This window comes from Pan troglodytes, chromosome 9 (assembly GCF_028858775.2).
Source record: "Pan troglodytes isolate AG18354 chromosome 9, NHGRI_mPanTro3-v2.0_pri, whole genome shotgun sequence".
NCBI classification, from domain to species: Eukaryota; Metazoa; Chordata; class Mammalia; order Primates; family Hominidae; genus Pan; species Pan troglodytes.
In genome coordinates this window covers 128,034,707-128,105,656 of record NC_072407.2, presented here as the reverse complement: position 1 = coordinate 128,105,656, position 70,950 = coordinate 128,034,707, and the positions used below count along the sequence as shown (strand labels likewise).

The window sequence follows — 70,950 nt, the reverse complement described above, 5'->3', positions numbered from 1 at the left end:
CACATAGTGACATCGCAGCCACCATAATGTTGTATGACAACACATTGCTCACGTGTTTGTGGTGATGCTGGTGTACACAAACCTGCTGTGCTGCCGGTCCTGTGGAAGTTCAGAACATACAACTATGCACAGTACACAATATTGATCACGATGATAAATGACTATTACTGGTGTATGTATTTACCATACTATACTTTTTTACCATTTTAGAATGCTCTTCTACTTATTTTTTAAAAAGTCAACTGTGAAACAGCCTCAGGCAGGGCCTTCAGGAGGTCCCCAGAAGCAGCCATTGTTATCACGGGAGACGACAGCTCCGTGGTCATTATTGCCCCTGAAGAGCTTCCAGTGGGACAAGATGTGAGGGTGGAAGACGGTGATACTGATGGTTCTCACCCTGTGTAGGCCGAGGTCTTAGCTTTTAACAAAAATATTTAAAAAGTAAAAAGCAAGTAACAATGCTTTAAAAATAGAGAAAACATCCTGCTACTCGTTGTCTTCTTATTTATTTATTTTTTTTGAGACAGAATTTTGCTCTTGTCGCTTAGGCTGGAGTGTTGTGGCATGATCTCGGCTTACTGCAACCTCTGCCTTTCAGGTTCAAGCAATTCTCCAGCCTCAGCCTCCCAAGGAGCTGGGATTTACAGGCATGTACCACCACTCCCAGATTTTTTTTTTTTTTTTTTGTATTTTTAGTAGACACGGGGTTTCGCCATGTTGACGGGGCTGGTCTCGAACTCCTGACCTCAGGTAATCCACCCACCTTGGCCTCTCAAAGTGCTGGGATTATAGGTGTGTACCACCACGCCTGGCCCTACTCATCTTCTTATGTCATCTCTCCCCACCCCTCACCTCACCTTACCTCCACACCCTGGCTTGGGCTTTGCTTGATGTTCACATGAACTAGTTTTCACCATAAACAAATGTTAATGGACAGGGAGGACCTGCAGTGTTGAGATTGGCACCCCCTCGGCACCGCCTGCCCGTGGCAATGCCCCGTGCCTTCCTGTTGCTTTGGGATAACAGGTGCTTTGTTTCGTGCCTCAGGCCAGCCTGCGTGGTCTGGCTGTGACTCTGAGGTATTTTCTGTCTGTCACCGCAAGTCAGTGTTTGAAAGGTTTTAAAAATGACACTGAAACCACAGCCATTCACCAATGACTTTGAAGGTGAGAATGGATCTTGGGGACACGAGGCCTGTCACTGCGTTGGGAATGAGGGTGTCCTGGGAGTGATCACCTAAACTCTGCTTCTCCACGTGGGTTGATCCCTCCCTTTCCCCTCAAGCCACACAGTCTGAATTCTCCCAACTAGAAGGGAGTAAAAGGAGCCAGCTGCTGACTGACATGCTCAGAACGTTAAGACCCCTAGCAGGGACCTTACATGTGTGTTGCGTTCAGAGTCAACTGATGTTGACCTGTTGCCGTGTGCTGGTCGTGGGATTGAATGTTGTCTCATTTGTGGTTACAACTCTCTGAGATAGAGCAAGGGTCATTTTCCCATCTCGCCAATGAGAAAACTGAAGTCCAGCCAGGAAGGTTGTGTGGCTTTGCCAGTGGCAAATCCTGGACCAGCCTCTTGGCCTGCGGATCTTTGCTCAGTCCTGTGCTCTGTCTGCTACGTGGCTCCTGGCCCCAGGAAGGCAATCCCGACTGCCCACAACTCCGGGGCCACTGGGAGTAGAATGTCCTGCATAACCCGGATGAGATATGGAAGGGGGCAGGAGAGCCATGGGCACATGACAGATCTGAGGAGCTGGTGGTTTCCTTCCTCTGCCACGTGAAAATTTTCCAAATATGGAGAGCCATCTGTTGATGATGTGAGAATTGAGCAACTTCCACTCTCATCATTAGCCTGGCAGCTTTGGAAAGTGAGTCCAGAAAGAGCCCCTGTGGATCATAAAGAAAATTTAAGCCGTATGTTTCTCATTCATTTACTCTTAAGTCATCAAAATGTTGGTTTTAAAGAGGCTTTTGATGTCCCACTCACTTTCTGCTTTTTTATGGGGGGAGAGAGGAAGTCACAATTCTCTAGCTGTAAATTGCCCATTTTGGGGAAAGCTGGAGATGGATCCAGGACCCCAAGTACTGGAAGACTGGAGGGACCTCCAGGCAGGGGTCTGCTTTAGGAACACAGACAAGGGTACTTGTTGTCATTGCACAAAATGTACATCAAGCACGTAGCACGTGTTGGGCACGTTAACAAGCACCAGGTAAGGAACTCACGATCCTCTGCTGTGAGTAGTAGCAGAAAGTAGGGGAGCCACCCATCTGAATATGTTCTCGTGCCGTTCCCCTGGAGGAGACTCTGCGGACCACAGTGGTCTCTGAAGCAGCAACACCAGGAAGAAGAGACTGGCTTAGAGAGGTCCAAATGCTCGGGATCCCTCTACAGCAGGTGTTGTCCTGCAGCTGGGGTTTGAATCTAGGCTGTCTTGCTCTGGAGCTTGCGTTCTTAACCTCTACTGCCTCCAGGAGGAGGTGGAGGTGTTCCCTAGGCAGGGAAAAGGAGGAAGAACCCTCAGGCGGAGGAAGGGACACCTGAAAAGGCCCCAAGAAGGAAAGGGCATGACCCATGTAAGGAACAGAAAAGTCAGTGTGGTGGAGGACAGGAGACAGGCCACAGGGGAGGCTGGAGAGGGCCCAAGCCTGAGGGCCTTGGCGCCCAGTCAGGATGTGGTCTCTAACAAGAGCAGAGGGAGGGGCCGGGTGCGGTGGCTCATGCCTGTAATCCCAGCACTTTGGGAGGCCGAGGCGGGCGGATCACGAGGTCAGGAGATGGAGACCATCCTGGCTAACCCAGTGAAACCCCGTCTCTACTAAAAATACAAAAAATTAGCCAGGCATGGTGGTGGGTGCCTGTAGTCCCAGTTACTTGGGAGGCTGAGGCAGGAGAATGGTGTGAACCCAGGAGGCAGAGCTTGCAGTGAGCAGAGATCGCACCACTGCACTCCAGCCGGGGTGACAGAACGAGACTCCATCTCAAAAGGAGCAGAGGGAAACTGCTGGACAGTTTTCAGAGCTCTCTAGGGGATTCGGATATGGATTCAGGGTTGAGAACATCTGGGACTAAGGTGGCGGCAGTTGAAGCAGGAACAAGTGGACAGAGTTGAGTTGAGGAGTACCTTAGACTTCAATTTATAGGATGTGGTACAATTGATTGCATGATGGAAAGGGAAAGGGGAGGTATTGAGAGAGGAAAGGGGGAATAGTGAGTGAGTGAGGGACATTCGTGGAGAACCCCAGAGATGGGCTCCAGGGGCCTCTGGCTTTTAGGAAACTGCTATGCTAACGCTCCCATTAAACGCCCCAGTTTCTATCTGAATATGTGAGCTCAAGTGTGCCCTGAAGATTTTCCAGGCTTTGAAGTCCAGATCACTTTTGTCGTAAGTAGTATGTTTACAACAAAACATTGGAAGTGTCACAATCCAGATATAAAGAAAATGCTGGAGTTTCTGAATATCTAATTCTGCTGGAGAATGTCAGGGCATGCACTACAGAGGAAAGGGCATTTGAGTAGGTTATTTTTTCTTTTATGTATTTTTTTTCTTGAGACAGGGTCTTTACTCTGTCTCCTAGGCTGGAGTACAGTAATGTAATCTCGGCTCACTGCAGCCTCAAACTCCCTGGGCTCAGGTGATCCTCCCACCTCAACCTCTTGAGTAGCTGGGACTAGGTGCATGCCATCACATCTGACATATATATATATATATATATATATATATATATATATATATATATATATATTTTTTTTTTAAATAGAGACAGGCTTTTGTCATATTGCCCAGGCTGATCTCAAACTCCTGGGCTCAAATGATCCGCCTGCCTCGGCCTTCCAGAGTGCTGGGATTACAGGCGTCAGCCACCGCGCCCGGCCTGAGTGGGTTCTTTTTTTTTTTTTTTTTTTTGAGACAGAGTCTCGCTCTGTCACCCAGGCTGGAGTGCAGTGGCACAATCTCCGCTCACTGCAAGCTCCACCTCCCAGGTTCAAGCGATTCTCCTGCCTCAGCCTCCCAAGTAGCTGGGATTATAGGCACCTGCCACCACACCCGGCTAATTTTTGTATTTTTAGGTAGAGATGGAGTTTCACCATGTTGGCCAAGCTGGTCTTGAACTCCTGACCTTGTGATCTACCCGCCTTGGCCTCCCGAAGTGCTGGGATTACAGGCTTGAGCCACCGCGCCCAGCCCTGAGCAGGTTCTTAAACGACATGCAGAAGTTCTCACCTGAAGACAGAAGGGTGGCCAGGCTGGGTGGCTCACATCTGTAATCCCAACAGTTTGGGAGGCTGAGGCAGAAGGACTGCTAGAGGCCAGGAGTTTGAGACCAGCCTGGGCAACATAGCAAGAACTGGTCTCTCCAAAAAATTTTAAAAATTGCCAGGTATGGTGGCATGTGCTTGTAGTCCTAGCTATTTAATACTTAAGGAGTTTTGTTTGAGCCCAGGAGCTTGAGGTTGCAGTGAGCCATGATCATGCCACAGCACTCCAGCACGGCCAACAGAGCAAGACCCCATCTCTTTAAAAACAAAAGAAGAAAAAAAATTGTCCTGAGCATGTGCGGGTGCCAGGTGGGAAGTTCAAAGTGGCAGTGATAGGCGTGCAGGGAGAATGATGGGAATGAGCCTGGCCAGAGGGCTGGGACCAGCCGAGAAGAGCTGTGGAAGCCAAGTACAGGATTCCATCCTTTCCCTGGCACCACCCTTTAACTTGTAAATTTCCCTCCCCCAAAGACCTGGTCTTTTGTCTTTTGTTGGGGGCCTCTGAACATAAGAGAATCCTTAGAGCCAACAGGCCTTTGGAAGTGAGTGTAATCCATCCTCTTGTCCTTAGGGAGTACTAGGCCTAAGTTGTCCTGGACATGTAGGAAACTTTCCTGTGTTTGAAGCATTTTAAAGAAGGAGATCGTGCGGGCTCACTGGGTAACCCTTGGTTGATCCAGGAGCCCTCACCCTAATTCTTTTCTTCTGTAGTTCTGACTCATTTTTGTAGATGCTCAGAGGAATGGAGACAGTCATGATTTGCTGTAATGAGAGATCCCCAAATTCTTACAAAACTGCGAATGAAAAACATTATTGGACTCCTGCTATGTGAAAGGGTCTCTGCAGGTTGGGATATAAGAAATTGGAAGACACATTCTTTGACTGCATATATAGACATAAGGAAATAAGGAAGAAAGCCAGTAACACAAGGCAATATATACTAAGTGTCAAATAAAGTCTTCCTTGATTTTTCTCTGCCTGTTCCCATTGTTCCTGGGCCATACCTCACCTCCCAGAGAGCAATTATCATATGACATTGCAATTATTTGTTTTCATGTTTGTCTCCTCAGAAGACTGAGCTCCTTAAAGTAGCACTGTGTCCTTTTCCTCTTTGCATGAATCCCTGAGCCCTACCTCAGTATCTAGCTTATAATATGATACGGTTTGGCTGTGTCCCCACCCAAATCTCATCTTGAATTCCCACATGTTGTGGGAGGGACCCAGTGGGAGGTAATTGAATCATGGGGGCAGGTCTTTCCCATGCTGTTCTCATGATAGTGAATGAGTCTCACGAGATCTGATGGTTTTGTAAGGGGGATTTTCCCTGTACAACCTTGCCCTCTCTTTACCTGCCGCCATCCACATAAGATGTGACTTGCTCCCCCTCACCTTCTGCTATGATTGTGAGGCCTCCCCAGTCATGTGGAACTGTAAGTTCATTAAACCTCTTTCTTGGGCCAGGTGCAGTGGCTCACACCTGTAGTCTCAGCACTATGGGAGACTGAGTTGGGTGGATCACCTGAGGTCAGGAGTTTGAGACCAGCCTGGCCAACATGGTGAAACCCCGTCTCTACTAAAATTACAAAAAAATTATCTGGGCTTGGTAGCACGTGCCTGCAGTCCTAGCTGCTTGGGAGGCTAAGGCAGGAGAATTGCTTGAACTGGGGAGGTGGAGGTTAGAGTGAGCTGAGATCGTACCACTGCACTTCAGCCTGGGCGACAGAGCGAGACCCCTTCTCAAAACCAAACAAATAAACAAAAAACTTCTTTCTTTTGTAAATTGTCCAGTCTTGGGTATGTCTTTATTAGCAGCATGAAAACAGACTAATACATAATAGATGCTCAATAAATGTTTGATGGATTAATAAATGAATGGTAAAGACAGTTTTCTCATAGAAATTTGAGACTATAGGGAACACTGTGAGCCAGAATGCTCAGAAAATGTTTGACAAAAGCAGTGAAGCATCTACTGTATGCCCAACTTTTAGTGGTGGGAAATGAGAGCCAAAATAATGTAGTTAGAAAGTGGTAAGTTGGGCAGGAGAAAGGCCTCTCACAACCAAACTGTAGCTAATGTTTTCCAGGTGGCAGCTCATGGCCTCTGTTCTCTAGCTTGACACGCAATGGATTCTGGGACAAGTGGCCAATGCATTGTTCTAATTTGTGACCAGGTGTGGAGCCACAGGGACCTGGGGTCCATCCTGGGCATTCCCTTGGGTGTGGGAGCACCAGATGTTGCTCTGGTTTTTCTGGAGGCTCCCAGAATCCCACTCTCTCCACTAGAGACTGTGCCCCCTTCTGAGTTGGTCCCTTTCCCTCTTGCTCAAATTAAAACAGCTAATTTTAGACACTTCCTGATTACTCCTAGCTGGGTCTCATTAGCAGATTTAAAACGTTTGGAACCTCAGATGGAGAAGGAACAACGTTCATTGGTTCTGGTCTGTTTTCCATCTCTACATTGCTGTTGATGTTGGCTGCCTTGGAGAAAAGCAAAATGAACTCCCTCCTAAGAGTGTGGACCACAGGCTATTGGCTGAGTGCCTGAACCAGTGGGTGAGGGGTGAGGGAACACATGTCCAAAGGAATATGACCACCTCTGGTGGCAGGCACATGTTTTGCTCATAACACATCTCAGAAGTGCATAAACAGTCATTTTTCATTTGTACATTTATTCAACATTTAAGGATCACTTAGCATATTCCAGGTTCTGAACTGTCCCAAATCCCACTTACCATACCCAGGTTATAAGAATACAAAAACATTTAATGAATGGTTCCTGCTGGCCAAGAACTCACAGACGGGGTGCAATAGACAAGCATATATGATTGCCAACCCACGGGATTCATGTGGAGGTGTGCAAAGGGCACTGTGGTAGAACAACACTGACAACAGAAAATCTTTATTGAATATTTATGTCCCAGGTCTGAGGATTTTACATGTGTTAATTCTCACAATAACCCTATGAGCATAGAGAAGGACCACCTAATTTAGTAGGGAAGTGGGAAGCAAAAAACAGGTACATCTGGGACGGCAGGGCATTTAGGCAGATGGAATGGTGTGTAAAAGGTGTGGAGGCATCTCGTACAAACGGAATTTGGGGATCTACCTGCCTCTTCCTGCAAGTATTTTTCTCTGTCATGGAGGAAAAGCTTCCTGTAAATATCTTGCAGTTGCTAATGCCTGTTGACTGTGAGATGGATTTCAAACGCCTCCAGGGCATTCTTATTCCTTTGAAGACAGTCTCCAGCAAGAGCGCTGCTTTCCCTGATAGGACTGGGGTCATATGAATCCCCCACCCTCACTTTCACCATTTCCCTCTTTCTCGCTCTTTCTTTGCTCCTGTAAATGATCTCAGTAGTGTTTTTACTTTTAGTCCAAGCCTCCTAGGATTTTTCTTTTCTACACTAACAAGCTCATTTCCCAGGGGAATGGATCATTAGAGTCTCTCTCATCTCATCTCTTTGATCCCAGTCATCCTGGGACTGTCCCTAAGCAGGATCCATAACCAAAAGTCTTCTCCAGCAAATTCAAGAGAAATTATTATCATCATCACCACCATTATCATCATTATCAGCAGCAGCAGCAGCAGTGTCTGCACACGGCCTGTGCTGGACACCACACAGAGTTCAGTGTTCCCTTCTGTCTGACAATCTGATGCCAACCTCAGGATTTACACGGGGTCTAAACCAAAGACTTACATGGTACCCAAATTCTAGCATGGGACTTGCAGGAGGAGGGGAATTGCCAGCGCGATTTGGGTCACAGTGGAGATTTCTGGACAACTGAGAAAAGTGATCCTGGAAAGATATTAAGGTTACGCATAGTGACTTCCAATCTGAAGTCAGACGGCATGAGAATCATGGCACTTCCTGCCTTCACTGATACTTTTCAAGGACTTGACGCTCCTCCTTGAGTTCAAGACCAAGGAAACATGGCCTTCCCCTCTCCTGCACATCCTTTGCCCTAAATCATAGGGAAGTTCTAAGCCCTGGCCTGCAACAAAGGAGTTAGTGAGCCCCGAATCTGGCCTCAGAGAGCACAGGACGGTGCCTGGTGAGGAAGCAGCTTCCCTTCCCCCTGGTGTCTTGGCTCCATGGAACGATCCTCTCCAGAGCACTTGAGGCCTAGAGTCCTTCTGAATGGAAACAAGAAACTCGTAAATCCCAAAGCCAGACTCCCTTGGAAGCTCCTGGCTCGGCTCTTGCCTCCCGGGCTCCCGGCCATGAGGAGCATCTCCCAGACTGCTCTCCCTCTCCCCCAGCCGACTGCACACACTGACTTTTGGCTCTGGTCGGGGGCAGCCTGTGCCCCGCCTGCCCGGAGGCCTCCAGCTTGCTTGGGTTACCATGAATGAGCATGTTTGGGCTGAACGGTAACCCTCAAGTTTTTGTGAAATTTGAGGTCACTGGGTCCTGAGATGCTGACCTAACATTTTGGGGAAGGCTTGATAAACTGGGTTTTGAAGAGGTCCCAGACAGCCATCCATCCAACCAGTGGGGGTTACGAGACGAGGAAATCCAGGAAAAGTCCAGTTGAAATCAATCTGTTACCTCCCTTCAGTGGAGGCCCCAACACCCAGGCCCATCCGTTCCCTCTGGGGCCCCATCCCAGGGTGTTGATCCCACGCCAGCTCCAGCCAGCTGCCCAGGAGTCTGTCTCCTGCTCTGATGATGGGGCTCCCGCCCCTCCTCTCACCTCTTCCTTTTCCAGTCAACCTTGTCCTTCATCTAGAGGTCATGAGCAGAGACCTCCAGGTGCAGCCTGTGCTGGGCTAAGGGAGTCAATCCCACACTGTCAGGCAGATCTGTCAAGAGAGCTTTAGGGTTTTTAATTAGGAGGGCCAGCTGGGCTCCTTCGTTAGTCCCCCACTCCACCCCCCAGCCTGGCTTGTAACTTGACTTCTTAAGATGGAACCAAGGGAAGGAGGGAAAGGAAGAGAAGGGAGCATGAATTACTAACCTCACTTCCTCCCTGTGTTTTAAAAATCACCTTGTATCCAGTCTCCTTACTTTTTTTTTTTTTTTTTTTTTTTTGCGGGGTCGAAGAGGTGTGACAGGGTCTCGTTCTGTCACCCAGGCTGGAGTGCAGTGGCATGGATCATAGCTCATTGCAGCCTCAAACTCCTGGGCTCAAGTGATCCTCCCAAGCAGCTGGGACTACAGGGCATATCTGGCTATTTTGTTCATTTGTTTGTTTGTAGAGGCCAGGTCTCCCTGTGTTGCCTAGGCTGGTCTCAAACTCCTGGCTCTGAGTGATCCTCCCACCTTGGCCTCCCGAAGTGCTGGGATTACAGGTGTGAGCCACTGTAGCCGACCATTTCTTAATTTATTGAATCCTGGTGTCTTAGGTGTTTAAGCGTCCTCAGGGTTTGCAGGAGAAAGTTTCTGATTGAGGAAATGGATCCGTGGAAGTTACTGAGGATGGAGTTTCTTTCCCTTGTGTTATAGCTGACCAGTCATGGGGCTAGAGCTGGAACTCAGACATCCCCTCTCCAGGCTTGACTGACAGTAACCAGGTAAAAATAACCTATGGGGCACCAGAAGCCCTGGGGTCTGGTCATGCTCAGGCGCTAACTTGCAGGGTGACCTTGGGCCAGATTTTCCTCCTCTCCAGGTCTCAGTTTTTTCATAGGAGTAGAAAATTTTTTCTGCTTTTGAGGCCATTCCATTTAAGCAACTGCAGGAAAAGGAGTAATTATACTAGTAGCAATTCAGATCAAAGGTGGAGAGGTCTTAAAAGGATTTGGTGGTGGGGGGCTGGACTATAGTGTTTTGATTTAAATGTGGTAAATGCTAGGAGAGGCTGTTGGCCCTGGAAGGGCTCAGGGCTGATGGAACAAGAGCTGCTGATGAAGAAGATGGCTGTGACGGGGACAAGCACATCGCTGAAGGCCCTTGATCTATTTTATTTATTTATTTTATTTTTGAGACGGAGTCTTGCTCTGGCACCCAGACTAGAGTGCAGTGGTGCGATCTTGGCTCATTGCAACCTCCATCCCCCAGGATCAAGCAATTCTCCTGCCTCGGCCTCCTGAGTAGCCACACCTGGCTACATTTTGAATTTTCTGTAGAGACGGAGTTCCGCCATGTTGCCCAGACTGGTCTCAAACTCCTGACCTCAGGTGATCTGCCCACCTCGGCCTCCCAAAGTATTGGGATTACAGGTGTGAGCCACCGCACCTGGGGCCCTGTGGTCTGTTCTTGAAGATTCATTTCCTCTCTCAGGAAAGTTCAGAGGAAGCTAGAGTTTGAGGGCACAGAGCTCTAGCAAAGGGTTTCCTGATTACCGGGCAAATCTGAGACCCCTCCCTCTGGGGCCTCCCATTCTCTGCCTGGTCTCCCGGTCTGCCTGTTGCTCTCTGTCGCCGGGTACGTCTGCCCCTCTTGGGTCTCACTGTCTCGGGGTCTCACTCTGTCTATGGGAACCTTTGCCTTTGGGACCCAATTACTGGACCCTCTAGGAAAGTTTAATTGAATATTTGTATTGAAAACAGGAGCCAGGGCCCCGAGCCTGATGGGAGGAGGCAGGGGGAGAAGAGGGGAGCTGTGTTTGCTTTTCACTCCGGATTAGAGACCTTTATTTGTGCTGAGAGCAGAGATTGGGCCTGGGGATAATGACTCTGAAGTTTGTTTTCTCCCTCAGGCTGCCCCTCCCTCTGCCTACTCTCCCTGCAGGGAAGGGGTTAGGGCAGAGGGGCCGGGAACTTGTCCGAGCTGCGGTCCGCTGGGCATTCTGTGCCCTGGGGCCCCAGCCTGGGTTTCAGGAGCTGCAGCTGGCCGCAGCTATGCCTGATACAGGCACGGGCTGTGCCGGTTTGCATATGTGCACTTCAAGCCGCGGGTGCTGGGTCATGAGTGCCTCCTGGGAAGACCCTCGGCCAATGCGTGTGCATCTGGGTGTGTGAGAAACGTGCTGTTGTTGAGGACAGTGACTGCTGAGCACATCTGCTGCCAGGAGGCTAAGGCGGTCACATGGGAGTGTGATTCATTGAGGCCTGAAAAGTGCCATCAATCTCACTCTTTCTGGAAGGCATAAGATGCCATTCCTGTGAGCTGCTCCGCGCTCCCCCGCGCTCCTCGTGGCAGGGACCTGAAGTTTCTTGGCCGTGCCGCCCCTGGAAAAGTCTGCCAGTGAGCGGGGAATTAGCCAGGCTCCTGCTTCCTCCGAGTGAACACTGTAGCAATCCTGGGGTCCCATGTCCTGCCCATCGCCCTGAGGCCCTGTGCTCGTGATTGCTTTTGATCTGAGCAGAATCTGCCTGTGTGAGGCTGGGCCACTTGTCCTGGGTCACACAGAGCTGGGGATTCGTGGGGAGGGCACCCCCATCGTCCCAAGGGCCTGATGGCTCTCCGGCGGTGGTCGCGTTCTTGCCAGGTGTGAAGACCTGCTCAGGTCCACACAGCCCACTCCAGGCCGAATAGGGAATTCAACCCAGGTTTGTTTGCCTCCAAAACCCATACCTTCTCCTCAGGGGCTGGACAGCAGAATCAAGGGGGTGGGCAGCCGGGGCTGAAGGACCCCAGTGGGGAGAGGAGATTTGATTCCTCTGGCTGTTTTTCTAAAGGAAGATTGAGAAGAGGGCCAGGAGATTCCTGGAGGTGATCACAGCCGCTGCACCTGGCTGGTCACTCACAGTGTGCAGATGGAGGCAGCAAGGCCAGTGTCTGCCTCAAGCCTTCCTTTCCCTTCTCCCCAGCCGCCCTCTCATGCTCCTTGCCCCGCCTTGCTGAGATCTAACAGCTGCTGTTATTGAGTGTCTGCTGTGTGCCTGGCCGATTCCGAGTGCTTCACATGGGTTACACATTTCACTCTTGCTACAACCACAGGAAGGAGTTTCTTTATCCTGATTGTAAGAGGGGAAAATACCATCTCACACCAGTTAGAATGGCGATCATTAAAAAGTCAGGAAACAACAGGTGCTGGAGAGGATGTGGAGAAATAGGAACACTTTTACACTGTTGGTGGGAGTGTAAACTAGTTCAACCATTATGGAAGGCAGTGTGGCGATTCCTCAAGGATCTAGAACTAGAAATACTATTTGACCCAGCAATCCCATTACTGGGTATATACCCAAGGGATTATAAATCATGCTGCTATAAAGACACATGCACACGTATGTTTATTACGGCACTATTCACAATAGCAAAGACTTGGAACCAACCCAAATGTCCATCAATGATAGACTGGATTAAGAAAATGTGGCACATATACACCATGGAATACTATGCAGCCATAAAAAAGATGAATTCATGTCCTTTGTAGGGACATGGATGAAGCTGGAAACCATCATTCTCAGCAAACTAACACAGGAACAGAAAACCATACACCACATGTTCTCACTCATAGGTGGGAATTGAACAATGAGAACACATGGACACCGGATGGGGAACATCACACACCGGGGCCTGTCATGGGGTGGGGGGAGGGGGAGGGATAGCATTAGGAGATATACCTAATGTAAATGACGAGTTAATGGGTGCAGCACACCAACATGGCACATGTATACACATGTAGCAAACCTGCACATTGTGCACATGTACCCTAGAACTTCAAGTATTAAAAAAAAAAGGGCAGGGGGAAACGGAAGCACAGAGAGGTGGAGTGACTGGTTCGCTCCGTTAGGTGTCAGCATCTGCTTCCAGCTCGCCCTGCTTTCGTTCAGCGTGCAGCCCTGAAGCGGATGCTGCCAACCCTGCTGGGTCCCCACCCCACGCCGCTCCAAAGGGGCCTAACTGTGGTCAGAGGGGCGGCATGGGTAGGGTCACCATTCTCTGATGCTATTGGTCAGAAGAGGCGAGCTTAGCCCCACTTTGGACGGAGCCTTCTTCCTCCTCCTCGCCTGGTAGCTGCAGGGTGACTGGGTGTGGGGACTGCAGGGCTGTGAGAGCCCTTACCACATCAGAACTGGGTTTGCCTCCTGTCCTCAGATGCCCCCTCTGTCCACACACCCCTCTCTCATGTGGGCCACTGTTCTCCATGCCCTTTCCTTGGGGCAGTGATCTGTCCTTTGTCAGCCAGGCTGCCTTGGGCCTTGGGAGAGGCTACCAGGAAGCAAAGCCTTGGATGGCTGCAGTGAAGTGTGGAAGGGGAGGGGACATGCACAGTTCCCGTGTGCCACCCTTGCCTGGAGGTGATGGCACACCAAGGCACTATAGGACATCACGGGCGGTCCTTTTGCCTGGCAAATGATCCAACTCATTCTGAAACGACTGCCTCCATTCTGAAACTTTTCCTTCTCTGTGTTTATACGCGGGTGAGATGAGGGATGCTGGAGTAAGTACACACCGAAGTCCAAGGGGACAGGGAATCTGGGGAACTGGGGGAGGAGAAACTGAATCACAGACCCCGGAGCTCAGGACCCACCTGTGATGCGTCCCATCCACAGGCCCTGCCGTCCCTGCTCTCCCAGGCTGGCCAAGCCGAGCTTCAACTCACTGCTGAGGCCAAGCAAAGCTGGGAGGATGCTGCGCTGGCTCCCTTGCAGTAAACAGTAGTAGGAAAATGCAGCTGTTTGTGTATAAACTAAAGCTTGTTACAGTCCTGGAAGCTTCCGACTTGGGGGCCCACAGGCTTGGAGTGGAGAACATTGTGGGGAGAAAAATCATGTGTGAGCTGTTACTGCTGGGCCCTGAGGCTCTGCGGCCCTGCCTGGCCCTCAGTCCTGCTGCCCCGACCTGCCCTGCTGCCCTCCCCTCACTCCACCAGACTCCAAACACAGCCCAGCTGCAGGAACATCAGCCTCTCATTATGTTCCCTCCACCCCTGCACAAACACAGCAGGTGGGGCGTGGGGCGCAGTGGGCGGGGGCAAGAGGCCGGCATGGGATTTGGCCTTTCTCAGGGTGCTGAGAAAGTGTGCCGAGGCAGGGGCCGCCGAGGACACAGTGGAGAGGTGCCCTCTGGGCGGCTTACCATGTGCCGCAGCCCAGCTGGGATCAGACCCCTGCCATCAACAGGCCTGAAAGAGACCCCTGCCCCGTGCAGGGCCTGCAGAGAAAGGTTGAGGATAAGGGCCACTGAGGAAAGCTGCAGCGGTACGGGGGCTCATTCCATTTTGACATTAACTTGGTATGCAAATAACATGCAAATTGGCCCTTTATTGTGTCTTAGTCAATAGCCAGGCATTTTTTATCTTTGGCCTGCAGCTTTGGTCTCAGCAGATCTCAGCAGGTCACCAGGTAGGAGGGGGAGGCTGTCAGCTTTAGAAGGAGGAGGCTGGGAGGGGAGGAATCATCACTTTCCTCTGCCCAGTAGCTGTCACGCCGAGGGGGGTGCTGAGGGGGCAGTGGTGGCAGATAGGCCCTGGGGGTCCCTCTCGGCGGCCTGCTGACTTACAGGCTGGATGTGGTGGGGGCAGGCGAGGGCGGGAGGCTGTGCTGAGCCTGATGGATGGGCCCTGGCGGCAGCTTTGGCCGCCCCGCTGGGGCCAGGGGCCCAGGCTCAGCACGGCAAGGTCAGGCTGAGGGTGCAGGGAGCTCCCGGTCACTTAGAAGGGCTGCTCATGGGAGGTGGGTATCAATTTCCCAGCTGAAAAGCTGTGGGGAGGGAGGAAGAACAGACCCCATGTGGAAGAGAAGTTACACTCTGGGGGACATGGCCAGAGAGGTCCATCTTGAGTTGTGTTTCTATCTTGTTAAAGGTGAAAATTCCTGGGTTTTGTATGGGTATGGGTGCATGTGTTGAACTTAGTATGCAGGCAAAGAAGATACTGCCTTTCTTATCACTATCTTCTGCCCTACCCCACTCCCTGCACTCACACACACACTCACCCACTAAGCAAGACACCATATACAGTCATACAAGACACCATACACACACACAGAGTCATGTAAGACACCATACACACACACAGTCATACAAGACACCATACACACATGCAGTCATACAAGACACTGTATGCACACACGCTCACACGCAGTCATGTACTCACACAAGACACTATACACAGACGGTCTCTCGCACACTCATGCAAGATACCATACAAAAACACTTACTCATACAAGACACCACACACAGGTGCACACACACACTCATGCAAGATGCCATACACAGACGGTCTCAAACCCACACACTCATGCGGGTTGCTATCCACATACAGACTCACACAAACACTCACTTGTGCAAGACACCATACACACAGGCTCTCACACACACATTCCTTTCTTTTATTAAAAAAATAGAAACCTAATTTTCATGGAAACCTGCCACTTAAGTGACTCAAGTGTCTGAATTTCCATTCTGTAAATAATGTAAATGCACATGTCTCCCCCCAGTCTGTCTCTCCAGCGCCCCACAATGCAGTGCTTGAATTTCCTCCCACTCAGACTCCCAGAAAGTCCACTCTATCCTATGCAAGCTCCACACCCCTCCCTCCTTATACATCCAAGGATGTCGGGATGGTGTGGGGGGCAGTCCTGCTCATTCAAAACTGGGACTCAGCTGCCTGTCCCCAGAGGCAGAGACCACCACAACTGTCACCAAAGGCTGTTTACTTACCTCAGGGACATTCTAGCCCTGAGCAAAATCTGCATGTGTCTGAACTGGAGGTGAGTTGGCGAGTGCATGGAGGTGGTTTGGAACTTCTGTGGGAGCCCAGGAAGTAGCTGCCACTGTCTTCTCCATTCCCCTTCCCCGCCTGGTGGTCAGGTGTGCATCATTTGCTAGAAGCCCACCCAGTGGCCTGGAAGCCTGGGGACTCGGCCTGCTTGCTGGGGAGAATCTTGCTCCACTAAGGTGAGTGCTTTCCAGGACTTTGGTTGTTGGAGGGGCGGGGGGCGCAGGTTGAGACCACACTGCTGGAGCAGGGGCCAGCCAACAACCTGTCAAACTGGCTGCCTCCTTACTTCATCAATTCCCCTGTCATTTCCCTGGGATACCTTGAGTTTGACCTCAGTACAGGGAGCAAAGTTCTTTCTTTGTCTCCTAATAAACAGCCTCAGTGATTGCTGGCCTCCAGCTGTTCTGTGGCCCCTGTGGCTCCACCCCCCTCACCCGAGAGGCCCTTTCTCCCTGTGAAGTCTCATTAACTGGAGGCTTGGGGCCAAAGGAGGGCTCTGGCCGGCCACCTCTCTCCTTGTTAGTGCAATCATCTCTGTCTGGCATGATGGCCAAGCTCTTCCTAGAACCCTGTCTGCTCAGAGGCTCCTCCTAGGCTGCTGGAAAACCCTGCCCTGGGTCCTCAGAGTGACCAGGGCATTTCTCCCCTGAAGCCATTAGTGCCAAGTGGCGCTGTGTATGGGGGTTTACATAGATCTTTTCAGGGCCCATAGGAAGGCAGCTATGATGGATCAGGTCCAGGAAGGTGGGTCTCTCAGTGCAGCCTCCCTGAAAGCCAGCTCTGGTCTTCTGGTGGCGTTTGCCCATGGGAGGCCTGTTGACTCAGGCTGCCCAGAAGACATTTCTCTGTGAGCAGCGGTTCTGTTTCCTGGCACAGCTCTCTCCCCTGCTCCAAATGCAGTGCAAACCCTGAGCTGGGGGAGAGCAATCTCATGCAGAAACTTGGGATGTTCTCTGCAGGTGGATTTCTCCCTGGACATCTGAGTGGGAGACTGGATTTTAGGCTCTGCTCTGTGCAGGTTCCCTCGCTTTTGCTCTGCCAAATCCAAAGTGCTTTCCACTTCCTTTTTCTAGAAACAGTTGTGTAGTGCTTAAGAGTCAAAGATGTGCAGTCTGGGCTGGGCACGCTGGCTCACTCTGTAATCCCTGCACTTTGGGAGGCTGAGGTAGGCAGATTACTTAAGGCCAGGGGTTCAAGATCAGCCTGACTGACATGGTGAAACCCTGTCTCTACCAAAAATATAAAAATTAGCCAGGTGTGGTGGCGCACGCCTGTAATCCAAGCTACTTGGGAGGCTAAGGTGGGAGGATCACTTGAACCCAGGAGGCAGAGGTTGCAGTGAGTCAAGATCATGCTGCTAGGCGACAGAGTGAGACTCCGTTTAGGAAAAAAAAAAAAAAAAAAGATGAAAGATGTGCAATGCGACAGGCCTGGGTTCAAATCCTTATGCTGCCACCTATTAGATGGGTGAGAGAGGAAAGTTTCTGAACCTCTCTGAGCCTCAGTTTCCATATCTGGGAAATGGGGATAATGACAGTAACGCTGGCCATAGGTTACTGAGAGCATTGCAAGAGAGGATGCATATAACGCAAACAAGGTGAGCTAGATTACTGAGGACGAACCTTGCGCAATTGTGTGTAGAGTCTTAAGGAGGATTTTGCTCTTCCACATGGGCCAGGAATTACGTACTGTTCCTTCTTGTCTCCCCTCAGGGAAGGTCTAAAATAGCCCAGAAAATGTATTTCAGTGGATGAAGGTATTTCTCTTTTTAAAAAGGACATGCAAGTAGAAAGTCTCAGAAAAAAATACTCGAGGCCCTGGTGATATTGAGAATATTTGGGAACAGGAAGAGGGACTAAGTGGCCCATGGCAGAGATGGGAGGAATACTTTTCTCTTTTCTTTATATGTCCTTTTTTTTTTTTTTTTTTTTTTTTGAGACGGAGTCTCCCTCTGCCACCCAGGCTGGAATGCAGTGGCACGATCTTGGCTCACTGCAACCTCCTTCTCCTGGCTTCAAGTGATCCTTCCACCTAAGCCTCCTGAGTAGCTGGGATTACAGGCACCTACTACCATGCCCAGCTAATTTTTGTATTTTTATACAGGTGGGGTTTCACCATGTTGGTGAGGCTGGTCTTAAACTCCTGAGCTCAGGTGACCTGCCTGCCTCAGCCTCCCAAAGTACTGGGATTACAGGTGTGAGCCACCGCGCCTGGTCTCCTTATATGTCCTTTTGACTCTTATGTCTGCATCATATGAAACCAGTTATAAAAATTAATAAAATTAAAATTTTAATGTTGGAAACATAACAAAGTAGATGTACTGGGGGATAAAGTTTTTCAGGTGTTCTTAATACTTGAAACCAGGTATTTGGCTAATAAAGTCAGGCAAAGGGCTAATCGTGAGGGATTCCTCAGAGGAGAAAGACATGGAGATCGGGGGACATAGGGGCCAAGGCCACCAGGACGTCCTGTGTCTCTGTTTGGGGGAATTTCCTCAGCCGGGTACTTTTTGCCCAAGTGCCTTGTCTCAGCGACTATTCCATGAGCTGGACACGAGCCCGCAGCCTCCGTGTGCTGTGAGCGTGGCTGTGGGCGGGGAGGCGGGAAGACACAGCCACAGCGCCTGGGCCCTCTCCGTGGGGCCTGCCTTTCCCCTGCGGGCCTCGCTCACTTGTTAGAAATCTGTCTTTTCTTCAAGGCTCACCTCAGATATCACCCCTCTGTGAAGTGCCCCCCGTTCCTACCAGATCAGACTTTACCCCTCCTATCCTCTTCTGTGTGTTCTGCTCATTCCTCTTTCCCAATTCTTTCCCCCGTGGTGTTTTACATTCTCTTTATTTGTTCGGATGCCATTTCCCCTGTTAGCTCTGAAGGCCGTGGAGGACACAGGCCGTGGCTCATTCACATCTGCAAGTTTCACCGTTCCCAGCCCAGGGACCGGGACGTAAGTTCTCCATCCACGCTTGGGAGTGCATGAGTGGGCGAGTAAGCAGCCCTGAAATGTCCTGAATCTTTGAACCTCAGTTTTCCATCTGTAAAGTGGGGATGGCAATCATGGAACCCACCGTGAGAGATCAGCTGGGTTGTGCTAGGGAGTTCTCTGCTACACCGCTGGCCCTGATGGATGTCCCTAAATTTACGCAGTCCTTGCTCTCATCTTGAGATCACAGGTGTCCTTGAACTTCCTGTCCTCTCTGCTGCACACAGAGCTTGCCTTCCTCCCATTCTCCACCTGGCTTCTTGATGCCACATGTCGTAAGCTTAGCCAGCAGTAGGCTGGGCCTAACCTTAAGGCCATCACTCCCAGACGCAGAATGGTCAACCCCGAGGAATCAGCCCTCGGTGCCTCTGCCCAATCGCTGCCCTCTCCACAGAGCTGCAGAGCCCAAACTCGCCTTCCCAGCCGGGCCAGAAGGAAAAGGCTTTCTGTGCCTGCCCTGGCCTGCCAAGCCTCACAGAGGTTATGCCGCTTGAAATGCTGACCTTCTGTCTTCCCTTCTACCCCCTTTTATTTTCTACTTTATGCTTTTCCTCCTTTCTCACTTACTCTTGCTTCCTCTTCTCCAAATTGTTAGTTCAAAACAATAGCTAAGTGCGGAGCCGCCAGCAAAGCTGCATGTATGAGAGGGGCTGGGGAGCAAGGAAGGAACAGCCATTGCTTTCGCTGATTACCCGTTGCTGGCCCACCTTCTCGTTCTGCTTCCAGCAGGAGCTCATGGGTCCTGCTGAGTGAGAAGGGGCTTCTTTTTATCGTATCAGTCATTGCTTCCTGGTCCTTCTAGCTCATACATGCCTGAGATCAGACCAAAGGAAGTCCAGTTCTTGGTCCAGGTCTCTCCTTATGAGCTGCACTACCTCCTAGGAAAGAAATGAACTCAAGGGAGAGCAGGGAAGGGCCCACTGGAGTAAGGGTCTCACTGCAGTTCTTCAGTTGGCAGAACATTTCTGTGTAATGCATAGAAGGGACTTTATGTCTACAGATGTACTCACCCGACTCGGATGAGATCATGAGTCCTTTCCTCAGCAAGAGGACACCTTTTCCCATAATACAGTGCCACAAGCTGCGTCCCCCATAGTACGGCAGGAAGCGAGGCATCTTGGGGTTGGAGGTGTGCAGTACAATGTCATCAGAGGTGGGACAGGGCCCATCACAGGGCTTTCTTCCCTAGTCATGGAGCAAACACAGTCCCCATGGGATGGTAGAGATATGGGGAAGAGGCTGCAGCCATTGACAAGTGGGTGCGCTTTGCACCCACTGCCACGCCCTGCAATCTCCTCTTCCCCTGCCTCAGCTGTATCTTCCACAGTCCTCAGCCCTAGTGGAAGTGCCTTCAGATTTATATGGTGCTATTTACTGGCGCTCTGCCAATTAGTGACACTTTGAAATTCCCTTATATGACGCACTGCTGCTCTGACAATAAACAAGTCATTAGCTGGGTCGGAGGGCAGCTTCCAGCTGGTTTTGATTCATTGTTTTTGAACCGGCTCAAGAGGCTCATTAAGATGCAGGGTCTCCAGTCCAAGGCTTGGGAAACCCTGAAGCTAGAAGCAGATGGGGCTTCTGCACACCTAGGTGCTGGGTTGCTGTTCACCTGCCCTTCCCTTCTGATGCCCCATGAGACTCATCCCCCACCACTGGAGGGGATACTAATTGCCACCACAGTGTCACCCTCCTTTCATAAGATACAGACACAGGACAAAGGCCTCAGTAGGGAGTAGATGTGAAAGGACAGCAGGGAATGGTGAAAGGAGGCTGGGTGGAAAGGAGAGGCTTGGGTGCTAGAGGAAGGAGTGGCACGGGAGAGCTAGAAACTCCAGTGGGTGATTTGGGGTGGGGAAAAGGTGGCGGACACCTGAGCGAGAGCCCAGCCCATTATGTCCAGTTCATGTTCTTCACTTGCAGCTCCAAAGGCTGTGAGACCTGGAAGGGATCTTGGACAGCACCCAGGCCAACCCCTCATCTCCATTTTACAGATGCTCAAGAAAGATGAAGTGACTTCCCAGTTCACTCAGCTCATACGTGCCTGAGATTAGACTAAAGGAGGTCCAGTTCTTGGTCCAGATCTCTCCTTATGACCTGCATTAGGTCCTAGGAAAGAAACAAGCTCCAGGGAGAGCAGGGGAGCATCCTGCTCCAGGCACGTGCTCACTGCTGCTGTTTCTCCTCTTCCCTGTGCTTGCAACCCCTCCTTCCATCATGTCTCATGCCCTTGCTGGCTTCTGGATTCTGCACGTATAAAGGAGTCCTGTTTGGGTCTAAGGATGTCGAGTATGTGAATGGCTAAATAAGAAGGCTCATTACAGAGTACCATGCTAGGCACTGTAGGAGAAAAAAAGTGCTTGACATTCATGACCTGGAATGGAAAGCACAGTGAAAAAATTACCACTAAGTAAACATAGAACGTAAAGTCTGAGTCGTGAGCTCCACCAGCTGAAGCCATGGTGCTATTCCATGAGGGACATCAGGATGGATGTAGCTCTAGGTGCTAGGCATTATGGTTTTGATGCTGCCCTGGGGGCAGGTGACATGATATCTAGTTTATAAGAGGAAGATAGCTAAAATTGAGACCTATGCAAAGACTGGGACCCTGTAAGAGATATAACCTCAGACAAACCAGGATCAAAAAAATACCAATCACAGGCTTAGGGTAGGGACAGTTAATCTTATCCTGACTGGGACTCTAAATAGAAAAAAGTCTTCTGTGAGAAATAGAAGCTGCAGGCCTGAACCATATGTGACTACAGTGTCTGAATTTCCACTGCTGGAATTCCCAAGCTGAGAAATTAATATAAAAATAGATCCCAGACCAGTAAAACTCATGGTGTAGCAAGAGAAGGAAATACACAGCTATTCGGGAGGAATGTGCCCCAGAGCAACAGCATTTCACAGCAAAATCTGATCCCCTTTGAAGTTGCCCAAACAATAAAAAAATTACAAACCCACATCAGGAAATGATATACTATTAGAGAAAGTCAGCAAACATATCAAACTAGTTTAGCATTCCAATAAATAAAACAATGTAACAATCTGAGAGACTTTAAAATAACTATGTTTAAAATGATTAAAAAGATGAAAACATAGAAACATAAAGAAAATATAGGATATTTTGGAAGAAACAGGCAAATTTGTTAAAAAACAAGAACTTTCTAGAAATAAAAAATATAGTCATTGAATTAAAAGCTCAATAGATGTGTCAGACAGCAGATTAGATGAAGCTGAGCAGAGAATTAATGAACTGAAAGATAGATCAGAGGAAATTACAACAAATGTAGCATGGAAACAGGAGAGAGAAAAAATGTGGAGGAGAAGCCAAAAAGGCATAGAGGATAAAATGAGAGGATCCAAATTACCTTTCAGGGAGTTGCAGAGGAGAAGAATATAGAGAAAGGGACATGGCAACGTTCAATTTTCCAGAACTGATGAAAGGACACTGTCCTCAGATTAAAGAAACATTGGGATTTCTGGGAGAAAATACAAAAGAATAAACCCACAGAGATATGGTAGAGTGAAACTGGATTCAAGGAAATACAGCCAGTGTGTGGAGGGATTAAGGAGAAAGGAGAGGTTAAATTTGTCCAGGAATATCTGTGAAAGTCCATGGAAAACTGAGACTTGAAGGTCAAAGAAAATTTTAAGAGGTTGAAAATATGGTAAGGCTGATGAGATTTAAGAAATAGGAAGAAAATATGAGGTTTCAGGCTCTCTGATTAGTTTCTAAGTAGGTTTTAATGCAATTCATTTTGAATTAAGTTACTCTTAAGACTCTGGATACCTATTTGTAAACTAAAGGTTTCAGGGGAAGCTCTCCTGGCCTGCACATTTATTTCAAACCTAGTCTCTGTTCTTCCCAGTTGGGTCCCCTGCCCTGTCCATGACTCTTCAGTCCTGGCTAGGCACAAGTCACCCAGCTGATCCTATTCCACTCGAAAAACCACTCGTAATCAACAAATTGCCCTTTGAGGCCTCCCCTTCCTGTTGGGGGCTGAGTTGAAATTGGACTATCCAACCTTCCTCCCTCTACCTGTGGTCCTTGGGGCAAAGAAAAACCCTGCTCTGAAGTGGACAGCAGGGGCATGCCCTACTGCATCTGTGCCTGGTTAGCAGTGTCAGTGGCTTCAGAGGAACAGAAAAACCTGGGCATGGTAATTGGCTCATGAAAGCTGCATGTTGCTGGAGGGGGCAGGAGGGTCTGGAGAGGAATGGGCTTAATGGGAAGCAAATGCTGCAGAAGAGCCTGTGCACACCCTCCCCCAATTCACGGCCATTAGCATTCCTCAGACACCTGCAGGCGCTTGGCCCTAGCTGGGCATGGGATGTGCCGGCTCCTCCCTGCTGGCGCACAGAACAGAAAGATGAAGTTTGGTTCTCATTAAGGGGGCAGGGGTGGATGCGAGACAGGAGAACTCTTTCTTGTATCTTTTAAGAGCACGTGCTTTTCTTTGGTTGTTGTCAAATTCTGCTTCACCTTATGGTTGTTTACGGGTTCAGAGAAAGAGCACTGGACTTTGGGTTGAGTACCAGATCATCCTTTCCTAGCTTTGCAACCGTAGAAACAGCACCAAATCTCTCTGGTCCTCAGCCTCCTCCTGGTTAGGAATAATGAAGGGATAATTCCTACGAACAGGGTTATTTTGAAGAATAAATAAGGTAGACCATTTGAAGGCACGGGGCAGAGAGGTATTTATGGAATGGACACTCAGGAAATTTGAGTTTCCTTTATCCCAGATCATAAGTACCTTTGGAGAAGGAATGGTGTCTTATTCCTCTTTATAACCCCCAAGGCGCCTGTTGTGGTGCCAGACACCCAGAGTAGAAGACTGAGTCAATGGGGGTGCAGTACCCCCGATGCTGAGCTCCCCGACCCTCTCACTGGGACAGGACAAAGGTCAGCTCAGAAGCCAGATGCCAAGAAGAAAAAAAGACCAGGTCCTTGAAGAGTCATTGAAATGGGCCTGGTGGCAAAGCAGCAAAGGGGCAGGATTTCTATGAGGCCACTTGAAGAACCTACTCCACCTGGGTGCTGGGGGACGTGGTCCTGCAGGAGGCCAAGGGGACTGCACTGGCAGAGGGACCAGCCCTGTCCGGCGAGGGACGGCATCTCCCTCTCCTCCCATCCCACGCTTGCAGGTGCCGGCTTCCGGAGGGTGCCGTGGTCTCTGGGGCTGGCTCCCTTCAGCCGCAAAGACCTCTCTGGCAGAGGCTTCCGTCCACCTGCTCTCCAGCTGCTGCTGGTGGAGGCTTGGTTGACTTAGGCATCTTCCACGCATCTTTAATCTGTCTTCACTCCGTGCCAAACATCTGCGGAGGGGATCTACTGGCTGTTTATTTTCTGTTTGTCTTGGGTGTGACACAATCTCTATTCTTCACTTTAATGGCTCTTCTCTTTATTATTATTGTCTCAACCCCTCTATTTATTTGCTTTCCCCGAACACCAACTACTTTCCCTCTGCTCTCCTGGACTGGCCAAGGCCCATGCCAGCCCTCCCTGCTTCCTCTCCTCCCAGCTCAGGGCCCTGCTCTCCTGGCTACGAGCCTCATTCAGACCAGATGTGGTTTCCTCCTCCTCTCCTCCTCCTCCCTCTCCCTGTCCCCCTGAGTTGCCAAGGGCTGCAGGGGGTCAGGGGAGCAGAGAGGTTCTCCACCCACATCCTGTCCTGCCCCCGCCGTCTACTTCCCTGCCCAGCTCTGCGACCCACACTAAGGAGGGAAGGGACCGCAGTGCATGCCAGGGTACTGTTTAGTCCCTATGATGAGGGGTGCTGGCAGGACTCCTACCCCTGAGAATATGGTCAGTAGGGGGACTTGGTCGCCTCTCTGCAACACAGCTGCACTGGAAGGATTTGGCACAGTCCATGCACACTCTAGATCACTGATGGTGTCAAGGCCCCTCTGCTTCCATATTGCCCAATGAGCAATATTTTACAACTGTGCTTTTACATCTACTGTCCCTGCAACCTTTGCCACAGCCTGGATCCTCACCTCCTCATGCCAGAGGAGTCTGAGGTTCTAGCATCGCTCAGCTGATAAGAGGCCAAGTCAAGATTTGAATTTAAATCTGGTTTGATGTGAAGAATGGCCAATTGGCTTAAACACTGGGGCCCGACTTTCTTGACCTGGCCTGGTCTGACCTGTCCCAACACCTGGGAATAAACCTCTTTTGGTGAATAGAGTCTGGGTTTGGGGGCAGCAGCCAGCCTGGGACACTTTTCTGTTTCTGGAATTATTTCTACCTCTGGCCATAATGGGTCACTGAAATTTGACCCCTGGGATTTCAGTAGAAGTGATAGTTAGAGATAATATTATGGCTCTCACTGTGCAAAGAACACTAGACTCTACAAGGATAGGGAATGCAAGAGAAAATGAAGGTGAACTTATCAGAGGGGAGAGTTGTGGCAAAACTTCAGACTCCATACAAAATCACCAATCAACTGTTCAACCAGGAGCAAAGCCAGGCTTGGCGGGGTCTGAGCTTTTACAATTTGGTGGTGGTGGTGGGAACTCTTTTTAAGTAAAAGAATTCACAAGTATGAACACAAATGTACCAGGATTCCTCCCAGGGCCTTGCAAGGATCCTGTGCAAAGGCCATTAGCTTCCTGGAAAATCCAGCCCTGAATAGGGCTAAAGTGACTTCAGACTGAGCACCTAGGCAGATTTTCAGCTAAAGCTGTAGTTTGGGACCAACTAGGACAGTGGTTCTCAATTCTGGTGGGCCTAAAACTCACCTGGGGACATGTTCAAATGCAGACTGTGCTTTGCCCCCAGAAATTCTGCTTTAGTGGCAGGTCTGGGGAGGGGACTTGAAGTCTGCATTTTTGACGAGACCTCCGGGGGATTCTGAAACTGGACAAGTGGGAACTAAACTCTTAAGAAACATGGGGCCAGAAGTGGTGGCTCACACCTATAATCCCAGCATTTGGAAGGCTTAGGCAGGTGGCTCACTTGAGACCAGGAGTCTGAGACCAGCCTGGCCAACATGGCAAAACCCCATCTCTACAAAAAATTCAAAATTAGCTGAGTGTGGTGGTGTGTGCCTGTGGTTCCAGCTACTCGAGAGACTGAGGTGGGAGGATTGCCTGAGCCTAGGTCAAGCCTGCAGTGATCCAAGATCAAGCCACTGCACTTTAGACTCTGCTCTTTGAGACTCCGTCCAAAAAAAAAAAAAAAAAAAAAAAAAGAAAGGGAGAGAAAGAAAGAAAAGAAAGAAAGAAATCCAGTCCCCACACTGTCATGAGGAATTCAGGCTGGAGAACAGGAATGTTCACCAAAGTCAGACAGCAAACAGGGGTTGAAGGTATAGCTGGGATCGGGGTCCTGTCCCCAGTTTCTCGTTCTTTCCTCTTGCCAGGCTGTCTCTGATCAGACTTCACTTCCTGAAGAAGGTGGGTTATTAGCGTGGGGGGGTTTGCAAAGGGGACATGAAACTGGGCTTTCTCTAGCAGCTTCCAGAAAGAAAGAAGTCCTGGGCTGCCTGGGACTCCTGAAAGGTGAGAGACCCCATGGCCCCAGAGGCGGGGCCTAGATCCCTGGGGAGGGAAACTTAATTGCTGGCAGGTGCTGTAGGAGTGGGGCTGGAGCCCCTCCCAAAGTGCAGTGTCCATGGGACTGCAGCTCAAATGCCTTCCAAAGCTCCCAGGTCAAAGGTCACCATCAAAGCATTCAACTGGCAAGGCACTCTCATTAAGTCAAATATTGACTTGTCTCAATATGAACTTTGTTTGTTTGTTTGTTTGCTTTGGCCAGAGGTCTAGTCTAAACATGTAAATGACTCATCTGCTGATTAATGAACCTCTTCCCAGGAGTCTCTTCCTAAGACCCCTTAGCGAGCAAGAAGGCCAGAGGCAGGTAGGGAGGACTGGAAGTTGTCTCATCACTGCTCTGAGGAACAGGGGGGACAGTGGAGAACAGTGGGAATGGGGAAGATAGAGAGGCCTGGACTGATGAGAGCCACGGTCCCTCCGGTGTCTGGGGAGCCCCTCTGCAGGGGGACGCTGCCGCCAATGTCCGCTCTCAGGCTTGGGCACTAGAGGTGCTCCGAGCCGGCTTCACGCTTCTTGGAGGCAACTCCATCAACCCCACCAGGTCTGGGTCCTGCGGGGCAGGTGACAGCCTGCAGTGTAGAGGAAGCCAGCTCCCTCCTTGGACTAAAGGGAGGAGGAAACTGCTCAGTTTCAAGAGGGCCGAGGAGCCCAATAGGCTTAGAGTGTTGGAATGAGCTGCGTTTGACTGGGGGCTCTTCATTGCACAAACCCAGGGGGTGCCATCCACACAGTGTTCCAGAGTTGCGTGGCAGTGTGGCCTGCTCCTGAGAGCCCCGCTGCGCACTCCTGCCCTGTTTACAGCAAGAAAGGGCAGGGACAGTAGGGAGGGAGGAAGGAAGGAAAGGAAGGGGAGGAGGAAGGAAGACAGGAAAGGAAGGAAGGGAGGGAGGGAGGAAGGGAGGGAGGAAGGAAGGGAGGGAGGAAGGGAGGGAGGAAGGGAGGGAGGGAGGAAGGGAGGAAGGGAGGGAGGGAGGAAGGGAGGGAGGAAGGAAGGGAGGGAGGGAGGGAGGAAGGGAGGAAGGAAGGGAGGAAGGAAGGGAGGGAGGAAGGGAGGGAGGGAGGAAGGGAGGAAGGGAGGAAGGAAGGGAGGAAGGAAGGGAGGGAGGAAGGGAGGGAGGGAGGAAGGGAGGAAGGGAGGAAGGAAGGGAGGAAGGAAGGGAGGGAGGAAGGGAGGGAGGGAGGAAGGGAGGGAGGGAGGAAGGGAGGGAGGGAGGAAGGGAGGGAGGGAGGGAGGGAGGGAGGAAGGAAGGAAGAAAGGAAGGAAGGAAGGAAGGAAGGAAGGAACGAAGGAAGGAAGGGGCGAGTCTTCCCTGAATGCCGCTGCGGGTCAGGCTGTGGGTGGGGGCGCTCAGGTGGGCAGTGAGCGATAGAGGCTGGGCTTGGCTGGGGTTGGGAGAGGGAGGCCGTCAGAGGAGGGCCGAGCCCCTTGAAAGCTGCTATTGTTTGAGGTCTATGCTCAGAGAAGCCCTGAGTAAAAAGAGCTTGTTAGAGAGGCCCAGGCTGGAGACAAGCTGCTCTCAGAGAGCCAGTGAACCGTGCGAAATGACTTAAACTAACATCCCTGACTGCACTGGGCCGGGACCCAGGAGTCAGGGCCGTGCGCTCATCAGAAATTCATAGAAGGTGCCCCGCAGCTCGGCTTTCTCTGGCCGCCTTGTTCATTGAGCGGTTTTTTCTTTCCAGTCCCGCGGCTCTGAAAGGGAGACAGGGGCTGCCTGATGGGGAAGATCAAGTGGCCTTTGAAAACCTCTCTCGGAGTTTATTAAACCCAGGGGCCAGGGCAGGCCAACCTGGAGGCCCAGCCAGGCCTGGCTCCGCCCACTCCGGGCTCCCCAGAGGGGACCTGGCCTGTTCTCATGTCCCAAACTTGGCAGGTCTGTGCAGAGGGATGAGGGGGTGGGGGAGCGGGATCCTGAGGAAGATGGGAGGAGGTGAGGGAGGGGGCTGAGCACGGGTGGAGACCTGTGGCCCCCACAGACGACAGGGCCTTCTCTCCCTGGGCCCCCAGGACACCCCCTGCTTCCTGCTGGAACTCGTCTCTCCAGGAGCTCTCTGAGTGTTTGTGCTCAAGGTACACAGAGAGGAGAGTGGGGGGAGGAAAGGACTAGGGGGTCTCTGGGCTGCATCACAGCTTCCTGACCAAGTAAGGGCAGGAACGACGCTGCTCAGAGGATGCCTCAAGTTTCCAGAAGTCCCTCAGAGAAGGAGAGGTGAATGACCTCACCTGCCGAGGCCCAGGGTGCTCACCCAATCCCCGTCCCAACACACATCCCAGAGGGACTGGCCTTCGAGGCAGCACCCAGAACAGGGGGCTGAAGTAGACCCCCGGCACAGAACACTTCCCCGAGAGTGCCTGATGACCCGCGAGGCTGAGTCCATGCCGAGGACAGCTACGGGGGAAGGAGCCTTCCACAAACACCCAAATGAAGGCCTTCTGGGTGCCAGACCCCATCCCAGACACTAGGCACACAGGGATGAACAAAGCAGTGGGTGTGTCTTGTTCCTGAGAAGACATGGGACCCTCTGTCATCAACATGTGTGAGTTCTTTTTTTTTTTTTTTTTGAGATGGAGCCTCCCTCTGTTGCCCAGGCTGGAGTGCAATGGCGTGATTTTGGCTCACCACAACCTCTGCCTACCAGGTTCAAGTGATTCTTCTGCCTCAGCCTCCCGAGTAGCTGGAAATACAGGTGTGTGCCACCATGCCTGGCTAATTTTTGTATTTTTAGTAGAGACAGGGTTTCACTATTTTGACCAGGCTGGTCTTGAACTCCTGACTTCGTGATCCACCCACCTCGGCCTCCCAAAGTGCTAGGATTGTAGACATGAGCCACTGCGCCCGGCCAACACGTGTGATTTCTAAACCCCGCTGAGCCACTTCCTAGCCAGGTGACCTCAGGCAGTAACTGTACTTCTCTGAGTCCCAGTCCTGAGGGTGGGTGCAGAGCTGGTGTAGGGAGGGCTGCTAATCCACATAGTATATATAGTTACTATAGTAACTCCTTTACCAGTTTATATCCTAGGGGATCTGAGGGAGATTTCTTCTGAAAAGGTAATTCTGCTTGTTTAAAAAGTTGAGGCCGGCACACCTGTAATCCCAGTGCTTTGGGAGGCTGAAGTGAGAGGATCGCTTGAGGCCAGGAGTTCGAGACCAGCCTGGGCAACATAGTAACATTCTGTCTCTCCAGGCGCGGTGGCTCACACCTGTAATCCCAGCACTTTGGGAGGCTGAGGCAAGTGGATCACTTGAGCTCAGGAGTTCGAGACCAGCCTGGCCAACATGGTGAAACCCTATCTCTACTAAAAATACAAAAATTAGCCAGGCATAGTAGCTGGTGCCTGTAATCCCAGCTACTCAGGAGGCTGAGGCAGGAGAATCACTTGAACCCAGGAGGCGGAGGTTAGAGTGAGCCGAGATCGTGCCACTGCATTCCAGCCTGGGTGACAGAGCAACATCTGAAAAAAAAAATTTCCATCTCTACAAAAAATATATATATGGCCGGGTGCGGTGGCTCATACCTGTAATCCCAGCACTTTGGGACACTGAGGCGGGTGGATCACAAAGTCAGGAGATCAAGACCATCCTGGCTAACACAGTGAAACCCCGTCTCTACTAAAAATACAAAAAATTAGCCAGGCATGGTGGCGTGCGCCTGTAGTCCCGGCTACTTGGGAGGCTGAGGCAGGAGGATGGCGTGAACCTGGGAGGCAGAGCTTGCAGTGAGCTGAGATCGCACCACCGCACTCCAGCCTGCGCGACAGAGTAAGACTCTGTCTCAAAAACAAACAAACAAACAAACAAACAAAAAAATATATATATATGTATGGTGGTGGTGTGCACCTGAGTCCAAGCTACTCAGGCAGCTGAGGCAGGAGGATTGCTTGAGCCCCAGAGATTGAGGCTGTAGTGAGCTATGATCACACCACTGCACTCCAGCCTGGGAGACAGAGTAAGACCCTTTCTCTAAATGAATGAATGAATGAAGTCTTCAACCGTCAACCAAATGCATATCCCTCCTACCTCCCCTGCATTCACATAAGTCTTTTAATCTTTTCTGTCTTGTTTCATTGACAGTGGCCCCTCCCAGATCATTCCTGGGCCATGATGTGCCTCCTTCTCCCTGAACCCTCACTGGATGCCTCCAGAGAGTTCCTCTTTCCCAACCCAGCTTTGGATTTGGAATCCAGTTCTGTCTCAACCCCTTTTTAGACTTCCCCTTTCAACAAGTTCAAAGTCCTTTACAGTTTTTCCTGAGCATCTTTTTCTCACATATATTTTTAGAGAATATATTTCTAAATATATTTCTCACATATATTTTTAGAGAATAAACAGATGGGAAGGGTCTGAAGATACAAACTGAGTTGTGTATGGTAGCAGTCCCTGAACCTTGCATGGATGGCAAGGTGTGAGGAATGGCCCTATTCTTCGTAGGTTGTAAGCCTCTTTCTCTAGGGCCAAGGCAGCTAACAAGAAGTTTGAAGGCCTTATCCCCCCACTCCCCCCACACCCCCCCAGTTAAGGCCAGGCCTACTTGGCCTGTTAAAAATATGGCTAGTCCTAGATCCTTGACCCAGCAATCCCATTACTGGGTATATAACCAAAGGAGTATAAATCATTCTACTATAAAAACACATGCACACGTATGTTTATTGCAGTACTATTCACAATAGCAAAGACTTGGAACCAACCCAAATGCCCATCAATGATAGACTGGATAAAGAAAATGTGGCACATATACACCATGGAATACTATGCAGCCATAAAAAAGGATGAGTTCATGTCCTTTGCAGGGACATGGATGAATCTAGAAACCATCATCCTCAGCAAAGTAACACAGGAACAGAAAACCAAACACTGCATGTTCTCACTCATAAGTGGGGGTTGAACAATGAGAACACATGGACACAGGGAGGGGAACATCATACACCAGGGCCTGTCGGGGCAGGGATGGGGGGAAAGGGGAGGGAGAGCATTAGGACGAATACCTAATGCATGCGGGGCTTAAAGGTGCAGCAAACCACCATGGCACATGTATACCTATGTAACAAACCTGCGTGTTCAGCACATGTATCCCAGAACTTAAAGTAAAATTAAAAAATAAAAATAAAAAAATATATAACAGGTCCCTTGTCCAACAGATCCAGGAGCCAGGAAGGATATTGGGATGGGGAGGGACAGTGGTATTCCTTTTAGCTGACATTCTTGGAGTCAGCCAACCAAATCTGGGCTAGCAGAGAGGATTCAGCTAATGTATCAATTTGTCCAGATTGGGGGTAACTGCCTGGGCACTCTGTTTAGAAGGACCCCAAGACTGTGTTGTTGTCATTGTTCAGAGAGCGTTAATAACTGACTCTGGTTATTAACCAGAGTTATAACCATGGTGCCTGTCGTGGGCACAAGCTGGACGCATGGCAGAACTTGTGGTGTGTGTGTGTCTCCCATTCCTGGACCAAATGAAAAGAGGGGAGAGTTACAATTCCTTATGCTGGTCATAATTTTTCCTTTGAACAAAAGAATGAGAACAAATGATTTGACAACAGCCCAGGTGATTTGAATTTGAGAACTGTGCCCAAAAGTTGTTACATGTGTTCACTGCGGGTTTCTTTTGGGAATGGTCATTCTTCAAACTGGTGGGGAATTCCAAAAGAAATTATACCTTAGTGGCTTTCAAACTATTCTTTTTTCTTTTTTCTTTTTTCTTTTTTTTTGAGATGGAGTCTTGCTCTGTCGCCCAGGCTGGAGTGCAGTGGCACAATCTCAGCTCACTGCAAGCTCCATCTCCCGGGTTCACACCATTCTCCTGCCCCAGCCTCCCAAGTAGCTGGGATTACAGGCGCCCGCCACCACACCTGGCTAATTTTTTTGTATTTTTAGTACAGACGGGGTTTCACCGTGTTAGCCAGGATGGTCTCTATCTCCTGACCTTGTGATCTGCCTGCCTCAGCCTCCCAAAGTGCTGGGATTACAAGTGTGAGCCACCACACCCAGCCTCAAACTATTCCTTTACAGGCTTACAATGGTAGGCTTTTCTTTCAAAGAAATCTTACACAATGCATAAACAAATACAACAGATAAAGCTGAGCTGCTCTGGTTGAAATGGGGCCTGGGCATCAGGGTGCACTACCAGTGCACCTTGGGGCCTATTTGAAAGCTACTAGTCTATTCTACTCTCTGCTTTTACGGGGGCTATTTTTATTTTATTTTATCTTAATTTTTGTATTTTTGAGACAGGGTCTGGTTCTATCGCCCAGGCTGGAGTGCAGTGGTGCCATCACGGCTCACTGCAGCCTTGACCTCCTGGGCTCAAGTGATCCTCCCACCTCAGCCTCCCGAGTATCTGGGTTTACAGGCAAGCACCACCTCTCCTGGCTAATTTTTTGTATTTTTAATAGAGACAGGGTTTGGCCATGTGTCCCAGGTTGGTCTCCAACTCCTGGGCTCAAGGGATGCAATTGCCTTGGCCTCCCAAAGTGCTGGAATTACAGGTGTGAACCACCACACCTGGCCAAAGGGGGCTATTTCTAAATATTTTTTGTAGAAATGCAGGACTTGAGATCCAAGAAAATATGACTGAAATTGCATAAAGATCTTAGCAGCAGTGTTACCTGTACATACCTACACGCCCCACCATGATTCTGAGCAGTATCCTCAAACTCGCTCATCCTCCCACTCCCAAGCCATGAATGACCCCTGCTGGCTTATTTATTTCTTTATTCTATTTTAAGATGTCTTCATCCAGGCAGTTACCCCACCTTGCTGTGCACCCCTTGATAATCTTGTCACATTCCCCCTCCCTCTTCATGCTCACTGCTTAATGGGCATCCCATGCCCTGGTCATTCACCTGGGCTGCTCCTCGGTGCCACTGAGGCTCCTCCCACTTCCCCAGCACTTGGCCCCCTCCCCTTGCTCTATAGGTCCACAGTGTACCTCCGATTCTCTGCTAGTTGGATGGGGAGGATGCAGTAGTAGCTCAGGGCTCTCTGCTGCAGTTCCTGGACAGCTTCTAGCTCTATGCCCAAAGCCCACTCCAACCTTCCCCATGTCCTTTTTCTGAGCTGTTCCGTGCCCTTTACACACACTCGCTGTCTGGATGCACCATCGTCTGCTTCTCTTGCCCCTCCCCTGTGCTCGTGCCCACTCCACGCCCTGAGATCCCTTCTGTCTGAACTTTCTCTTCCATTCCATCTAAGAGCTTTGTGCATTTTAGTTTCTTCCCAGGAGCCTCCTTGGATTGAGAGAAAAGCAAGTCATTTTTCCCTATCCCTCAACCCATTCATCCTTGCTTAGCACCAACCCACCAGCACCTCGTGCTGGGCATCCTGCCAGGCATAGTTTATTTTGTACTCGGGCGCTGAGCTCTGGTGTCTTCCTGATTTATTTTGTGGTCTGTGTGTCTGTCCTCTGCATCCATCCGCATAAGCATGGCTGTTTGAGGCTGCAGCCCCTTAGGCAGGCATTTAATAAAGCTGAGCATGACGAGAGAAATAAATGGCTGGGTTTTGCAGAGCGCAGGAGGGCTGGTGCGCACCAGCTGGGCTGGGATGGTTGGGATAAGGAGGTGACTTGTATTTCAGGCTTCTCCTCCTTGATGGGAACTTCGGGCCTATGTGAGGGGAACTTCCCAGCTTCCACCGAAGCCTCCGCATCCTGGGTTGGGGTCAGCGATGCCAGCTTTCCTGACAGCCCTGTACTAACCTCCCCACCTACTACCTCCCCAAGAAACAGCAAGGGGCTGGCTGCGGTTCAGTGCCTGTCAACCAATTCAGTGGGAAGGAAACATTAAACACTCCAACACTGCTTATTGGAGCTGGGTAAACTCAGCACACCACAGTTTACTTTGCTGTCAGAAATCCCTTAGCTTACCACAGAGCAGAACCCCCAGAAGACCAGGACTCCCAATGTCCCCCCCATTCCCCACCCGCCAGGAGAGAGCTTACCTCTTCCTCTTCCCAACTGAGACCCTTCTGTGTCCCTTTCTGCACCTCTGCCCCGCTGCCCCCTCTAGCTCTCATGTCTTCATATTTCCCCTGCCTTACTCCTCCTTTCCACCCAGCTCTCATGCCTTCATATTTCCCCTGCCTTACTCCTCCTTTCCACCCAGCTCAGCCCTGTCCTTCCTAAACCCTCCTCCAGGCTTGGTGTCTTTCAGTAGCCAAATAAATTTCAGAGCACGGAGATGGGAGCCAGCACAGATGAGGTCCAGGCATTTTTTAAGGGGTAGAGTGAGATCAGGAGTCACCCTGTTTCTTCCCTCCCCACCCAGACTCCACACAGCCCTGGGCTGTGAATCACTGATTCAAAAGGGCCATGAAGTTAGGCAAAGGTGCAGAACTGGTATGGGGCTGGAGGAACATGCAGGTGGCATGAGGGCCATTTGGGTGACAGCAAGAGGAAGCAGCGCTGCTCACTCCTTCTCCAGGTAGGTACTTTGAGGGGTTATGAATTAGGAATGTGGGTGTCATATATTTGGGACCTAGCTTTGCATGAACTTGAACTCAAATGTTCTTCAACATAACAGCTACAACCTCCCTGGGGCCCGCCCCTGACCCCCACCTCTCCTAAGAAATTTGCAGCCTGGGCCAAGGTTTTCTCTTTGGCTCCGCTTGGAAGTGCAAACCTTGTGGATTTGAGATGAAACATATGCTGTTCTGGAATGTGGCTGTTAGCCAAGGGAATGCTCAGAGGCCCCTGCAAAATTTGTAGCCATCTGCCTGGGGTTGAGCTGGGGGGGTTGTGACAGAGCATTTGGGGCTGGGAAGGAGCCATGGAGGCTGAGGGTACCTTCCGTTCCTCTACCCCACTTAGGACCAGTGCCTCTCTTATCATTCAAGTGGATCTCAATGTGCTGTATTCCTCCCCTGGGGAGACCCAAACCAGACTCACCCTCAGATGCCGTGGGCCGAGTGACTGGCTCCAAAGGGAACAGGTGCCGATTAGAATGGCATTTTGCATATTCTTTGAATGTTATTCATTTCCTGCCAAAAGACACAAACTTTCCCTCCTCCCTGCCCCCGTCCCGGGAACCCACAGTGTTTTCCGTTCTTCCTCTCCAGCTCTGTTCCACTCATAGTCCCCGTTTCTCTGGGGATTTTGCTGACCCTTCTTCTGGAGCTTCTCTTGGCCTCCCAGGCCCTGATCATCAATATGGAAACCCCCCAGTAGATGCGTCTTCAGGCCCAGACTTCCCTCTTTGGAGTGGCCAGACAGCAAATGCTCAGACCCCCTCTTCCCCGTCGAACAAGCTCAGAAATCAGTTGCCCGGGAAGGCCCTGCCTGGACTTTCTTGAATGGCTGCAGGTCTAGGCTGGAAAGCCCCTGAGGAGGACTTATCACACGGACTGGGTGTGTTGTGGGAGAGAGGCAGCTGGCAGAGGCCCCACCAAATTATGGGTTAAAGAGCTCCATTTGAAAGCCTTTCTGGGAAGTTGTCAAGTGGAGATGGGGGAGGCTTAGGGAAATCTTAGGGATTGAAAAGAACCCTGGAGATGATTTCATTCAACGCTGTTTATTATTAATAATAATAATGGTTTTTAAATTCATTTTTAACTTCTGGAGAATCTAAGACCTAGAGGAAGAAGGTCAGTTCCCCGGGGTCATGGGGGTTAGCAGCCGAGCTGGATCACAAGCCAGGACTGCCAACTCCCAGTCCAGCGCTGCTTTCACAGGACACTGTCTCTGTAAGTGCTCTTAGGAGAATGTCACCATGTCCCCAGCATGCTGTGGAGGTGGCAGCTGCATCAGTGGACCTGCTGCTTCCCTGGCCTTTGAGCTCCAAGCCCAGCCTCTGCCGAGACAGTCACTGAGGACGGCTATTACCTGTCCCTCGGGTGAATCCCAGAACCACACAGGGGGTGCATCAGGCACACCTTGGGTGGAATACCAGCTTGGGTTCTTCTCAGAGAAGTTGTTTCCCACTTTCAGCCCCTGCTACCTTATATGTGTTTCATACCACATGCTCTGCTCCTCAGCCGCAGCTAACTAGACCAGGAATAAGTACCCAAGGCCAGCCAATGTGTTGGCAATAAACAGCCATCCGGTTTTTCTCTGTTAAGAGTTTGAAATTAAAAAGCAGAAATTAAAAAGCAGACTCTGTTTGGTCATAGGGAGCTCAAGTAAATGTCATGATCAAGGAGGACTTACTTGTTAGGGCCATGTTATAAAACCATAGGCAAACCAAAGTCACAAAGAGAGAAAGGCTGAGCCAAGAGACCACAGCCCAGGAGGAGAGAGAATGACGAGGCCGGGTACTTTGTTTAATTAAAGTCTCATATCCCTCATAGTTCTCTCTACATCCACTTTTCATATGTGTTCCTGTGAACTGAGTTCTGCCGCTTGTGACTAAAAGCACTTTGGCCAGATGTGATGAGGTTGGGAGCGTCTTCGCAAAAAGGTCCCAGATGTGATGAGGTTGGGAGCATCTTCGCATAAAGGTCCCCCTAAAAAGCCCAAGCAATAAAAGAGTGGACAATGGCTACTAATGGCCCAGGCACATCCCCACTCTATCAAGGCAGAGCTAGGGCTTTGGAGTGGAGAATTAGGGATTGGTGATATCCAGTGGGATGTAGAGGGGAGGAGAACTCAGCCACTGGTGGCTACTACTCCCTTCATCTTCCTTTAGGAAAATGCTCAAATGCTCTGGGGTAACCCTACCTTGAGAAGCCCTCTGCATCCTGTTTCACCTCCTTGAGAATGTGCAAATGAATGACACTCTTACCTTGAGGGGAAACCTCCAGTGTGTCCACTGCTATTGACCAGGACTATCCTCCTCTTCCCTGGAAATAACACTGTGTGTGTCTGTGTGTTGGGGGACGGCAGAGGTCGGGGCTGCGGGGAACAGAGATGATGGAGGCATGGTCAGCTGATTGCCAGGATGTGAATTTCAGGGGTTAAAGGCACTCCATCTAACTTGGATCAACGATCCCAGGGCTGTTGAAGGAGACGACAGGCCCATGTGTGTGCCCACACTGGCTCCAAGCAGAGAGGAACCAGTTCTACCTCAAGACTCCCAGGCACCCCCCATCTGGAAGACAGAGCTCTATCTTGCTGCAAAGCTACATCTGCCCACCAGATGAGCAGTACCTGTAAAAACTTCCCACATCAAGCCCTGTGGGGCTAATACCTCTTCCAGAGCCGCTGACAACAGGAAAATGATCCCAGCACTGCACTTCCCAAAGGACTCAGAGATTCTTGCCCTGGAGCCAGGAATGGGGAGTTTGATGTTGTGTTGTCCACAGACATTCCAGAAGGAAAGGGTTGCAGTAGGAGAAGGCCTGGATGAACAAGAGGAGGGACCAGGGAACAAAAGCAGATTCTCAAAGAGGTCAATATATATTGGCTAATTGCTTAATATTGGTAATAGTATTAATAACAAAAATCCCTACCATTTACTGAAGGCCTTTGGCATGCCAGGCCTCTTGCAGACATCGCTCCAGTTCATTCTCACAGGCTTGCAGAATATGTATTACTTTCCCCATTCTACAGAAGAAGAAACTGCTACTCCCAGAGGGTATGCTTTCAAAGATCACAGGGCTGCCACCAAGCCTGCTGCTTCATGTCTGAGTGAAACGGAGCAGTCTCCCAGATAACAGGAGACGGGTAGGTGGAAACATTTCTAAAACGGGGCTGAAGGAGATCAAGTAAGCGCCAAACCTCGGTCCCAGCCCCTCTTGGAATTGAGTTAAAGAGAAAAGAAGAGCTAAGAGCTCAGCATTCCTGAAAGCAGCATGGGTGTCTTTTTTAATAAACACGCCAAAGCTTGACTCTCTGAAAAGCGTGCCGTGCCTTTGAAAGCGGGCCCCTTGGAAAGCTGTGTTCTATCAGAGCTGCTATTGCTCAAAACATTTTCAGAGCCTCCTCTTGGGCAATGGCCTTCAGGGCTCACAGCACATTCCTTTGAAAATCTTCAGACCAGGCGCCGTGGCTCACGCCTGTAATCCCAGCACTTGGGGAGGCCAAGGCAGGTGGATAACCTAAGGTAGGGAGTTCAAGACCAGTCTGACCAACATGGAGAAACCCCGTCTCTACTAAAAATACAAAATAGCCGGGCGTGGTGGCACATGCCTGTAATCCCAGCTACTAGGGAGGCTGAGGCAGGAGAATCGCTTGAACCCAGGAGGTGGAGGTTGTAGTGGGCCGAGATTGTGCCATTGCACTCCAGACTGGGCAACAAGAGTGAAACTCCGTCTCAAAAAGAAAAAGAAAATCTTCAGTGTGGCAAATCTTCCTCTTCATCCTCTGGGGCAGATTTAATTTGGGGGCAAGTGCCAGGAATCACTTCAGAGTTGAGTAAGCCAACTGGGGTGTCTTATTTGGGGTCCGAATGAGGTGCGACCCTAAGGCAGAAGAGTGCCTTGTGTGGTAGAAAACCCAGTGGAGCCCTTGGAGACAGGTTAAGAGATTAGCCCAGGAGCCCTGGAGCGAAAGAATGGCCTGCACCCTTGCAGGGGGTGCAGGGGAGGCCTTGAGCGAGATCTGAGGGCTCTTCATAGAGAGAGACACAATCAACCCTAATCAGGGCATAAGTGAAAACACACGGTCCCATAAAGTGTCCTGGGAAAGATGCCACGTTAATAAAAGAGAAAAATGCAGAGGAATGGGTGAGGAGGGAGCCGTTAAGAAATTGCAAGTGCCTATAAACTCTGCCCTGCAGCCCCCACCCCCGCCCCCAATCATGGTTCCAACTTGTTTTTCATTAGGACTCAAGGAAAAAAATCTTAAAGAAACTAGCCCGTTTGTAGAGATAGCAGAGGACGGAGCTGGCCACCTGACTGGAGTCTTCCTCTGCTGAGCCTCTGTGTCCCCTGCCCGGCGGCGCCCTTCCACAAGTCTCTGGTGTGACCGGCCTTGAGTTACGTTCCTCATTACATAGTACGTCTTGCTAGAACTGCCGTCTGGCAGGCCAGGATGCGGGGTGCAAAAGAAGAGGGTTACAGGGGATCCGGGTGCAGCAAGGACCATTGTTTCTACTCTGGGGCATTTCTGAAACACTATTTAAGTAATAGGAGTCATTTTCTCCTTTATATCCCCAAATTGGCCTTGGAGACCAGCTAATATAGTGGCAGCTGGCCAAAGCCTTATCACATTTCCAGGCTCCAACCAAACAGGAAATGGGATTCAACTGTAGGCAGAGCGTTAGTTCTCAGGTGGGACTTCCTGATGGTCACTAATCAGAAAGTAAGCATCAGCAACAGTTCAGAGGGAGGGAGGAGACTGTCTGTACAGTGGAGGAACTCCCAGTTTACGGAGTAGGTTTGAGAGACACTAACATAAGCAAAAAAGAAAAAAACAGAGAGAGAGAGAAGGAATATTCCAAGGTCACTACATTGGCAAAAATTGTCAGGTAAGCATGGGATATTTAGAAATCTGGGGAAAGGCCAGGTGTGATGGCTCATGCCTGTAATTCCAGCACTTTGGGAGGCCGAGGCGAGTGGATCACTTGAGGTCAGGAGTTCGAGACCAGTCTGACCAACATAACCCTGTCTCTACTAAAAATACAAAACTTAGCGGGCATGGTGGCACACATCTCTAGTCTCAGCTGCTCAATTTGGATGGCTGAGGCATGAGAATAGCTTGAACCCAGGAGGTGGAAGTTGCAATAAGCAGAGATCACATCATTGGTCTCCGGCCTGGATGACAAAGCGAGACTCTGTCTCAAAAGAAAAAAAAAAAAGATATCTGGAAGAAAAACAAATGAGAATGCATAGCCTAGCTAGAGTCTCATGGTATCAGTTACAGCAGTTTTAGGGAGATGATAAGTAGTCTTATAGCAGAGATGTGATGCCAGAAAAGAACTGGAGTGGCTGTGGAAATGGGGAAGGACATAGGAACGTGGTGACAGCACTTGCCATGCTTCGTAATTGTGGGGGACAGCTGAGCGGGGGAGATAGGCAGGAGAACGTATCTTGCTGAAGTGGGGAGTTCACACTGGTACAAGTAATACCAGTAGTTTGTACAAGTGGTTTGGCTGCAGAATGGAGAGTTGTTCTTAGATTTTTGTCCTGAAAGAAGTCACCTAGGAGGCTGCAGAGTTACCTTCCCAAAGATTGAGAACTGAGCTACACTCCTGTCCTTGTGCCTGGTTGACATGTCTGGGAGCAGTGTCTAACGGGCACTTGGTCCTTGGGGCCCCTTCCAGCTGAGGAGGTTTGACTCCTTGCTTTGAGATGATGGCGAAGCTCTTTCATCTTTCCTGCCCCCAACCCCAACTGCTGGGGGCTCGGGTCAGATGCAAAGCCGGGCTGACTGTCTTCACTCAGGAATCTGTGCTGAGACCCAAGGAACAGGAAGCAGCTGAGATGCCTCCAGTTAATACTGCAACCCGAATACCCTCTGCAAGAAGGTTCAGCCGGGAGACCTGACAGAATCGGCATTGTTCAGCCAGACAGCCGGGAGCAGCTGCAGGGCCCCCTGGGTCTCCCTAGCACTGGGGATTGTGAATAACCTTCATCCTGGGCTCACAGACATCCTGAGGAGATCAGGGAAGTGCCAGCCTGTCTGGTACCGGGTTGGGCAATAATCACTGGTCAAAGAGGATCAAGGACAGAGGCCTTTGGGAGCTTACAATCCTACCCAAAAGAGGTCACAACATGTTGTGGAAGGACAGATAAAAGAAGCCAGCAATGAAGGGACCTGTTCAGGCAGAGGTGGGGGACAGGGTCTTCCTATCATCACTGGAGCAGTTAGCTAAACGCTCACCCTTCTCAGCCCAAGCTCCGGATGGCATTCATAGTGCAAGAGTGAATTTGCCATTGTCTTGAAAAATTGTTCCTCCCCAAGAGGGAGCCCAACCAGGAATTAGATCAAAGAATCATAGTTCTAGAGCTGGAAGTGACTCCAGTGATCACGCAATTTATCACCTTCACATTGCAAAAGTAAGGTAGAAAAGTGAGGTAACTGACTCAAAGTCACACCCCTCATTAGTGGCAGAGCCAGAGCTTAAAACCTGGATCTCCAGACTTGAAGGCCAGTGGTCAATCCATTGCTGATCTGCTTAAAGCTACTTGACCCAGCCCTCCAGAGGCTGGCATGGGTGAAGACTAAGGAGGAAGTAGCAGGAATTGGACAATATAATGGGTATACGTAAGTACAAAGTGATCAACTTACAAATGAAATGCAAAGTTACAGGAAAATGAGCCTTACAGATTTGGGAGTAGTGGAAAGAAGACTGGACTATGTATGAGTCAATAGACCTTGGTTTAGGTTCCCCTTCTACCACTTGCTCACTACGTAACTGGGAAAATTCTACTTACTATCTCTGAGCCACGATTTATTCCTCTGTTAAATGGGGCTAAAAATATTGTAGGATTCTTATGAGAAATAGCATGTGTAGAAGTACTTTGCATCCAAGAATGTGTTAGGCAAACGTTAGCTGTTGTGGTAATTACTGGGATGATCCTAGGATAGGTTTCTGAGTTTGGAGGCTGGAATCGATTATGGCTGGGATACTCCTAGTTCTGAGTTTCCCAGTGGAAGAGGGAAATCTGAAAATGGACACGAGTTGCTACTTCATCTTAGCCAGCTTCGGATTCAACAAGGGGAGCTGAATTAAGCAGGAAAAGATCTAAGCCTGAATGCAAGCTCAGCCACACAATGGGGAGCCTTACCATGAGGGGTCCCAGGCTCCGGTTTCTGCCCTGAGAATCCTGGCCTTCCCTGGGAGGGTGCCTCTTGCAGAAGAAATGAAGCCTGATACCTCTCAACCTGAACAGGATCCCTTGGAGCTGTCAGGAGTGGGAGGCATGGAGTCAGGAGAACAGGACAGGAAAGGGGGCTGCCAGCGTGAGGCCCACATTCTTTAGCCAAAGCCACTTGAATATGAAGGGACAGTGGGACCCACAGCATCCTCCCTCACAGGCCTGGTGGCACCACCCTTGACTTTTGATACCAGGCTTGGGTGCAAAGGTGTGTCTCAGGCATTAAACTAGAGAGTGCAGCCTGGGATACCTGGAAGGGGAAGAGTTTGGAGAAGGTCTGTTGTGATCCAGCTCAATGCAGCAGCTTGTCCTAGGTAAGAGCCCTGCTGTGCGGGCTGAGGTCATTGCTGGCACGAGCTCCCCACTCACTGCAGACGCCTGCAGGTCTGTTTTAATATCTGCAGCAACCACATTCCTGAGCAGGGTGGGTAAGAGCCTTTCTGGACAAGACTGCTTTCCACCAAAAATTATTCCAGTTCACCAGAGGCAGATATTTGAGAGAGAGCTGGATTTTTTATTTTTTAAGGAGGAAAATAAAAATTCAGAGAGAATGAGTAAATGCAGGAACCAAGAGGAGAGCAAGGTCCTGAGGACGGGGGAAGGGAGGAGGGACCTAGGGTCGTGAGGGAGAGAAGACAGAATATACAGGCAGTGGGTGCTGGGAAAGAGCTCTCTCTTTGGATCTAGCCTGTCTAGGCCTTTCTTAGGTCCTGATGAGTTTACCTGTTACCATCACCATTCATTCATTCATACACTCAACTGACACTTGACTTCCACTCCATATGCCAAATGCTGAGCTAGGAAGACAGAGAGGTTGTATTAGCTATCTATTTCTGTGTCACAAATCCATAATACATCATGGTTTAAAACAACACACTTTTATTATCTCACAGTTTCTGTGGGCCAAGAGCCAGGGCACAACTTAGCCAGGTCCTTTCTTTAGAATCTCTCACAAGGCTGTAACCAAAATTTTGGCCAAGGTTGGCATTTCGTCTGAAGGCTCACCTGGGGAAGGATCCACATCCAAGTTCACGTGTTTGTTGGCAGAATTCAGTCCCTTGAGGGTTGTTGGACTGAGGGCCTCGGTTCCTAGCTTGCTGCTGGCCAGAGGATGCTCTCAAATCCTTGCCACGTAGGTCTTGCCAACATGGCAGCTTGCTTCATGGAGATGTGCAAGCTGAGAAGGCTGGAGAGATGGTCAGCCAGCAGAACGGAAGTCACAATCTTTTGAAATCTGAGGAAGGAAGTGACATCCCATTGCCTTTGCCATATTCTTGGATTAGAAGCAAGTCCCAGGTTCCACCCACACTCCAGGGGAGGGCTTTACACAAGGGTGTGGAGGCTGGGAGACAGAGACCATCAGGGACCATGTTAGAGGCTACTTGCCCCCAAGTCAAAGTTGTTTTTGGCCTTCGGGTAACTCAGAGACAGCAATAATGACAATTATAATAGTAGTAGCAGTACAATAGTAATAATAATGGCAAAAGCAATGCATTGAATACTTACAGTATGCAGGGGCTGTACTAGCTTGTCATATAAATATGTAAATATATATATATTTGCTTATCTAAATAGAGGGGTATCACACACACACACACACACACACATATATACACCTGTATATACATATTTGCTTTTAGTTCCTTTTTTTTTTTTTTTTTGAGATGGAATCTCGCTCTGTTGCCCAGGCTGGTATGCAGTGGTTCAAGTGATTCTCCTGCTTCGGCCTCCCGAGTGGCTGGGATTACAGGCGCCTGCCATCACGCCCGGCTAAGTTTTTGTATTTTTAGTAGAGATGGGGTTTCACCGTAGTGGTCAGGCTAGTCTTGAATGCCTGACCTCAAGTGATCCACCCACCTCGGCTTCCCAAAGTGCTGGGATAACAGGTGTGAGCCACCGCGCCTAGCTTGCTTTTAATTCCTAAGTAGGTATCATTATTATCCTCTTTTTAGGCGAGGGAACAGGGTATCAGAGAGAGCACAACAGTGAGAGATCTAGGAGTTTTTAACTCCGATTTATCAGACTTCAAAGGCTTTGCTCTTACTCTTTTCATGTACATGCCTCCCAGATGAATGGCAGTCTAACCCAAAAAGTGCTGTAATGGTCCCTCTGTTTAGGGGTACGGTGGAAGGCTTCTCAGAGGCAGTACATGGAGGGAGCCCCCTGTAATAACAGCAGCAGGACCCGACGGGGAGTTCAGGGAAAGGAAAGGAAAGCGACACAATCCTTTGCTCTTGAGGAGCCCTTGAGGCTCAAGTGAGGGCCAGACCCAAGGAGAAGCCTCAGGGCACTTGCTGGGAGCAGCGGCAAGTGCAAGCGAACAGCTGTTGGAGAGCTCCTAGGAGAATCTAAGCCAGTGGCTGTTTAGATTAGTTTTCTAATTGGCCGAGTGTTAGCAAAGCCTCTTGTGTATACAGTGGGAATAGTTAATCTTGTCTATTTGTATATCCACTCATGTTCTGTCACTCCCTGATCTTCTCAGCTATCTGCCTCTTACGGTGGGTTTTAAGCCAAGAGAGGGTTTAAGTCCATGGGACTCTTTCTATGCAGCCCCTAGAACCCGTGGGCAGCAGGAGGAGAGCCACACAGTAGAAGAAGGTTCAGGTGCTTCCCCCACTCCATGCTGCCCTTGTCCCCACAGGCCTGCCTGGCCATACAGCCCCACTTGTCCCCAGGTGGCCTCCCTTCCTGCAGTGCTCATCTCCCCAGCACACCACTCCAGTTACTAGAACACATACATTTGCACAAAGCAGCCTTCCATATGTCACCTCGCAGCTCCATGACAAACCTGGAAGTCAGGCTTTATTATTCTAAGTGAGAAACCAGGAGAGAGGTTAAGCGACTTGCCCAGTGTCACTCACACAGCTGGTGTGTGCCTGAGCCAAGGTCAAAGCTGGGTCTTGTGCTCCTTCATTCTCTCACAAGGGCTTCTGGTCTGGCCCGCCCACCCCACACACCATGTTCACATGTTCATCATGCAGTTCCTTGCTCAGGAAGCTGTAAAGCCTCCTCCACTGACTGCCGCCGCAGCCACAGGCTTCTGCCTCCCTTCCAGGGCCCTTGAGTATTTGCTTCCCTTTCCTTGCCATGAACCCATCTCCCCTCTACAGTGGGTTCCATGCTAAGAAGGCCAGGTTCCCAGACTCCCTGAGACATCCCGGGTTTCTCAGTTCCCTCTCTGATTAGACTGTTGCTAGCTTTATTTTTCTTTATTTTTTGTTTCGTTTTGTTTTTAAGATGGAGTCTTGCTCTGTCACCCAGGCTGGAGTGCAGTGGTGCAATCTCTGTTCACTGCAACCTCTGCCTCCCGGGTTCAGGGGATTCTCCTGCCCCAGCCTTTCGAGTAGCTGGGATTACAGGTGCCCACCACCATGCCAGGCTAATTTTTGTATTTTTAATAGAGACGGGGTTTTGCCATGTTGGCCAGGCTGGTCTCGAACTCCTGACCTCAGATGATCCACCTGCCTCGGCCTCCCAAAGTGCTGGGATTACAGGCGTAAGCCACTGTGCACTGTGCCCGTCCTGTTGATAGCTTTAGATTGGGGACCAAGATATAAACATCTCCCATCACACGCCAAGCCCAGGCACATGGAAAACATGTGTGGCTTATTGATAATGAAGAGAGAGAAAGATGAAGATAAGGTAAGGGGGACTTTGAGGGATATGAAGGTCTTCTTTCAGATGCAGAGTCCTCCCCTCTGACTGAGGGACCTCCTGCCTAAGACATTATTCCCTTGCCTCCCCACATGTCTATCTTCAGACTCCAGGTGCCTGTTAATGATTTTCTTCCCTTCATGACCTGAGTGTGGTCAAAACATCTCTTTGTAGATGTTCCAGGCTCAGCCAGTCAGACATGCACTTAAACGTACAAATTTTTGGAGACGTGGTGAGTGGAACAGGTGTGGTCATAGGTCACAAATGGGACATAATGGCAAGAAAAATGTCCACTGTTCAATAGCATTCAACACATAAGACTGATGCTACCAGATGTGTTTTGGGGAATACCATTCAGAGAATTTAAAGAGATGACTATACAAATGGGATAAAAGGTAGTTAGAGAGGTATTGACTTCCCCAATCTCTTACAGATCTTATAAATAGCCATAACACTATTGATTACACACTTTCTGTGTGCCACTGTAGTAAATGCTCTATAAAAATTTTCCCGTATTTAGTCTTGAAAACAGTTCTATAAGATAGTGTAATATTATCCCTGTTGGAAACTGTGGTTCATAGAGATTAAGTAGATTGTTTAAGACTACACGTATAGTGTAAAAGTCAGGATTAGAACCCAGAATGCCTGACCCTAGAACCCTTGTCCTTAATCTCTGATACCAAACGGACGGCCTCCACGTTTCCCTGTTTCTTTGCTGAGAGAGATTCATTAAAAATGCCTTTTGCTCCTCTCTGGCTGAGACTTGCAGTAAGAGGGAGAGAGAAGAGAGAAGCCCCACATCGGGGCTCCTCCCACTTTTTAAATAGGGAGATGGGGTCTGGGTTCCTTCTTACCTAGCATAGCCCTCTGCCTTAAAACTTCGCAAAAGTGGGCAGCTGGTAGAGTTGCATTTTTTAAATGCTCCAGGCTGTGTCTTCTTATCTCAGAGAGGCTTGATTTACTTTCTTCTATCTTATCCCAGTCCAGGGCCCCATGATGGATTTCACCTTGGACATTTGCCTTTGGAACGGTTGCTCCTTGCCAAGAGCACTCCCCCAGAGACAGATGGAGAAGGAGACAGCTCCGTGGTTCCCGTTCTGGGACTGGCCTTTTGCCTCCTGCCTCCCACAGCTCAGGTGGAGAGAGGAGGGCCCTGCCCTTACCGACTGGAGAGCATCAGGTAGGACTGCTGTTTAGCAAGAATAAAACTGAATTTCTGCAGATTTGGCCTGGGCCTGCTCTCACTTGAGATGTGTCAGGGGAACAGGAGAAGAGACAATAATAGTATAGTGATATCGACGTAGTGTTAATACTTTCCTCTTTGTTATGACTATTCGTATGTCTTTTCAAATTTAATCTTCACAGTAACTAACTGAAACAGCTTTTGTGTTCCCTTCTCACAGATCAAGAAACTGAGGGTCAGTGAGGCTAGGATGACACGGATGTGGAGGAAGGGCTGGCTTTCCAGCCTGTCTTCTGACATTAAATCTGTGTGTCTTTTATGATGCATCAAGGAGGAACGCATCTCCCCCATGGCTTCCTCTCACTTTTGTTTCTTCAAAAGAGATAGAGTGTGGCTCAGATTAGGGCAGCTCATCCTTTTCCAGTGGTGGATGCCAAGGGAGAGAGTTTAGCCTGAAGGAAGGGTTGTCGTGCTGAGCCAAGATCAGGGTCTACACCAGGCAGACTTGAAGTGGGAAGTCACACTTACAAGGGAGAGGGTGGCCAGCCAGCCCCCTTTGCTGTGCTTGGAAGAGAATAGCAGTGAAACAGTCTCTCCACAAAGCACTGGGAGATGTTTTGACTGTGTCTCCACCCAAATCTCATCTTGAATTGTAGCTCCTATAATTCCCACATATCATGGGAGGATCCTGGTGGGAGGTAATTGAATCATAAGGACAGATCTTTCCTGTGCTGTTCTCATGATAGTGAATAAATCTCCTAAGATCTGATGGTTTTATAAAGCAGAGTTCCCCTACACAAGCTCTCTTGCCTGCCACCATGTGAGACGTGACTTTGCTCATCATTTGCCTTCCTCCATGATTGCGAGGCCTCCCCAGCCATATGGAAGTGTGAGTCAATTAAACTACTTTCTTTTATAAATTACCCAGTCTCAGGTATGTCTTTATTAGCAGTGTGAGAACAGACTAATACACATTTAAATCTTCAGTAATCATCATGCTCTGGGTAACACACAGTCACATAAGACTAGAATTCAAGAGAAAGGAAAGAAAGTAGCATTTTTGAGGTCTCCTATGCACTAGGCATGGAACTAGGGAGTTCACATATTTTGTTTGATTTTCATAACAGCCTTATAAGATGGGCTTTACTATCCTCATTTCAGAAGAGGCTGAGGCCCAGAAAGATTAGACAATTTGCCTGTGGTCTCATTGCTAGTAAATTGTGGAGGTATAATTCAAATCCCAGTTATCTGTCCCTGCATCTGTTAGTAAACTAGAAGCTGGTCTTTCACATGTCTCCTGGAGAGTAGGGAGGTCTCTCTTCCAGAACCCAGGACAGTGCCTCACAGACTGTAGCTTAACCTGGTAACTTCTACTTCCTAACCCATCCCGCACACATCCTGAAGATGTAGTGGGGCAATAGGTAGAGTTAGCAGAAGGAGTTCAGGTTGTTAGTCAGAAAGAACCCCAGAGTTCCCCTCTGGCTTCATGTCAGTCTTTTTTTTTTTTTTTTTTTTTGAGTTGGAGTCTTGCTCTGTTGCCCAGGCTGGAGTGCAATGGTGCAATCTCGGCTCACTGCAACCTCTGCCTCCCGAGTTCAAGTGATTCTCCTGCCTCAGCCTCCTGAGTAGCTGGGATTACAGGTATGCACCACCATGCCCGGCTAATTTTTGTATTGTTAGTAGAGATGGGGTTTCACCATGTTGGCCAGGCTGGTCTTGAACTCCTGACCTCAGGTGATCTGCCCACCTTGGCCTCCCAAAGTGCTGGGATTACAAGTGTGAGCCACTGCTCCTGGCCATCAGTGTTTAAAGACAGGCACTGTGCCTTTTTCACCTTTGAGTTCCTGGTGGCTGACAAATAGCAGGGGCTCAAGAAAGGTAAGCTACTGACTTTAACTGAGAAGACCTTTTTTTTTTTTTTTTTTTTTGAGATGGAGTCTCGCTCTTTCACCCAGGCCAGAGTGCAGTGGCGCTATCTCAGCTCACTGCAAGCTCCGCCTCCCGGGTTCACACCATTCTCCTGCCTCAGCCTCCCGAGTATCTGGGACTACAGGCGCCAGCCACCTCACCCAGCTAATTTTTTGTATTTTTAGTAGAGACGGTATTTCACTGTGTTAGCCAGGATGGTCTCGATCTCTGAGAAGACCTTAAGGTTAAGATATGAGAACTTCAAAATCATAGAAGCTATAGTTGCAGATTGGCCAAAAGCATATAAATTCACTGGACACAACCCAGTGAAAAATAATGAGGAAAGGGGAATTGGGCAATTGGATGGAAGGCCTGGAAGTAGCTGCTACAGAATGTGCATCTGCAGGGATTCAGGAGACCCGGGTTCTAGTCCCAGCTCTGCCACTCACCAGCTGGGGGATCTTGGGCAAGTTGCTTCCTCCCTGTGAACCTCAGTTCATTTATTTGTAAAGTGAAGGATGGGGGCCGTATTCTAAGATCCTTTCGATTCCCACATTCTGGGAGTTTTGAATCATTACTCACCTAAACACCTTCCCAGATTCCTGGGGAAAAGATAAAGAAGGTTGTTTCTTTTTAAAAGCTTATTTTTAAAAAGATTGACAAGTAAAACTTGTGCCTATTTGTGGCATATAACATCATGTTTTGATATATGTATACAGGCCAGCATGGCTAATTCAAACTATTGAACATATGTATTATTTCACATCCTTATTTAATGGTGGTTAAGAACATGTAAAATCTACTCTCTGAGCAATTTTAAAATATAAGATATATTGTTTTGAACTGTAGTTGCCCTGATGTACAATAGGTCTCCTGAACATATTCATCCTGTCTAACTGAAGTTTTGTGTTCTTTGATCAATATCTCCTCAATCCTCCAACCCAACAGCCTCTGGGATCCACCGTTTTACTCTGTTTCTATGAGTTGGACTTTCTTACATTCCACATATAAGTGACATCACGCAGTCTTTATCTTTCTATGCCTGGCTTATTTCACTTAACGTAATGCCCTCCAGGTTCATCTGAGAAGGTTGTCTCTGGAAACAGAAAAGAGTTTCACCTCCAACCAGGGTGACAGGAGCAGTCCTACCTGAGAGCCAGAGATGGACTTGATGGCATGAGCCAGATCTTTTCAAGTCTGGGGGTGTTGCTGGTTTGAAAGTGGACATGGTACCCCACTTCTAAACCTCAGGCTCTCTGGACAATGCAGCTCAGCCTTCAGCTCCACCAGAGAGGCTGCAGTGTGTGAAGAGAGCTCATTCTGCGGGAGGAGGAAAAGCAGAGAAACCACCACCCTACGGGTCGTTCTCGGATCCCTCGTGTGCTGGCTGTCTCCCACCCAGGCTCAGTTTGCGCTGCTAATCTGTTACGTCTTTCTTGGTAATTTAGCACTTTCAGACAGTTATGGTTAGATTCTGTTTATTTTTCTAAACCTCACAAAAAAACCCATAATACAGCAAGGGAGAGGGGGAGGGGGAGTTTTTCTAGAAATATAAACTCAAGATTCAAATGCTCTTCCCCATCTGCAGGGCAGCTGTTGTGGAGCCTGGTCCATCCTGAGCACTGCAGTGTTCCATTTCAAGGATCTCTTCCTGGCTCCCCTCCCACCAGAGAATGTGGCCTTGGGATCAAGGCGTGGAGAGCTGCCAGCTACTGCCACCTGACACAAAGCCTCATCACCCTTGCGTATCTCTCTCCCCTCTCCGTCCTCGGCATGGGGTCACATTGTGGGTCATTATTTCCTTTCACCAAGGTATGAGCAGAGGGAGAGAGGGCTGGAAAAAGAGACCTCTCCCTTTGCTAACTGATGAGGAAGAAGCATGGGGTCCAAGTGGGCCTGCCCCTTGCCTAATTTTTGCCAATTTTTTGGCCTCTGGAGTCCCTGGTAGACTTCTTAACTTCTTGCGCACAAGGTTACCATGTGTCTAATTGCTCAGCTCCAGTTAGAGTGGTGGAGGGAAACTGGTATCAATGAATGAATGAATGAATGAATGAATGGATGGATGGTTTAATGACAGCTTGGAGAACCAACTGGGGTTTGAGCAAGAAACAGGAAAAGAAAGCCAACATCTTTTAGCTCACCAAATACTTTCATGCCCCTTGGGAAGAAGAAAAATGGATATGGGAAATGCAGAGCATGGAAGAGCTTAAATTGAGCATAAAGGACATAAAACTAGATAAGTAAGATCAGAAATAAAAGATGAGTCATCATCGAATCCAAACCTTTACATTTTCAGCAGAGGGTGCCAAAACCTCAAGGGGATAGTGACTTCCTTAAAATTACAGAACCAGAGTGAAGACTGGGGTCTTTTGGCTCTTTTTTTTTTTTTTTCTGTCCCTGACAAAATGTTGCTCTTTTCTTCTCCATACTTTTATATTTTCAAACTCATTTATTCCAGAAAATTACCTGCCTTCTAACCTGGGGTTCCTCTTTTTTGATCTAAAGAAGTTATCCAAACTTACCTTCAGCTTACTGTCCTTGAAGCCATTTTGGCCTTTGTTTTGTGGCCTCAAGGCTGCTGTCACTTAGAAAGGATGAGTGACGGTAGCAGAAGCCAGCCAAGCAGGGCCAGTTTCTCCCAAGGCTGGCCCCATGAAAGGTTTGGCTTGGGTTCTCACCAGGGTCCACAAGTCTTGCCTCCTAGAAGTTTGGTCCAGTGGTCTGCAGTCCTGGGAATTTATGCCGTCTCAAACAGAGGTTTTCAGACCTTGCCTGATGATCCAGGGACTGGAACTGAACACACGTTGTACCCCTTTATAGCAACTTGGGTGTCCCAAACAGGACCCATCACTTCCAAGTCCCAGGCTAGGATTTTCTAACCAAGTATGTAGTTAGAGGAAAATTTAATCCACATGTATCTGACTCACTGATCTTTAAATCATCCTAGAGTTTGATTCTGGGAATGGTTTGATGTGTACTCTGCTTTTTTTCAACTTTTGGATTGGTGCACTGGCCAAGACATAATAAATAGCAACCCTGAGAGAGAGAAGGAAGCTTCAAGTAGAGGCATGACCTGCAGGCTCTTCCCTTCGTCCCAGCTGGAGACAGGCGCCCAGCAGGAGTAGAGAGTAGGCCAGAAGCCCAGAAATGTGCCTTAGGTTAACCTCACCCTCAGCCTCCTCTTCTGCTTGTATTTCTGGGATGCAGAGCCCGACTAGGGAAAAATCACTCAGCCTAAAAGATGGTAACACCACAGATTTATGGCATCTGATCTTTGTTGCACCCTCCAGGGTACAAACTAATCCCAGCTTGTGATTCCTACTGTCATCTAAGGTCATTCCAGGTCTTTTCCACTCTTCTGGAGATCTCGAGCACTTTTTTTCAACAATTTCTCATTTTGAAAAGAAAAAGGAGTCCATCAGGAAAGAATTTCCTCCATTGCCTGTGACACTGTACAAACCTCCATGCCTCAGCCACCCTCGTTTTCCATGAGGGCTCCCTGTCAGGGCTGGTTCCTCAGATCTCCCCCCAGTAATCCTCCTTCATGAAAACCTCAGAGTCTCAGAGTCTGTTTCCGCTGATGTGAGCTAAGAATGTTTCAGGAAGAGGGGCATGTCAGCGGGATCCCATTTCTTCCTGTGTCCTCCAGGACCTTGCTCTAAGATCCTCTCTTTCGTCCTGAGATTTTTCTGAATCTTTAAGCTCCACCTCTCCTTAGCAATACACTCATTCAAGTATTTCCCGTACTAAAAACAAAATGAAACCTTCCTTCCACCTGAAGTCTCTATGACCCCTCATGTCTTCTCTTTTAGTCAAGCCTCTCGTAAGTGTCCCCTGTTTTTTCTCCCTTCATGTCACATTGACTCCACAACGCATTGTAGCCTGGCATGCACTGTCATCACAGAAATGCCCTCTGTGAAGTCATCAGGGACCACCTGTAGTCACATTTCAGTCTTTTCCTTACTGGACTTGTCAGCAGTGTTTGACATCATTGACCTTCCCCGCAGTCCTGACATGCTTTGCCCCTTCGTGCTGCGTGACACTGCTCTTTCCTGGATCTCTTCTACAACTTTCTAAGATTCTTTTCAGTCTGCTTCGTGGGTCCTCTTTTCTCCAGTAGATGCATGCACATTGGTTGGGATTTCCCATGGCTACCTGTGGCTATCCAGTGCTGTCTTCCCTCCTCCCTCTGCACACTCCCCACTTCCAGCTAAGCTACACCCTCATGCCCATGACCCCAGATCTGCATATCCAGCCAAGGACTTTGTTCTGAGCTCCACCTTAAGTTCTCTGAGACCAAAGCAGGACTCTTGCTTCCCTCTGAGTCTGCTCACATTTCTGAAGATCCGATCCTGGAGAAGGGTGTCAACATTTCCCAGGCCTTCTGCCTCATTCTTAACACCCAGTCTGTCTTGCCAGGTTTCCTGCTTAAGCATGCATCTGCCCACCTCTAGTCCACCCCCCCCCAACTCTAGCCCACCTCCCCCAACTTTTTTTTTTTTTTTTTGAGATGGAGTCTTGCTCTGTCACCAGGCTGGGGTGCAATGGCGAGATCTTGGCTCACTGCAACCTCCGACTCCCAAGTTCAAGCGATTCGCCTGCCTCTGCCTCCTGAGTAGCCGGGATTACAGGCGCCGCCATCTCGCCTGGCTAATTTTTGTATTTTTAGTAGAGACGGGGTTTCACCATGTTGGCCAGGCTGGTCGCGAACTCCTGACCTTGTGATCCTCCTGCCTTGGCCTCCTAAAGTACCGGCATTATAGGCGTGAGCCACCATGCCCGGCCTCTAGCCCCATTTTGGCTTCCTTAGATCAGGCTCTCACTTCTTGCTAGTCTCCCAGCTGGTTTCCCTTCAGCCAGTCCTGACCATAGCCGATCCATACTACCCATAGCAGCAAGAGTGGTCTTTTTATAAAATAAATCTTGTCCATCACTCCCTTACTTAAAATGCTTTAGTGGCTTCTCATCACTCAGGGTAAAATCTAAATTATTTAACATAGCATAAAAAAATCCTTTATGCTCTGGTCCCATCTGTCAGCCGAACCTCATTTCCCCCACCAAGCTCTCCTCTTTAAGCCATAGCAGCACTGCTGTTCATTGTCCGAACTCCCAGAACACAGCAGGCTTTCTTGTGACTCGATTTTTTTCTTGTGTCTTTGCACTTGCTCCTTCTTCTACCTACACTGCTCTTTCTCCACTTGTCCACCAGAAAACTTCCTATTCAGCTTTCCAGGCTCAACTCATGCCCTGTCTCCTCCTGGAGGCCTTCCCTGATTTCTCAAGGCAAATTCAAATGCTGTTTCCCCCACCTCTCCCTTCTGCATTCTGTACCTGCCTCCACTGCTAATGAGCATACTCGGCTGTGATTGCTTATTTGAAGTAGGAGACTCTGCCCACCCCTGGAAGCCTAGACCTGTTGAAAGCAGTGTCTACACTTTTCATCTTTGTATGTCCTATACAAAGTATAGGGCCTGGCATATAATAGGCACCCAATAAACTTTTTTTTTTTTTTTGAGACAAAGTCTTGCTCTGTTGCCCAGGCTGGAGTGCAATGGCGCAATCTCAGCTCACTGCAACCCTGCCTCCTGGATTCAAGGGATTCTCCTGCCTCAGCCGCCACAGTAGCTGGGATTACAGGTACATACCAGTGCACCTGGCTAATTTTTGTATTTTTAGTAGAGACAGGGTTTCACCATGTTGGTCAGGCTGGTCTTGAACTCCTGACCTCAGTTGATCCACCCACCTCGACCTCCCAAAGTGTTGAGATTATAGACATGAGCCACTGCGCCCGGCCTACATTCAAGAAACTTTTTGTCGTCGTTGTTGCTGTTTTTGAAACGGAGTTTCGTTCTGTTTTCCCAGGCTGGAGTGCAGTGGCACGATCTTGGCTCACTGCAACCTTTGCCTCCTGGGTTCAAGTGATTCTCCTGTCTCAGTCTCCTGAGTAGCTGGGACTACATGCACCCACCACCATGCCTGGCTAATTTCTGTATCTTTTAGGAGAGATGGGGTTTCCATGTTGGCCAGGGTACTCTCAATAAGTGTTTAATTAGTAATCATGCCTAGCTTTTATGGAGCACTTTCAATGGGGCCAGGCCAAGTGCTAAAGCGTTTTAACATCCCTTACATCACTGAGTTCACACAATCACCGCTACCAGATGAGGTAGGTGTCATTATCCCTGTTTTAAAGATGAGAAAACTGAGACTGACAGAGGCTAGGTAACTCTCCCAAGCTAGTAAGTGGCACAGAAGAGTCACGAACCATGTTCTTCCCCATGAGCGCATGCTGCTATTTGCAGGCAGTTACACAGGTCGAGTTTCAGGATGGTGAGTTCTGCATCTGCTCTAAGGAACTGCCTTGCACACAGTCTGTCACACCCCAGGCCATTTAGTGTTTCCCTGTACCTATCAACTCAGGCCTTGAGGCCTGCATTTGGCAAACAAAATGTAGGCATTCCCTCTTCAGCCAGTCTTTGGTCCCATATCAAAGTCTTTTCTTGCCAATAGGGTCCCATAGTTGCTGCCCAGACCCTTCCTAGATTTGCTGCCTGACATCCTAGTCTCCTGGCTGTGAGTTCAGCTTCCTGCCCATGCAGACTCACAGTCAGCAGCGCTCTGTAATGCTTGATTTCCCAGCCTTGTCTAGCCAGTAGTTGGTTGCAAGCCTTTAGTTCTGAGGAGCAGCCCTGGTCCACAGCCTTGGCTCTGAGCTGACCACTTCCCGTGTAGCCCCAGAACTGTCAGCCTGCCAGTCCCCTGCCCCTGTGCCCTCCTGGCCTTGCTCTGAGTCTCCTGGCCCTGAGTGCCGTGTCTGCTCACATGGACAGCAGCTCGGGCCAGACAGCCAGAGAAGACAGAGAGGTGAGGGGACATGTAGAAAAGGCCCATAGTGTCTCCCAGCGAGGGCTATGTGGGTCTCCAGGAGTCCGGGCGAGACTGCCTCCTCAGGGTCCTCACCCCCACACCTGCGACCTAAAAATGCACGCCTCTGTGCCTCTGCAGCCACCAGCCGGCTTTATGGGCTTTCTTCTTCGTCGTCTTTGTATACAAAGATGACTTTGTTTTATTCCCCAATATTTTGTTTTCTTTTTAAAAATATATATTTTAATAGTTTTGGGGGTACAGGTAGTTTTTGATTATGTGGATGAGTTCTTTAGTGGTGATTTCTGAGAGTTTGGTGCACCCGCCACCCGAGCAGTGTACACTGTACCCAGTGTGTACTCTTTCATCCCTCACCCCCTTCCCACCCTTCCCTGCGAGTCCCCAGAGTCCCTTCTACCATTCCTATGCCTTTGTATCCCCATAGCTTAGCTCTCACTTATAAGTGAGAACATATGGCTTTGTTTTCCATCCCTGAGTTACTTCTCTTAGAATAATGATCTCCAGCTCCATCCAAGTTCATGCAAAGGCCCTTATTTTGTTCCGTTTTATGGCTGAGTAGTAGTCCATGGTGTATATATACTACATTTTCTTTTTTCTTTTTTTTTTTCGAGACGGAGTTTTGCTCCTGTTGCCCAGGCTGGAGTGCAATGGCATGACCTCAGCTCGCTGCAACCTCCGCCTCCCGGGTTCAAGAGATTCTCTTGCCTCAGCCTCCCAAGTAGCTGGGATTACAGGCGTGTGCCACCACGACCAGCTAATTTTGTGTTTTTAGTACAGATGGGGTTTCACCATGTTGGACAGGCTGGTCTTGAACTCCCGACCTCAGGTGATCGGCCCACGTCGGCCTCCCAAAGAGCTGGGATTACAGGCATGAGCCACTGTGCCTGGTCTACCACATTTGCTTAATTTGCTTGTTGGTTGACAGGCATTTAAGATGGCTCCTCTTTTTTTAGAGGTAGGATCTCACTATGTTGCCCAGGCTGGTCTCAAACTCCTGAGCTCAAGCAATCTGCCCACCTTGGCCTCCCAAAGTGCTGGGATCACAGACATGAACCACTGTGCCCAGTCCCCAGCTCCATATTTTTGCAATTGCGAATTCTTTCTGTGCTTTCTTCTTAGCCTCCGTTAGTTTCTCACTATGACAAAGTTACAGTGCAAGTAAAAGAAATATGCTCTTGCCTGACAGGATGAATATTCTGCATTTAGCTTTTATTGCTATTTTATTGAATAATTATTGTACCTGACTACAATTATTATATTAACAATACCCTCTTGACTGACAAGATGAATTTTTTCATTCAACTTTTATTGCTATTTTAATGAACAATTATTGTACCTGACTACAATTATTATAGTAACAATATGCAGTCATTGAATAAGGCTTGGGCTTTAGAAATATACAAAGTACAGATTAATCTGAACAGTGAAACTTTTAAATGATAATGCCTCAATTTTGTAGGTCGTTTTTATTATAATGCACTTTCTCACATATTCTGCTTCAACTCCGTAAATATGTTTTTTCCAGCTTTAACAAAGGGTGGGATTTTAAATCATGCCATCTCTGTCAGTCACTGTTGAAGGCAAGGGTGCTAGTGCTGGCGTCTTTATATATGGCATCTTATTAATCTTTACAGCAATCATGAAAGAGGGGAATTTCCCCCACTTTATAGAGAGAAGAAATGAGGTAAATTGCCCAGTCCTCCACAGCTAATAAGAGAAAAGCTGAGATCTGAAACCAGATCTGCCCGAAGCTCAAGCTTTGGTGCCTCTGCTGTGCCACTCTGCTGGATGCCAGGCCTGTCTTGGTCTGTAGCTGTCTCTCAAGGCAGGAATGGACACTACCACCACCCCTGCCTCGGTGCTCCTGCATTTTCTTACGTATTAAACACAAATTCCTGGGGGTAACTTCCAGTCTCTTGGGCTAAGTGATTTTTCCTGTATTGTTCCCCTAGATTTAATACAGGCCTCCAGGTAACTGACATTTTCATCTGACTTCTTGTTAGGGATACCTGGCACTTACTGTAGGGCTGGCAGTCTCAAGACGCCACCCTTCCCAAGGAGAGGGCAAGGATACCTCCTGGGAAGCTCCCAGGGAAGGGTAAAGGCCAGCAGGGCCTTGCTGAGAAGGTCCTTCCAGGACTAAGCGGGAGGCTTTACTGCCCAATTGTCATCTCTGAATCTGCCATCTGGGTGGTGTTTTCCCCCTTAAACTATCCCGGCCCCGAAGGGACACAACTGTGAAAAGAATCCAGAGGATAGGGGGAGGGGGGGCCTCTGTGGGGAAGTGGAAAGGATTTGGGGCCCGAGTTCTGATCTGTGAGGCTCTGTGAGGCCTATCCTTGGGGTTCGGGTCACCCCCTTCTTGCGGGAGGTTTTGCTGGTTGAGCCGGTGACTGGATCATGTCGAAGGTTTTTTTACTTCTGTAATGTTCCAAGTGTCTAGAGTCTCATTCCGGTGGTCCCCTCAGGATGAGTGGCTCCTAACAGAGCCCCCCCCACCCCCCACCCCCCCGGGACTGGTGGGCTGCCCGAGGAAGCTCCAAGCCTGGGTCCAGGTCTCTGTGCACCTGAGGCCCCAGCTCATCCCCACACCCAGGCAAAGGGTGACAGTCTCAGGCACTACTCTGATGTAGCCTGTTTGAGGCTGGGGCCCAGTGGGAGCTGCACGTGGGACAGGGAGCAGTCCCCGGTTCCAGGAAAGAGCACGAGCAAGTGTGTCTGAGTGTGTGTAAGCGTGTGGTGTTTATTTATTCTAGGAGCGGTTGCTAAGTCAGACGTGTTTGCCAGCAGAGGGCTGCCTGAGTGCTGTGTTTGTTTACTCAGCACAGTGCAGGGAAGGGTGATCGGACAGACAAGTGCAGGCTACAGCCGTTTGGTGGGGGGCACATAGCGTGAGATGAGAATTGGTCTTGGGGGCCGTCTGGCGTGGTCCCATTCTATGGGTGCTGCTGGCTGTTGAGAGCTGCCTTCCGGGACACAGGCCCTGCCTTCTTTGATGTGCCAGCGGCTCTCTCACTGACCCTCCTCCCAAGCAGGGTGGAGCTGCTCATTACCCCACAGGGCAGTGGGCCCTCCTTCCCTTCATGGGGCTGGGGGAGGGTTCCTGGCTACGGGGTCTCGGGGGTCCCTGAGAGAAAGTGGATAAAATGTGGGCAGTGGTATGAGGAGGAGACAGTGGGTTCTCAGTCCCATTCCTACCCTGTCCAAGAGCTTGTCCACCCTTAGTTAGGCTTGGCCTTTCCAATGGGCGATCACATCTTACCAAGACTGAAGTCCACTGCCTCCTAGTCTCCTGTCCTCAGTCTTCCAGGTTATAGATTGGTTATATATTCCCTATCTTCAGGAGAGAGTGAGAGACAGAGAGAGAGAGAGAGAGAGAGAGAAAGGAGGAAGGCAAAACAGAGACCCTCCTGACTCCCTGTCCACCCTCAGCCACAGGCCAGAGGTAGGGACTGGCTGAATTTCAGGGTCAGGACTTCCCAGCTGGGTGGCCCCAGAGGCCTCTGCCTCCCTCTTCCTGCCCTAAGGCCCCAGCACCACGTCTGTAAGTCTCTGAGAGAGCCCTGGCTCCCCCGACACAGGCTGGCTGGCAGCCAGGGGTGGTGTTCTGGCTCCTGTACCAGCCAGATGGGGTGGCAGGAAGGCCCTGTTAATCCCCAGGGAGAAAGCTCCTTGGCAAACAGAAAAAAAGTGGCTGCCGGCACTATGTCCCTACCCTGGGACCATGAAACACCATACCCCGAAGTCTTTGGGGCAGATTTTGTGCCTCTGTATTCTGCCCACGCCTTCCACGGCTCTTGGGCTGGGGTCCCAGCTGGGGCTATGGAGTAGGGAAGGGAGACCGGGTTCCCCCTTCTCAGGTTAAGGCTTTTCTGTAATGGACAGTTTGCCTCTGCTTCTCTCAAACACCCTAGGGAATTGTGAAGACAGGGTGCAGGCAGGCACTAGGCCCTCCTCTGGGCTCCAGCCATCTAGAGCTCTTATTTGCTCTGAACTTTCCTGATAGCGTTTGGAGAAGCAACTGGGATTGTCTGGGTCCTCCTTCTACCCCATCACTCCACCACCCACCTCTGCTCCCATCATCCCCCACCCCCACCACACACACCCAGCCTTCTGCCACTGAAGCTGCCTCTTCTGCTGGTGTGGCAAATAAGCGTGGAGAGAGTGAAACCAGATACAGAGAAGGCAGCCAGCTGGGGAGGTGGTGGGTGGTGTTCTGCCGAGCGGGCCTCCTGCCGTCCTCCCCCGGAACCAGGATGGTGGAGGTCCTGGGCCCAGCCTCGGTCTGCCTTTTCCCCTGCATGCCCAGCTGGTGTGCCACCTGTGAGGGGCTGACAGCTCCTTGCTCCTCCAGTGGTCCTGCCTTGGTCCTGGCTTTGGGGAACAGGATTCCCTGAGCCAGTCCCTCTCTACACTTGGCAGTTACTGGGGAAGCTGAGCACCAAGGCTTGAGCCATTTCTTGCTTTCCCTACCTGTCTCTGTCTCACCTCCATCCACATTCCTTGCAACATGGTGCCAAAGTAAGGCTTTGAACTTGGGATGAGTGGGGTGAATTTCACTCTTCCCAACAGCGAAAATGGAAGCGAATCTGGTTTCATCTCAGTTTGTAAGATCCCTAGATTCCCAAGGGAGCTGGGAAACCTCACTTGTGTCTAGAAGGTCATTTAAGGGCCGCTTCCAGACCTGGCTCATGCTCCCGATTGGTGGTGGGGGGTGGAGGGGTGCTGGCTGCGATTGTGGTCACTGAAGAGGGTCAGGAGCAAGGGTCATTGGGTAGAACGGCACCCTTTGTCCCACTAGGTCACGAATTGGTTCTGGCATTCCCAAGGGGAATGCTCCAAGCCAAGTAAGGGCCACTGTATCCAGGTGGACCATTCCCAAACCCATTTCTATCATGGATCATTTTCCAGAAACTTTCCAACATGGGAAATCACAACTGAAGCTGGTTGTTTAGATCGGAAAATCTGGGTGTAGTGTCATTAGAAAAACCAGAGTCTCCTCACATGAACCTTTGCCTGCAACCTCTCCCTGGCCTGCCTGCTGCTCTCTGCCTGAGTCACAACAACATTCAACAGCTTGGACACAGAGCTTTACAATGTGCCAAGTGCTCCCACGTGCCCTGTGGCATTTACTCCGCCTAGCAGCCTGGAGAGATAAGTTAGTGTTAGCTCCACCCAGCAGAGGATGGAAGCCCTGGGAAGTCACGGGCCTCACCGAGGTTGTACAGGCAGTAGGTGGCAGGACTTGAAATCTCATGTCCTTTCCACGGAATCTTTTCTGCCAGCAACCCAGAGAGTGCCGGGGGAATCCAAACAGTCTGGTGGGCACCGACTGTCTTGGCTGGCTTCCAGCTGGGCCTTTAGTGGTGACTTTGGCACGCCCGCCCCCACCAACCCTCTGTCAATCTTTAGGAGCTGGGGGAATGGGGGGTGCTTTCTAGGAGGCTCTGCTCTCTTCTGAGATGTCCCCCTTACTTCCTTCCATTCTCGCAGGTGTGGGAGTCACTTTTCTGTGTGAATACCAGGCCAAACTTGTCCTTTTCTTCCTTTTCTCAGAGTCACTGCCCCAAAGTGCCCCTGTTCCTCCCTCCCTTCTCTGCCTCTTCCCCCTGGATACCTTGCCCTTGCTTCGGGAGTGGAGGCAGTGTTGCCCCAGCAGAGGCACCGGCACTGCCAGGGTGTCCAGCTTTGCACACGGCCTCAGGCGCCCTCACGTTAGCTTTGGCTTCTTGATGGATCTTGAACTCCCTTGGGATGCTTTGTGGGCTCCTGAAGGACCTCCCAGGATGTCCCCTCTGTCCTCAGACCCTGCTATGTGACCTCAAACAGGAATTCAGACTCTTCTTGGCCTTCGCGTTCCAGAGCAGAAGGATATGGGTGCCCAAATCCAGACTCGGAGAGGCAGGAGTGAGGTGAGAGGCACAAAATGCACCTTTTTTTCCTGAGCAAAAATCTGCCTCAGGTCCACTCGTTTCCCAAGGGCAGCCGTGCCTTTCACCCGACGACCTGAGAACCCGCAGCCCCAGCCTCTCAGGGAAGGTGATTGTGCCAAAGCCAAGTTTATCCTGAGTAATGCAACGAATACACTGGAGGGGGTGGGGCCGCGGAAGGTTTTATCCAGAACACATGTTATTGCCACTATTCTAGTTATCTTGGATATTTCCTGCATGTTTGTCACCATGGCAACTGACAGCATGAAGCCTGTTTGCTGGGCCCTGGGGTCCGGCACGGCAGCCATGTGGTGTCAATTTGGACCTCTCTGCTTCCCCCAGCTCCTGTCTCTCTGTCATGCTGCTTTTGGTCTTCGCCTCTGTCTCCCCCCCGCCGTCTCTGGGCCTCTCTGTTTTCTTCTTCCAGGAAATAGCTGCCCCTGCATCCCTCGGTGACATAGGTATAGACAGTGTCCAGCTACTGCCACCCTAAGCCTCCCCTTAGTCCACACAGACAGTCTGTGACTAAGGGTGTTCCAGAATGGATGGGAAAGTTGTGTGGCAGGGGATAGGCAAGAGACTGGCTTTCAGTGGAGAAAGGGCTCAGCCCGGCTCGGGGCTCATGGTTCAAAATAAGCCCATGCTACCTACTGCTAGGCTGGGGGCTAAAGATCCCTTGAGAAGGTGGATTTGGGAGACACCAGTGAGGAGGGATGTGGGCTTCTCATCCTGATGTTTCCTGTGTGTGGGAGTGAGGGGTCTCCATCACTCAGAGCCTTCCTTCCCTAGGCTTTTGGAGAAGACATAGGTAGAATGGCAGAGAGGGGTCTCAAATTCACAGAAGAGAAGCCAAGGAGAGAGGAGCTTGACAGCTAAGGGGCAGTGAGGTCTCTCGGCACTCTGGGCTGCCTGGGGACCTCAAATCCCCAGTCCTTTCTCCCAGGTCTCTGGGATGTGGCAAGGACAGGGTGTGGCAAAGACATGGCCAATGGCAGTGTCCCTCCATGGGGACACCAGGCAACAGGGAGGGTGTTGACAATAACAGCCTGCGAGGGAGCTGTGCCAGCAGCTTGGAAAAAGCACCGCGAGCAGACAGGCGGCTCCATGGGAGATGAGGACATCTTCTGGCCCCTCTCTCCACCCCCAGGTCTGGCTTCCCTTCATGCTGGGAAGCCCAGGACTGGGCAGCTCTTGCCAGCCACTCTCCTTCAAGTTTTCTGCATCCACACTGCAGAGGCCTTCCCAGGCCACCTTCCCAACCTCCACATTTGTCATGTGCTGTTTCTTATCATGCCCAATCCCCAGTCCCCACGCAAGGTAGGCCTGGAAATTGTCATGCAGCCAGAGCCCCAGGTGGGGCTGGCACCCACTACGGGACTGCTTGGAGGAGAGAGGAGGGGCTAGGGAGGTGGAATAGGGTCCAGAACCTGCCCTGGCCACAGCTCCTGCAGGCTCAGCTCCAAGGCATGAGGGAGTCTGGAGTGAGACAGGAGAGCTGGGGCGAGGCAGCCATCATGCTGGGCCCTGAGAGCACCGGCCCCGTGGCCAGCATCCCAGAGGGTGCTGCAAACCAGCCTTCTTTTGGGTCAGCATCATTCCAAGGAGGTCCAGTTCTCTGGATGGGACGGGGCATTGGGAAAAGTCAAAGGGCAGCCGCAGTGTGGCTCTGGGGCTCAGTCCATTGCGTGCAGGGACCCTGTGGGTTCTGGGGGCCACAAGGGCCAAGGGAAGGGACTGCCAAGAATTGGGTGGTGTGGTGGGGCTCGAGTCGTATTGGAAATGCTGGAGTCTGAATGTTTGTGTCTCCCCAGAATTCATGTGTTGAAACAAAATCCCCAGTGTGATGGTATTGGGAGGTGGGGTCCCTGGGAGGTGATTAGGTCACGGAGGCAGAGCCCCTGGGAATGGGGTTAGTGCACTTATGAAACAGGCCCCGGAGAGCTTCCCTGCCTCCCTTACCATGTGAGGATATAGCAAGAGGCCACCATCTATGAACTGGGAAATGGGCCCTCACTAGACACTGAGTCCCTTTCACAGGAGGCTACACAAGCCCGACTGAGCGGGGCTCCATTGGGCTGATGAGGGAAAGGAAGCTCTCCCTCCCAAAGCTCTGGAAGATACTGAAACCCAGGCAAAGAGACAACCCAAGGCTGCTGTGTTATAGAGGAGAGTCACCAAGGACCCCGGGACCCAGAGTGTGGAGGGCATAGATGCAGGACGCAGGTAGCAAGAGCCAGTGTGCAGCCTTGGATGGTGCCAGAGAGGCCTGGGCATTGGACAGATAGCTGAGAGGGGCAGCAAGGGTTCTGGGGAGGCATCAGGCAGGCTTTTCTCAGGGAGGCTGGCTTTGACCTACTTGTGCCTGTGGAACTGGGCATGGAGCTGCCAGTGGGCCAGACTGGGAGAGACATGCCAGGTCACCCCAGCCTCAGGGACAGTCCCTCTTTCCAGTGCCAAGAATCCAGCCAGAGTCTCCAGCTTGACTCAGAGTCTAAGGCAGTAGACGTTAGTCCTCACACTGCTCTGTTACCCAGAATGAGTCAATGACCTTCTATGGGCCTCTGTTTTCTGTTTGACTAATGAGGCTGGGGCGAGAAAGAACTGAGTTGCAGAGGAGGGAGTGGGTGCCCCTAGAGAAGGAGGTGGGCCTTGGAGGCTGAGAAGGGCAGTGAGGTTTGAGACGGCTGCAGAGGGCTCCAGAGACAGGCCTCCAGCTCACACCTCGAGGGCGAAGAGATTCTTCTGGAGTGGAGAGGAAGAGCCTCTGCACCCGTCCCCATCCTCCCAGTCCTCCCCACGGAGACCACAACTCAAGACCCAGCTGTCCCCTCCCAGTGACTCAGGCTTTGGCTGCCCTCCTGCCCACACCCAAGCCCTGTCCAGTGCCCCATAACAGGAAGGGCTGTGGTGTGAGAGAGGAGGAGGGGAAGGCTGCCCCGCCAAGGGCCTCCATGTCCAAGGAGCCATCTAGGTGGAGGAGTCCTTTGCACCCTCCTGGCCATGTCACCCTGTGCCACCTCAGGAATGTGGGTTTGGGCTGAGGTGGGACTCTGTCCTCCTCCCTCTGCACTGAGCATGGAAGGCCACTTGTTTCTCATTAGCAAACTGCAGGATGTCACCACCATAGGGTGGATGTGCATTTTTGTCCTCTTTGCTGGAACGGTGGATCCTCTTTGCTGGAACGGTGGATCCTCTTTGCTGGAACGGTGGATCCTCTTTGCTGGAACGGTGGGGTGTGTGGGCTGAGCCAGGGACAGGGCAGAGGCGGTCAGAAGAGCTGACCAGAGCCTTGTGGGACCCAGGTCAGGGGCTGTGGTTATATGGGGCAAAGCTATTTGGAGGCCACAGGACACCACTGTCCCTGCTAGAACCAAGGGCAGCTATGCTAAGATTTGGAGAAGAGGGAAAGGCAGAACCAATGGCACTGTGGTTGTGATTTTTGGCAATAATTGTGGGCATTGATAATCATAACTAGCATTCATTTATTGAGGACCAGCCTGTGCTAGGTGATTCATATATATTATTTCTTTAATTCTCTCAATAACTCTGTTTTACAGATGAGAAAACTGAGGCTCAAAAGGGTAAATAAATGACCTCGTTTTCACAGCAATTAAGCATTCAAACCAAGATCTGCACCCAGGTTGTCTGATATTTATGACTTTTCTTTCATTATGCCACATTGCCTCCTCTAGCCCAGTGGTTTTTTGTTTTGTTTTGTTTTGTTTTTTTGAGACAGTCTCACTCTGTCCGCAGGCTGGAGTGCAGTAGCGCAATCTCAGCTCACTGCAACCTCTGCCTCCTGGGTTCAAGCGATTCTCCTGCCTCAGCCTCTTGTGTAGCTGGGATTACAGGCACCTGCCACTACATTCAGCTAATTTTTGTATTTTCAGTAGAGACAGGGTATTTTTTGTAATTTTGTATTTTCAGCATGTTGGCCAGGCTGGTTTCAAACTCCTAACCTCAGGAGATTTACTTGTCTTGGCCTCCCAAAGTGCTGGGATTATAGGCATGAGCCACCGGGCCTGGCCTCTAGCCCGGTTCTTCATCTTTTTGTGCCACGGATGCAGTCCGAAGTCCATGGGCCCCTTCCTAGAATAATTAAAAAAAATAGATTAGATTTACAAAGGAACCCAATTATATTAAAATGTGGTTATCAAAACATTAAACACATGTGTGATATAGTAATATATGTGCTTTTTAACTAACACATGAAATAACAAGATTTCTGCCAGGCACGGTGGCTCACGCCTGTAATTCCAGCACTTTGGGAGGCCAAGGTGGGTGGATCACCTGAGGTCAGGAGTTCAAGACCAGCCTGGCCAACATGGGGAAACCCTGTCTCTACTAAAAATATGAAAATTAGCTGGGCGTGGTGGCAGGCACCTATAACCCCAGCTACTCAGGAGGCTGAGGCAGGAGAATTGCTTGAATCCGGTGGGCGGAGGTTGCAGTGAGCCAAGATTGTACCACTGCACTCCAGCCTGGGCGAAAGAGAAAAATTCTGTCTCAAAAAGAAAAAAAAAAAAAAAAAAGAAAGAAAGAAGATCTAATAACTACCATAATTTCAAAATAGTGATGAATGTAAATACTATTTTGTATTATCAGCAAAAGCTGTAATGTGATTTTTCTTAACCTTTCTTTTTTTATTGTTATACTTTTTTCTGGGGTACATGTGCAGAACGTGCAGGTTTATTACATAGGTATACACGTGCCATGGTGGTTTGCTGCACCCATCAATCCATCATCTACGTTAGGTATTTCTCCTAATGCTATCCCTCCCCTAATCCCCCACCCCATGACAGGCCCCGGTGTGTGATATTCCCCTACCTGTGTCCATGTGCTCTCATTGTTCAACTCCCACTTCTGAGTGAGAACATGTGGTGTTTGGTTTTCTGTTCCTGTGTGAGTTTGCTGAGAATGATGCTTCATCCATGTCCCTGCAAAGAACATGAACTCATCCTTTTTTATGGCTGTATAGTATTCCATGGTGTATATGTGCCACATTTTCTTTATCCAGTCTATCACTGATGGACATTTGGGTTGGTTCCAAGTCTTTGCTATTGTGAACAGTGCTGCAGTAAACATATGTGTGCATGTATCTTTATAGTAGAATGATTTATAATCCTTTGGGTATATACCCAGTAATGGGATTGCTGGGTCAAATGGTATTTCTGGTTCTAGATCCTTGAGGAATCGCCACACTGCCTTTGGCAATGGTTGAACTAATTTACACTCCCACCAACAGTGTAAAAGCATTCCTATTTCTCAACAGCCTATTTATCAAACAGTTGTTTCCTGACTTTTTAATGATCGCCATTCCCATTGAAAAGCTGTAATGTGATTTATATTGGTAACAATGTCATAAGTACTGACAATGCCTATATTCTTAATTGAAGGAATATTTCAGTTAGACAGTAGTGAAAATGAAGGTGTACGGATTTTCCCATCTGAAGTCACAGACCCCTGAACTCTATCTATGGGCTCCAGGTGAGGAAAGTTGCTACAATTTGTGTGCAGCTATTGGGTGGGTTCGTTGGAAACCCTCTTTTTTGTCTGGTTGGAGGGAGTGTGCAAACCACTTCCAGTCTGGGGAACGCTGTGCCAGTTGGGGACATCTTGAGTGAGTCTATGCCCCACCGACTCTGTCCGTGCCTTACCTGGGATTTAAGGTTGCCAGATTTAGCAGACAAAATGACAGAAGACCCAGTTAAATTTGACTGATGCTTTTTCAGTCCATGTCCTGTGCGATATTTGAGACATACTCACTATTATTTTTCTATTGCTCTGTAACAAATGACCACAAACCGAACAGCCTAAACACAAATTCCATAGCTGGAAGTTCTGCAGGTCAGCATGGCTCAGCCGCGTCCTCTGCGGAGAGTCTCACAGGCTGCAGTAGAGATGTCCAGGGGCTGCGCTCCTTTCTGGAGGCTCTGGGATGTGTCGGCTCCCAGCTTGTTCAGGTTGCTGGCTGGATTCATTTTCTTGTGGTTGGAGGGCTGAGGTCCCTCTTTGCTTGCTGCCTCTCAGCTCAGGCTGTTCTCAGCTTCAGAGGCCATCCACATTCCTGGCCAGGTGTCTCCAAGCTATCTCCAAAAGCACGTTTCTCATCTCTGACTTCCCCTCCACCCCGGCCAAAGAAAACTGCTCTTGAAGGGTTCCTGAGATCATAGTAGGCTCCTCCGGGTCATCTCTCTTTTGTCACATGACATAACAATCGCACTAGTAACGGCCAGAAACAAGAGTCATGGGACTGCCCTACGAGTCTGCTTGCCACTTACACTAAACACATATGGGCTGCTTCTCTGAAATGAAAACTGCACTTGCCATCCCTGCTGGGATCAGATGCGCTGTGGACCTTGCCTCATGACCTGGGGCAATTCTTTTCTCGTCTGGCCCTCAGTTACCCCCTCAGACAACTCCACTGAATTATTTAAAATCTGCATGTATGGACTGGGCACCAGCCACCACGGGGCATGACATGTACATGACCCTTTTTCTGCCTTTAGGGTCTCACAGTCTAAAGGTGGAGACTGAAATACACATAAGCAAAAGGCTGAGAAATATGGTGCCAGGCTAGGCGCAGTGGTTCACCCCTGTAATCCCAGCACTTTGGGAGGCTGAGGTGGGTGGATCACTTGAGGCCAGGAATTTGAGGACAGCCCGGGCAACATGGCGAAACTCCATCTCTACTAAAAAGACAATAATTAGCCAGGTATGCCACCTGTAGTCCCAGCTACTTGGGAGGCCGAGGGGAGGGGATCGCTTGAGCCTGGGAGGTGGAGGCTGCAGTGAGCTGAGATCCCACCACCGTACTCCAGTCTGGGCAATTGAGCAAGACCCTATCTCAAAAGAAAAAAAAAGAAAAGTGACCTGATGGCAGAGATGGGGGCTGAGGGTGAGGAGACGGATAATCAACAGGCCATGGAGAACTGCAGAGGGAGGGAGAGTGGCTGCTATTCAACTGGAGAAGGGACAGAGGGGAGACTGGAACAGCTCGCAGGTGGGTGTGATTAGGACAGAACCTCAAGACTTGGACAGGAACAAGTGGGGAACAGCAACAGCAAAGGCCCGGTGGCGAGGGGTCCTGGTTCCCCCGGGAGTGGTATATGCAGCCGAAGGATAGGGTGCCTGGGGCCTGGGAGTGTGGGGAGAAAGGAGGAGGGGACACAGTTCTGAGAGAGAGGTGGGGCCGGCCCGGAGGCCTCAATAGCTGCAGGAGCAGGAGGGTGGGAGAGTCCACGATGGCCACGGTGCTCACGTGGGAACAGAGCCACTGCAGCAAGGATACAGCTTCCTCGGCTCTGGCAGGAAATAAGGTCCTGTGGACCAGGCAGTTGGGAGACAGCCTTAAGTGGTGGACAGAGCTCTGGCCAGATACAGGAGTCCTGGGTGCTGGCTTTGCCAGTTACTCATGGCGGGACTCTGGGCATGCTTGGAACATGGGAGTCCCAGCTGGGAGCCAGTGTGCTTCGAGCAGAGCAGGGAAGTGGCACAGTGCGTGCAGCGATCACACAGGGCCTCGTGGGCCACTAACAGGACTCTGGCTTGTATCCTGGGAATGGCTGCCTTTGAGTAGAGCCCTACATGACCTGATTCAAGCTAAATGGAGAATTGCAGCTGCCCTGTGAACAGCCCATGTGCCCAGTGCTGCCGGGCAGCCCGAGTGGAGTGCGAGAACTGCACCGGATGCTCCCTACCCCAGAGACTTGCCGCGCACCCGGGAGAAGCCACAGGGCAGTGTGTGTAGTGCTCAGAGCCAGGGCTTTCAAGACAGAAGATCCCAGGTCTGTGGGCTTGATGGCCTCAACAGTGACATGGTGATGGTAGCACCCTACATGGTTGGGTTATGGTGCATGACAAATTGCCTGGCACAGAGTAGGCACTGAAAATAATAGTAGCTAGTTATTTACATAATAATACAGGGTAGCAGAGCTCCTCATGAGAGGTGCAGGTGCTGGTGTTGGTGGTGCCGGAGGGACATAGGCTAACCTCCAAAGATGGCAGGACCTGGAGTCTCAGGTAGATGAAAGAGGAATGGGAGCCGGAGCCCCGGACCTGGCAGGAAGAAGCGCAGTGCGTTCTCCACAGAGACACGAGGGTGAGGCCAGCATGAAATCTCAAATGGAAGCCTCCAGAAGCTGGTGGGGGTTGGGGGGAGATGCAGGAGAGGGCATGGGCAGGTGCAGAATTAAGCTGGTGAGGAGGCCAGATTCTGAAAAGCATGAATGTGAGTTGTCTAATTGGAGGTGACAGGGAGTGGGAGAGGGACCAGAGGCAGTGGGAGGGAGAGCGTGACAGACCTACAGCTGGGCTCAGCTCTTTCCCATCCCCGAGAAGACTGAGAGGGGTCGGGGGAGGGGACCTCGGCAGGTGTCCAGGCATCCGGGAGCCCGGACTGCTCTGCAGGAGGAGGTAGTCCTGTTTCTCCTGAAACCTGATCTTTCAGGCAGCTGTCCCCCTCAGCCTGACAGAGCAGGGCACATTCTTTCCCCAGGCATCATTCTCACCGGCTTCCCCTAAGGCTGGCTCTTTGAAAAGACAGAGCCCGGTTGGCGAAAGGAATGGAAATGGCAGGGCCCCCACGCATGTCCCAGGGAGCCCCTGAGGGGAAGTGCCCCTCTGGTGCAGGCAGTCCCTGACTTTCTCTCTTCCCACCTTAGAGTCTGCAAGCAGAAAGCCAAGGCCTCTACATTTGGGTCTGTGCAGCCTCTTAGGCTCTAGGCCAGTGATTCCCAGCCTGGACTTACCCAGTTCCTAAATGTCCCATAGGTAGCAAAGGAGGTTGGAGAGCTATTTTAGTGTTTATGAAAAATCTCCTAGAAATCATATATTTCTGCACTAAAGCTAATTTCTAGTCATTCTTCCGATAACAGCGTCAATGGCAACCCTCTGGGAAGCTTTCCTACCTGTGTGAGTCAGGTAGGTTCCCAGCCGGAACAGACGAGTCCCGCAAATGGGGTAACTGAGGAGAGTTTAAGAAGGGACTATTGACAATGTGTTTGGCTGGGTTAAAGGACACAACAAGGGGTGATGAAACAGCTAGCAACAGCAGCTCAAGTCCTCGTTCCACCATAAGTCCACAGGAACAAGGGAAGGGGGTAGCTACCAGAACTTTGCAAGACCTATAGCTGTAAGAAGGGGCCTCCTGACAGGCTCTGTGGCCTTCAGTAGAGGACCACAGCCACAGCAGCCCCAGATCCATGGTGGCTGATCAGGGAGGAAGCTGACCTCCTCCCCCTCCTGCCAGGGAATCCCATTGGCAAAAACTCAACTGGAAGAGACAGGGCAGAGGAGGGCGGTTGGCACAGTCCTTCGAGTGAGCCTGGGGCATGCAGCAGGGTGGGT

The 70,950-nt window shown here is 50.1% G+C and overlaps 2 long non-coding RNA genes across 2 annotated transcripts; both read right to left on the bottom strand.

Moving 5' to 3' along the window:
• Positions 1 to 42,904: 42,904 nt before the first annotated feature.
• Positions 42,905 to 52,651, bottom strand: LOC107967247 (uncharacterized). The gene is made up of 2 exons (XR_001707608.3): positions 51,313 to 52,651; positions 42,905 to 43,279 (listed from the first exon to the last, which is right to left on the bottom strand). It is a non-coding gene; the product is annotated as an uncharacterized LOC107967247 (long non-coding RNA).
• Positions 52,652 to 65,503: 12,852 nt separating this feature from the next.
• On the bottom strand, positions 65,504 to 67,752 carry LOC129136491 (uncharacterized). The gene is made up of 2 exons (XR_008538174.2): positions 67,260 to 67,752; positions 65,504 to 65,691 (listed from the first exon to the last, which is right to left on the bottom strand). It is a non-coding gene; the product is annotated as an uncharacterized LOC129136491 (long non-coding RNA).
• Positions 67,753 to 70,950: the final 3,198 nt, after the last annotated feature.